The sequence below is a fragment of the Rutidosis leptorrhynchoides genome, chromosome 4, assembly GCF_046630445.1.
Source record: "Rutidosis leptorrhynchoides isolate AG116_Rl617_1_P2 chromosome 4, CSIRO_AGI_Rlap_v1, whole genome shotgun sequence".
Taxonomy (NCBI): domain Eukaryota; kingdom Viridiplantae; phylum Streptophyta; class Magnoliopsida; order Asterales; family Asteraceae; genus Rutidosis; species Rutidosis leptorrhynchoides.
Window position 1 is genome coordinate 408,362,509 of NC_092336.1, and position 72,089 is coordinate 408,434,597.

General features: G+C 35.1%; 2 protein-coding genes across 2 annotated transcripts in view; one reads left to right on the forward strand and one right to left on the reverse strand.

The window, feature by feature from the left end:
- Positions 1-38,993: 38,993 nt before the first annotated feature.
- LOC139841989 (uncharacterized) lies at positions 38,994-52,887 on the forward strand. Its single transcript, XM_071832170.1, has 2 exons — positions 38,994-38,999; positions 52,030-52,887. Exons 1-2 carry the CDS (start codon positions 38,994-38,996, stop codon positions 52,885-52,887), a joined length of 864 nt encoding a protein of 287 aa, XP_071688271.1.
- A 12,126-nt stretch (positions 52,888-65,013) lies between these two features.
- LOC139844141 (kinesin-like protein KIN-7K, chloroplastic) overlaps positions 65,014-72,089 on the reverse strand; it is a 12,167-nt gene continuing 5,091 nt past the window's right edge. The window contains exons 8-23 of the mRNA XM_071834351.1: positions 71,692-71,770; positions 71,100-71,167; positions 70,789-70,851; positions 70,480-70,584; positions 69,543-69,647; positions 69,319-69,426; positions 69,088-69,234; positions 68,821-69,003; positions 68,481-68,639; positions 67,680-67,907; positions 67,176-67,316; positions 66,970-67,095; positions 66,827-66,877; positions 66,661-66,708; positions 66,433-66,567; positions 65,014-65,917 (exon numbers count right to left, since the gene is read on the reverse strand). Of these exons, the coding sequence (XP_071690452.1) occupies positions 65,351-65,917; positions 66,433-66,567; positions 66,661-66,708; positions 66,827-66,877; positions 66,970-67,095; positions 67,176-67,316; positions 67,680-67,907; positions 68,481-68,639; positions 68,821-69,003; positions 69,088-69,234; positions 69,319-69,426; positions 69,543-69,647; positions 70,480-70,584; positions 70,789-70,851; positions 71,100-71,167; positions 71,692-71,770 (2,313 nt within the window). The 3' untranslated portion in view covers positions 65,014-65,350. The remainder of the gene's footprint in view (positions 65,918-66,432; positions 66,568-66,660; positions 66,709-66,826; positions 66,878-66,969; positions 67,096-67,175; positions 67,317-67,679; positions 67,908-68,480; positions 68,640-68,820; positions 69,004-69,087; positions 69,235-69,318; positions 69,427-69,542; positions 69,648-70,479; positions 70,585-70,788; positions 70,852-71,099; positions 71,168-71,691; positions 71,771-72,089) is intronic.

Sequence of the window (72,089 nt, forward strand, 5' to 3'; positions counted from 1 at the left end):
TTTGGGTTAAATGATGCGTTGTTGTTTTAAACCATGGGATCATATAATGTTTTGTATAATATTACTAGTGTGGTTTGCTTAATGTTTGATGTAAGATAAGCATATGTAAAATAGTGAAGTGTGAAATGCAATAATTTTCCATGGTTAAGTATTATTTGGGTGGTAGTAATTGATTTTCGTACTAAGCTATTAAGTATGAACTTTAACGGGTAGGTACTACCCTAGATATAATTATAAAACGCTAATAAGAAGAAAAGGCTTTTATAATAATAACTGGTTCATATTATTAATAAGCTACGATGTACTGTAAATACATACTACATCTATAATATTCCATGTGAATAATTATTTTTTTTCATTCTTGTTGAAGATTATGGCGCGATTGAACCGAATGACGGAACAAGAAATCCAGGAACTCATCAATCAGCGAGTGAACGACAGAATGTTATGGGTCGAGGCTGCAAGAGGTGCTGCAGTTAACCCAAATCCTCGTGTGGGGTGCACTTACAAAACTTTTCAAGGTTGCAAGCCCTCATCATTCAGTGGAACAGAAGGACCGGTTGGTTTAACCCGGTGGATCGAAAAGATTGAGTCTGTGTTTAAAATCAGTGGTTGTATTGAGAAGGACATGACCAAGTATGCATCGTGCACCCTACAAGATAGTGCACTCACGTGGTGGAAAAACTATGTGAAGGCCGTAGGAGGAGATGTAGCTTATGATACTCCTTGGGAAGAATTCAAAACAATGCTAATCAACGAATATTGTACAAGGAACGAGGTTAGGAAGTTAGAAGCTGAATTACGAAGCCTGAAAGCTGTTGGTACTGAACTCACCAACTACAATCAGTGATTCATGGAATTAGCTTTGCTATGTCCCGAATTGGTACCAACCGAAGAACGGAAGATTGAACTGTACAAAGACGGTTTGCCTAAAAAGGTCAAGGCAAATGTTACAGCATCCAAACCCAAGACTATTCATGAAGCTATCACCATGGCGAACGAGTTGATGGACCAGATTATTTTGGATAAGAACACCGATGTCAAGACATCGGGAAACAAAAGAAAGTGGGAAGGTAATCATCAACAATCCAACAAGAAACAAGAAACCACGCAAGGTGCGGGTAGCGGTTCAAACTCAGGTTACAAAGGACGAAATCCTTTATGTAACAGATGCCACAAACATCACTCTGGTTATTGTAATGTGGTGTGCAACAATTGTAATCGAAAAGGTCATCTTGCTGAAGATTGTAGGGTTACCGCTATAAATACAAACGGTACCAAGACTCATGCCACCAATGCAAATAGAACTGCCTTGGCCACTGTTACTTGTTATGGGTGTGGGAAACAGGGTCATTATAAGAGCCAGTGTTCGAATCCAGAGAAGAATAATGGATCTGCACGTGGAAGAGCATTTGTTATTAATGCTAGAGAGGCGTGTGAAGACCCGGAGCTTGTTACGGGTACGTTTACCATTAATAACTTATCCGCATCTATTATATTTGATACTGGTGCCGATAGAAGTTACGTGTGTAGAGACTTTTACGCTAAATTGAATTGTTCATCATTACCTCTAAATGCTAAGTACATGATCGAGTTAGCTAATGGTAAACTAATTAAAGCCGATAAAATTTGCCGTGATTGTAAAATAAATTTAGCCGGAGAAACATTTAAGATTGATTTGATACCCGTAGAATTAGGAAGTTTTGATGTAATAGTCGGCATGGACTGGATGTCCAAAATAGGAGCTGAAGTTGTGTGCGCCAAGAAGGTAATTCGCATTCCTCGTAAGGATAGAACGCCATTAATGATTTATGGAGAGAAGGGTAACTCAAAGCTAAAAATCATTAGTTGTTTGAAAGCTCAAAAGTGCTTGAAGAAAGGGTGCTATGCTATCCTAGCACATGTTAATAAAGTCGAAACGAAGGAAAAAGTGAAGAGCATCAACGACGTACATGTGGCAAGAGATTTTCCTGAAGTATTTCCGGAAGAGTTGCCGGGATTACCTCCATTTAGATCTGTAGAATTTCAAATAGATCTAGTACCAGGAGCTGCACCAGTGGCTCGTGCTCCATATAGACTTACACCATCTGAGATGAAAGAGTTACAAAGCCAGTTACAAGAATTACTGGACCGTGGTTTCATTCGACCGAGCACTTCACCGTGGGGAGCTCCGATTTTATTCGTCAAGAAGAAAGATGGATCTTTCCGAATGTGTATAGATTATCGTGAATTAAATAAGTTAACTATCAAGAATCGGTATCCACTACCGAGAATTGATGACTTATTTGATCAATTGCAAGGATCATGTGTGTACTCGAAAATCGACTTAAGATCGGGCTATCATCAATTACGTGTCAAAGAAGAAGATATTCCGAAAACTGCTTTTCGGACACGCTACGGTCATTATGAATTTTTGGTCATGCCGTTTGGGTTGACTAATGCGCCAGCTGTATTCATGGACCTCATGAATCGAGTTTGTAGTCCGTATTTAGATAAGTTTGTTATCGTTTTCATTGACGATATTCTTATCTATTCCAAGAGTGAGCAAGAGCATGAGCAGCATTTAAGGTTGGTATTAGAATTGTTAAGAAAAGAACAGTTATACGCCAAATTTTCTAAGTGTGCATTTTGGTTGAAAGAAGTGCAATTTCTTGGCCACGTTGTTAGTAGCAAAGGAATTCAGGTTGATACAGCTAAAATTGAGGCCATTGAAAAATGGGAGACTCCTAAGACACCAACGCAGATACGCCAATTTTTGGGTTTAGCCGGTTATTATAGAAGGTTCATTCAAGATTTTTCCCGAATAGCTAAACCATTGACAGCGTTAACACAAAAAGGGAAGAAGTACGAATGGACCGTCGAGCAGGAGAGTGCATTTCAATTACTCAAGAAGAAGTTGACCACGGCACCTATTTTATCATTACCTGAAGGGAACGATGATTTTGAGATATATTGTGACGCTTCGCGACAAGGTTTTGGTTGCGTCCTTATGCAACGAAAGAAAGTTATTGCATACGCATCTCAACAATTGAAGATTCACGAGCGGAATTATACGACGCATGATCTAGAATTGGGGGCAGTAGTGTTTGCATTGAAGATATGGAGACACTATTTATATGGAGTTAAATGCATTGTGTTTACTGATCATAAAAGCCTTCAACATATTTTCGATCAGAAACAGCTGAACATGAGGCAACGTAGGTGGGTCGAGCTGATAAACGACTATGATTGTGAGATTCGCTATCATCCCGGGAAAGCGAATGTAGTGGCCGACGCTTTAAGCAGAAAGGAACGAGAACTAATTCGAGTACGAGCGATGAACATAAAAATTCGCATGAATCTCAACTCACAAATCAAAGAGGCTCAACGAGAAGCTCTTACTAAAGAAAACATAGGAAATGAAATAATGAAGAAGTATGCGAAGCAACTCGTTATACGGGAAGACGGAATTCGATATTTTGCAAACCGTATTTGGGTACCGAAGTTGGGTGGATTAAGGAAGTTGATATTGAATGAGGCGTACAAGACAAGATACTCGATACATCCTGGAGTTGGAAAGATGTGCCAAGATCTTAAGACGCATTATTGGTGGCCTAATTTAAAGACAAACGTTGCAACGTATGTTGGGGAATGTTTAACTTGTTCTAAAGTTAAAGCAGAACACCATAAGCCGTCAGGGTTACTTCAACAACCAGAAATCCCAGAATGGAAATGGGATGGTATTACCATGGATTTCATCACAAAGTTACCTAAGACTGCCTGGGGTTATGACACCATTTGGGTAATAGTTGATCGACTCACCAAATCTGCACATTTCTTGCCTATAAAAGAAACGGATAGAATGGAGAAACTATTACGACTGTACATAAAGGAAATTGTTTCAAGGCATGGAATACCTATTTCCATTATATCCAATCGTGATAGTAGATTTACATCAAAGTTCTGGCAATCACTACAGGAGGCCCTAGGAACTCGTTTGGATATGAGTACCGCATATCATCCGCAAACTGACGGGCAGAGTGAAAGAACAATTCAGACTCTTGAAGACATGCTTAGGGCATGTGTGATCGATTTTGGAAACGGATGGGATAAATATCTACCATTAGCAGAATTCTCGTATAATAATAGTTATCATGCGAGCATTAAAGCTGCACCATTCGAAGCACTGTATGGAAGGAAGTGTAGATCCCCTATCTGTTGGAACGAAGTAGGAGATCGATAATTAACTGGACCCGAGATCATCCATGAAACTACTGAGAAGATAGTGTAAATCAAGGAGTGATTGAAAACAGCCCGTAGTCTCCAAAAGAGCTACGCCGATGTCCGAAGGAAACCATTAGAGTTTCAGATCGGTGACATGGTTATGTTAAAGGTGTCACCTTGGAAAGGTGTAATACGTTTTGGAAAAAGAGGTAAACTGAACCCAAGGTATGTAGGCCCGTTCAAGATCATCGAACGCATTGGACCGGTAGCTTATCGACTCGAATTACCATAACAACTCGCCGGAGTACATAATACATTTCACGTTTCAAACCTTAAGAAGTGTCTTGCAAAGGAAGACCTCACCATTCCTCTTGAAGAAATCCAAGTCGACGAGAAACTACAATTCATAGAAGAACCAGTCGAAATCATGGACCGTGAAGTTAAACAACTCAAGCAGAGCAACATACCAATCATTAAGGTTTATTGGAATGCTCGAAGGGGTCCCGAGTTTACTTGGGAACGAGAGGATCAGATGAAACAAAAGTACCCACATTTGTTTCCCGAGAACGCAAAATAGGTACAATTTTAAAATTTTGGGACGAAATTTATTTAATGGGTAGGTACTGTAACGACCCGGAATTTTCCGATCGTTCTATACTTATGAGATTAATATTTACATAAATTAAACCTTACCAACATGATAAGCAATCCAAACTGTTGAGACTTATATTTTTGAAAAGAGTTTTACACAACGTTTGACCGTCCAATTTGACCGATGATATCACGAACTATATAACACACGATAATTATAAAATTATGTATATGTACATATCTATACATATTTAACATGATTTAAGGATTGTTTAACATTTCATTGTGAACTAACAACAATGAGTTATAAGTATACTTTGAGACCACTAACTTAAGTTTTCAAAACGATAACTATATGTAACGTTCTTTGACATATATACTTACAATCTATAATGTGTTGTGATTTATGTTACCAATATGATTTAAGTATAATGGAATTAATTTGTAACCAAAATAATCTTGATGAATATCGAACAAGTTTGGGGAAGTGTGGAGTGCACACTTGTTTGAACTTATCTTGATTATGACGGGGGTTCGGGGGCAGCGCCCCCGATAAGCGGGGTCCAAGGGGTGGCAACCCCTGGCGGGGTCCAAGTGGCAGAGCCCCTGGCTGGGGTCGAGCTGCCAGGTCAGCTTGGAAATTTTTTTTTTTGGGCTAACATTGCTTTATTAAAAATGTCTTAAAATTTTAATTTTGGCCCGGTTGGACCCAAAATAAAAGCCCGATTTTGAGCTTCTTTTATCGTATCATACCCATCATCTATACGTATTTACTATTGGTAAATACACATCAAATCAATATCCTTATCAGCCTTAGATCTGCCCTAGATAAGAGGGAATCTTATTTGTAAGCTAGCATACATTATTACTCAAAAATTCAACACAATAATTTGTCCTTGTTCCCTCAACAACCAGACTATCCTATAAGTATCACCATCACCTTGGTTTTTCATTTCATTCTTACAACCATCTTTCTCTAATCAAAAACACACTCTTAGGAACTCTAAGTGTTCTTCACAATCTCAGCAAATACTCATGAAGAACTAGCTTCATGAACAACCTATAATCATCATAAGAAAGTTTGATCAAGATTATTTTCTATCTTTTCCAGTAGCTTTATCCAAGTAACTTGAGGTAGTAACCTTATTCATAATCTTATTCGATTCATATTTATATAGCTATCTTATTTTGTGTTATAAAATTTTTAACAACAAGAACATAGTTTGAATGATTTCAAACCTGTTCGCAAACTAAATAGATCCTTCTAATTTGATTTTTAAAACACTTCAAAACCTGTAATATATCATATTATGACAAAATCGGATTAACCATATCTTGGCTAATTAACATAATATTTAATATATATTTACTTATGATTTGATTTTATATATTTCAGGACCACCCGTAAACAACACGAGAAGATTAATCATAAGACCTCATGATTGTACGCAACACGTCATCTGACAACACGGTACTTTATGTACGCAACACGTCATTTGAAAACATGGTACCATGGGTCGAGATTAATTCTGATCAATACGAATAAGATGGGGTCTTTATTTATTTTATTGAGCAACTAATTGTGGACCATTAACAACAGACTGCTAACTACGGACTAAGAAAATATTAAAAGTATTATAAGTATATATATATGTAACAATTACTTGAAAAGAAAATATGTTGATATATTATATATATGGTTAGGTTCGTGATATCTATCGGAGACCAAGTCGAGTTAAATACCTTCAAGGAAAAGGTGAGTATATAGTCCCACTTTTAAACTCTAAATATTTCGGGATGAGAATACATGCATTTTATGATTTACGTTATGGACACAAGTGATTAAAAATATATATTCTACGTTAAGTTGTACCACTGGCATACTTCCCTGTAACTTGGTAACTACTATTTACATGAGGTATTGTAAACGCGAATCCTGTTGATAGATCTATCGGGCCTGATGATGATGTAGCGTGAGGGTACGAAATAGTATTATTTTTAATACAAAATACTACAAAATATGACACAAGTTTTATTAATTTACGGATGGGATATACCTAAACCTTGCTACAACACTATAGGCAGTGTACCTAATCGTAGAGTAGTGTAGTTTTTAGTAAGTCCGGTTCGTTCCACAGGGAGCTGATGATACTTACTATATTTTTAACTATATTTATACAAAATATATATAATTATATAAGTAGTAATATTATTATAAAAGGGGGGTTTTACCATTTAATGACCGGTTTGTCGATTCTATATTTTAAGCGTAAAGATAAATGACGATAATTAAAGTGCGTAAAATAATGACAATAAAAAAAATGACAGTAAATAAAATTGCGAGTAATAAAATGACAGTAAATAAAGATACGATGAGAAATATAATAAAAGAATTATGCTTATTTAAACTTCCGTAATCATGATGTTTGACGTGTTGATTTTAATTTATTACCATGGGTTAATTGTCCTTTGTCCTGGTTTATTTGATACGTCTATCTGGTTTTTGTCCATAATAGTCCATCGGTCATAAATATAAAGTGCGAGTATCCTCGTCAAATTACCCTTATACCCGAAGTCAAATATTCCAACTGATTAAGGATTTAAACTGTGACGCAGCTATCACTTCTGTCAATAATTACACCAGCAACCACCGTTCTTACGGTTGACACCCGATTTAGTTCAGGTGACCTAATGAATTCCAGGTGAATTCCTAGGATTTTACGTTCAATGGTAATGAACGCATTGAAAATAGGGTTTTCAGAAAACAAATCGGTTTGTAATTTTGATCAAAATATTTTCTCGTTTAAGCTCGAGTTTAGATATCATTGAATTCCATGAGTTTGTAATTCTCAATCTTTAAGGTCAATCTCTAGGATTGAGTAATATCAGTCTTAAAAGCTGATTTTTAATCTTTAAGGAGATTATCCTTTCTGGGGATCTGATTCATTAGTCTTATCAAGCTAATTTGCACGGTGCCCCCTCCATTGTACGAGATAAATCCTTCTCATGGTTAGGATAAATCTGACCACTTGGCGACCCTGTTTAATGCTGAGGTCCGTGGATTTCCAACCGATTTTAGTGATGACTTCTCTAGATTTTTCGTCAACCTACAGCTGGTCTGGATGACGACTTCATGACCTAAATCAAGAAGCGCGTGTCTTTTTCGGAAGACTTTACTTCCTTTTAATGATGGAATTGATTCATCGTGTAGATCCATCTCTTCTTTTCTTTCATCGGGTAAAAACAGTTTAGTTTAGTCCAAAGCAAAAGTATTTTCAGTTATTTGTTACAGATATATGTGACATATGTTTAAGATAACTTGGTAAATTTTCCCACACTTGGCTTTTATTTTCCTTTTTATCGTCCTCTATTCCATTTTAAATGAATTTTAACATTTTAGTTTGTTTCTTAATTTATGTCCTTTCCGAGGTAACAATAATTTCGGTGTTAAAACCTAGTTTTATCGTTCATAAATATGTATAAACATGATTTTGAATTCATTTAATTGAAAATTTTGAAAATTTTTTACTAGAATTGGGTAGTCAGTATATAAGACTAGGGCTGTTCTTTTTTATCAGAGAACACTAGATTCTAATACAACTACTGCTTTACTAGTATTTTTAATGGTAACCAAGTGTTTAAGATAAAAATTTTAAAATCCGAAAGAATTTAACCCCTTCCCACACTTAAGATCTTGCAATGCCCTCATTTGCAAGAAATCAGTAACAATTTAAATTATTGAGGGTGATTTGTGTGAAATTGATTAAATTTTACCAAAGTTTCCAAATATATTGGCGTTTGTTTGCTGAATGATAAATGGTGCACATCATTTGTACATTCCGTCTTGTTATTTCACATATATTTTGCATCTTGTCGTCAAAATTAGTTGCTTTTGCTGAACTTAATGCCAGTCTTTGAAAATGCGTTGTTTTACCTTGTTGTGTACATAAGATAAACTGCAAACATATATACATATTTTTGAAGTTTGGTATATTACCCCACATTCAAAAAATTATTAAAATCTAAGAATAAAAGTTAGATAATTATAAAAATAATTACAATATTAACAAAAGTATTAAACGTATCAATAATTACAAATTACAAAATAATAAAAAAAATAATAAGTAAACTAAGGATGATATTGGTACCAATAGGGGTTCCAGGCATAACCATAAGTGCTATAGAATGCTTCGGCAGGATCATACGTAGGATATGGTGGCTGCATCTCTATAGACCAAGGAGGGAAGATGGGTTTTGGTGTAGGAATATAGTTTCTACCTATATGTTGGCAATGAGCTATGATCTGGTTCTGATGAACTTGCCAATCTTCAAATGCTCTCTGTCTAGCATTTTCGTATTCCTGAGAAGCTATAAACCTATGCATTTCTTGCATCTCATTCCCCCCTCCTACATTACCTTGTTGTTGGTTTCTCTCCACCTGTGGATGTCTACCATGGTATCGTACTGCGGCGTTATTTCGCCTCTTCAAAACTTTCGCACCATGGTATACATTTAAACCTATAGTATCGCGGGGTTCCGGCTCTTCTAGTAATAATCCCCCCCGACTTATATCCACATCGAGATATTCACCAATCAAAGTAATAAATATACCACCTCCTATTATGCTATGTGGTCGCATCCCCCGAACCATAGCTGATAAATAATAATCCACACAATATGGTATACTTACAGCGCTTTGTGGGTCTCGAATACACATATGGTAAAACAAATCCTGTTCATTTACTTTTTCTTTGTTCTTACCCCTTTGTGTAATCGAATTAGCTAAAAACCTATGTATCACTCTTAATTCGGCTCTATCTATATCCAAATAAGAGTAATTTCCCCCTTTGAAACGGTGATGGCTTGTCATTTGACTCCACACACCGTGTGTATCAAAATTCTCATCTATCTTTCTACCGTTTAGTATCAATCCTCTACAATCGGCAGACGCTAACTCCTCAGGCGTATATATACGTAAAGCCTGAGCCATGTCCAGTAAAGACATGTGGCGCATCGAACCGCCTAACAAAAATCTAATAAAAGAACGATCGGTTAAACTAGCTACCCGATCATTCAACTCTATACTACATAACAATTCTTCACACCATACTTTATATACAGGTCTACGTATGGTGAATAAACATATCCAGTCATTAAAAGAAGAATTACCATACCTCTGTACAAGTAATTCCCTAATTGGCCCGGCCAATTCTACAGCTTCTAAGGGTCCCCATTCTATGACCCTCGGTATCTCAACAACCTTGGAATGAAGAGTATGCAAACCCCGTTGATATTTTGGATAATCTATCCAAAGTCTGTCAAATCTCAGGTTCGGGTGCAACTCTTCCAAGTGCATATCAGAAAAGGTCATGATTGGATGAGGTACATCCTGCTTGTAGTAGTTATCCACCTCCAGTTGTTTCAAATTCTCAGCAGGAGCATTGCGGGCTTGGGATGAAGATTCACCCCTTTCATTCTGCAAAACACATCAAACACAATTTTTGTGCATCCAAATATGCATTAGTGTCAGCAAAATCAGTAATCAAAATAATTACAATGACATTATCAATTTATATCAAACTTAAGCTCATTTTCACATTTTTATCAAATCTACACTTTTTCAAATAAGCATATACGAAAATTTTCGCCAAGTTCATAAGCATTCAACTTAAATAACATGTCAAAATAATCATTACTAGCAATTAAACAAGTCTCAAATGGCATTATCTTTCAAAAATCAAGTTCATGAATTTTAGACTTGAAAAAGTCCACTTTAATTCTCAAAATCATGTTTAGGCTCAAAGTTTGGATCATTTAACTACCTAGACATGTTACACTACTCAATTTAGCAACAATTCATGACAAAAATCGGCCATAACCTGTTTATATCAAAAAGCCCCAAATTTGCTCAAGAACACAAACCCTAGATTACTCAAAATTTGAAGTTTAAGGCTTCTAATCATGTTAAACATCATCAATCTAGGTTATACAAGCATAATACATAAACAATTTAAGCCTAATTACACTAAAAAGCATCAAAATCAAATTGGGGAAAAAATAGCTCAAGAACACCAAAATTCGGATTAAATGGTGTTTAGGTGTAGAAATTTACCGTTTTTCTTGAGTAATTCTTAGATAGCATCCTTCTCAACATGATTTTAGCAAAAAATTTGGTGATTAACGGTTAAAAATTGGGATTTTTGGGGGTGTTTTTCGTGTATTTTCGGGGTTATGTTCGCAGTATTTTTGGGTGTGGAGTGTGAAACTGAGCTGTTGCAGCTCTTATTTTTTTTCTGTAATCCGGTCCTCCCGCGAGTCGCGGGGATTTACCCTCCAAACTCCGCGAGTCGCGGAGTTTGGTATTTTTTTTTTTTTTTTTTTATAATCATTAACTTTTGAAAACAATTAAGAAATTAATTTTAAAATTTTGTTTCCCTTATTATTTAGGACGAGGTCGTTTCGGATCGATGTCCTAGTCCGTCCTTCGACAAAATTTTAAAATTTGTCTTTTTGTAGCGATTGTTTTAAAAGCTAAGATTTTTGGGTTTTTTCAATGTTTTTGGCATACTTTAATTCAATAAGATTAAAAATAATGATAATAAAAGTTCTCGTCCCTCCCTCGGGTAAAGCAATTTCGGTTCAAAGACCTAGTCTTCAACTTACGACGAATTTTAAAAATCATATTCTTAACTTAATGAGATAAAGTAAATTTTTGTTTTTAAATTCACACAACTTAAATATAAAATTCAAAATTATTATTAAAAATTCACACCAAACTTAAAATTTGAAATGCATAAAATTAAAAATTAATATTTTAAAAAATTCACACCAAACTTAATTTAAAAATTCATATTATAAATTCACTCCAAATTTATATTAATTTTTTCAAATATTTACAATTTTAAATATATTGTTTTTACAAATTTACAATATTAATTTAAGATTTAAATATTAAGATTTAAAATATGGTAAAAATAAAATTAAAAATCTTTTTGTCTTTTTATCCCACTTTAATCAATCAAATATTATCAAAAATATGCGCCCCTCTTTTCGGTAAAGTAATTTCGGTTCCAAGACCTAATTTAACTCATGACGAATTTTTGAAATATTTTGGGTTGATTGTTTAAAGATATTTATACCTTAAGAATAAACGTTAAATTTCGCAGTGATGTAATAAATTTTTGAATTATATCAATAATTTCGGTAGCCAAACCTAATTTTATTCAATACCAATTTAATACTTTTTAGCGAACAAATTAGCGTTTATTATCAAAAGGTTAAAAATAAAAATAAAAATAAAAACTGTACAAACTTACCTGTGAAATAGATTTCTTAGTGATATGCTCTAGCCCACTCATAAGATAGTCGGACTAATTGATTTTCCATGGCTACATAGGCGTAACCTCGAGCATTCAGTGTCTTTTCTTCTAAACATATGAACGGTCCTTCTCTGCATAAAGTAACAAATTCGGTATTTGAATAGGTTTGATTATTTGAACATTTACCTCCATGTGACCATTTTCCGCATTTGTGACATCTTTCTAGGTGTCGTGCTCTTCTTTTCGCCGCGGATTTTGATTTTCCTTTACCAAATTGTAACTTATTATCTTCGCATCTGGATTCTTTTCTAACTCCGTCCATTCTTTCTCTGATTACTGATACTATTTCACTCGGTAGTATGTCATTATTTCTTTTAGTGATCAAAGCATGTAGCATTAGACCATGGTTTAGTTCACAGGCAGTCTTCATTTTGTAAAAACCTAAAAAAAAAATAAAAATTCAGAATGGGGGGAGAAGACTAGTTCTTTAGGGTCTGCTAGGGAAAGACCATTCGGGTTCCATTTTCGAGAACTACACGAAAACAGACAATCTAACTCTAACAGAAATACATATTATCCTTTAAAGACTTGATTCTCCCCACACTTAGTTAGCTGTGGTGTCGAAATTGTGATTAACTTCGTTGTCGACTTCCATCGGACCATGTATGTAATGTTTAACTCTGTGACCATTAACTTTAAATTCAATCCCATTTGAATTTATTAATTCTATCGTTCCGTATGGGAAAACTCTTTTGACTATGAATGGTCCAGACCATCTTGATTTCAATTTTCCAGGAAATAGCTTGAATCGTGAATTGAAAAGAAGAACTATGTCTCCTTCTTTAAATTCTTTTGAACTTCTGATTCTTTTATCATGCCATTTCTTCGTTCTTTCTTTATAGATTAACGAATTTTCGTATGCTTCATGTCTTAATTCTTCTAATTCGTTTAGTTGACTTAATCGTAGACGTCCAGCTTCATGTAAATCAAGATTACATGTTTTCAAAGCCCAAAATGCTTTGTGTTCAATTTCTACTGGAAGATGACATGCTTTCCCATAAACAAGTCTAAAAGGTGTGGTTCCAATTGGAGTTTTGTAGGCTGTTCTAAAAGCCCAGAGTGCATCCTCCAATTTAATGGACCATTCCTTCGAATTTGATCCTACGGTTTTCTCTAGAATACGTTTTAAAGCTCGGTTGGTATTTTCAACTTGTCCACTTGTTTGTGGATGATATGCGGTGGAGATTTTATGAGTTACTCCATATCTTTTAAGAACTTTCTCAAGTTGATTATTACAGAAATGAGTACCCCGATCACTTATTAAAGCTTTCGGTGTTCCAAACCTTGCAAAAAGACGTTTTAAAAAGTTGACTACAACTCGTGCATCGTTAGTTGGGAGAGCTTGTGCTTCCGCCCATTTAGATACATAATCAATGGCTACGAGTATATATAGATTATTATGAGATTTTGGAAATGGACCCATAAAGTCAATACCCCAAATGTCAAATACTTCACATACTTGGATGACATTTTGTGGCATTTCATCACGTTGACTTATTTTTCCGGCCCTTTGACATGCATCACAGGATTTGCAAAGAAGGTGTGCGTCTTTGTAAATTGTAGGCCAATAGAATCCAGCTTCATAAACTTTTCTTGCTGTTAGTTGAGGCCCATAATGCCCTCCTGTTGGTCCTGTGTGACAATGGTTTAAAATTTTACTAGCTTCATCTCCAAATACACATCGGCGTATTATTCCATCGGGACAACTTTTAAACAGATGTGGATCTTCCCAGAAATAGTGTTTTATATCACTGAAGAATTTCTTTCGTCTTTGGTACGATAATCCTTTTTCAAGGAATCCACAAACTAAGTAGTTTGCATAGTCTGCAAACCATGGGATTTCTTTATAATCTATCTTCAATAGATATTCATCAGGAAAGTTGTCTTGTATGGCTGATTCATTCAGAACTTCTAATTCGGGATTTTCAAGACGAGAAAGATGATCAGCGGCGAGATTTTCTGCTCCTCTTTTATCTCGGATTTCAATATCAAACTCTTGTAAGAGTAAGATCCAACGGATTAATCTTGGTTTAGCATCTTGTTTTGAAAATAGGTATCTAAGAGCAGAATGGTCGGTATAGACCACCGTTTTTGCTAGAACGAGATATGATCGAAATTTGTCAAAAGCAAAGACAATAGCAAGGAGTTCTTTTTCAGTAGTTGTATAGTTTGTTTGTGCTCCTTGTAATGTCTTACTAGCATAATATATAGGTTGAAATCGTTTTTCAATCCTTTGTCCTAAAACGGCTCCCATTGCAAAATCACTTGCATCGCACATTAGTTCAAATGGTAGATTCCAATTTGGTGTTATCATGATCGGTGCATTAGTGAGTTTCTCTTTAAGAATATTAAAAGATTTGATACACTCATCTGAAAAGATGAATGGAGCATCCTTTTCTAGGAGTTTATTCATAGGAGTGGCAATTTTAGAAAAATCTTTTATGAAACGTCGGTAAAAACCGGCATGCCCTAGAAAACTCCTAACTCCTCTAACATTGGTGGGATGTGGAAGTTTAGCAATTACATCTACTTTAGCTCTATCCACTTCAATTCCTTCTTTTGAAATTTTATGTCCAAGAACGATGCCTTCTTTAACCATGAAATGGCATTTCTCCCAATTAAGTACTAGATTTGATTTTTCGCATCTAATTAGCATTCGTTCCAGATTAATTAGACATGATTTAAATGTATCACCGAAGACTGAAAAGTCATCCATGAATACTTCCATGCATTCTTCTATCATGTCGTGAAAAATCGCCATCATACACCTTTGAAAGGTTGCAGGGGCGTTGCAAAGTCCAAATGGCATGCGTTTGTAAGCAAAAGTACCATAAGGGCACGTGAATGTGGTTTTCTCTTGATCTTCGGGTGCTATTGGAATTTGAAAATATCCGAAAAATCCATCTAGAAAACAATAGTAACTATTTCCGGCTAATCTTTCCAACATTTGATCTATGAAAGGTAAGGGAAAGTGATCCTTTCTGGTGGCGTCATTTAATTTTCTATAATCAATACATACACGCCATCCTGTTACAGTCCTAGTAGGAATAAGCTCATTTTTTTCATTTGTAATGACAGTCATGCCACCCTTCTTAGGTACGCATTGAACTGGGCTTACCCATGGACTATCAGAAATTGGATATATCAAACCTGCATCTAGCAGTTTAATAATCTCTTTCTTAACTACATCTTGCATATTAGGATTTAGTCTTCGTTGGCGTTGCACATACGTTTTATGACCTTCTTCCATAAGAATTTTATGTGTGCAATACGAAGGACTTATTCCTTTAATATCATGAATCTTCCATGCAATGGCTGGTTTATGAGCTTTCAACACAGAAATGAGTTGTGATTTCTCATTTTCAGTAAGAGAAGACGATATTATTACAGGTAATTCAGATTCACCATGTAAATAAGCATATTCCAAATGGTTTGGAAGTGGCTTTAACTCTAATTTCGGAGGTTCTTCTATCGATGATTTATATCGATATCTGTCTTCTTCTTTTAGCATTTGAATTTCTTCTGTTGTTGGTTCATATCCATTAGCTATTAGTGTAGCTAACATTTCAGCTTCATCAATTGATTCATTACCTTCTCCTAAAGAACATTCTCCTGTTCCTTGTAATTCTGGAAATTCTTCTAATAATTCTGCATGTGCATCTATAGTTTGAATATAATAACATGTATCATCTGCAGATTGTGGTTGTTGCATTGCTCTATCAACTGAAAAGGTAACACTCTCATCCTCTATACTTAGGGTCAGTTTCTTACCGAACACGTCTATCATTGCTTTAGCCGTGTTTAAGAATGGTCTTCCTAATATGAGAGGAACTTGAGAATCTTCTTCCATGTCCAAAATAACAAAATCTACTGGAAATACTAAAGTACCAACTTTAACTAGCATGTTCTCCATTATCCCTCTAGGATATTTTATTGATCTATCGGCTAGTTGTATGCTTATTCTGGTTGGTTTCAATTCTCCAAGGTCTAGTTTAGCGTATAGTGAATACGGCATTAGATTTATACTAGCACCTAAGTCTGCCAATGCTTCTATTGAACTAAGACTACCCAGAAAACATGGAATTGTGAAACTTCCTGGATCAGATAGTTTTTCTGGTATCTTATTCAACAGCACTGCTGAACAATTAGCATTCATAGTAACAGCCGAGAGTTCTTCCATTTTTTTTCTATTCGTGATTAGATCTTTCAAGAATTTAGCATACCTTGGCATTCCTGAAATTACATCAATGAAAGGAAGATTTACATTTATCTGTTTAAACATATCCAAAAATTTGGATTGCTCGGCTTCAAGTTTTTCTTTCTTCATTTTACTCGGGTAAGGAAGCGGTGGTTGGTATGGTTTAACATAAGGTTTATCCTTAACTGTGTTATTTTCATTAACCTTTTCAACTACCGGTTCTTTTTCCTTATCTTGATCAGGTTGCGGTTCTTGTGGAGTAGGAATAGTTTCATCAGAAATTACAGGTATTTCAGGTGGTTTAAGTGTTGTACCACTTCTTGTGGTAATGGCTTTAGCTGTTTCATTTCGGGGGTTAGCATTTGTATCACTAGGTAAACTTCCCGGTTTTCTTTCACCTATTAACCTTGCTAGGTTACTTACTTCTTGTTCCAGATTTTGAATAGAAGCTTGTTGATTTCTAAATGCTTGAGCATTTTGTTCATTAGTTTGTTTTTGAGATGTGAAAAACTGCGTTTGAGTTTCAACTAGCTTCGTCATCATATCTTCTAAATTCGGCTTTTTATCATCGGTTTGTTGTGGTGGTTTGTTTTGAAAATTAGGTCTTTGCTGATTGTAAGTATTATTGGATACTTGTTGATTGCTAGGACCTTGTTGGTTGTTGTATGGAATATTTCGGTTATAATTCTGGTTTTGATTGTAAATCGGTCTTGGCGGTTGATAATTATTCTGATAATTATTTCCAGGCCTTTGGTTTATGTATGAAATATTCTCTCTTTGTTCCATTGTTAATTCAATACTGAGACAATCTTTTGTCAAATGTGGTCCTCCACACTGCTCACAACTAATTCGTATTGAGTGAATATCTTTAGTCATCTTTTCCATTCGTCTCTCTACAGCATCTATCTTTGCGGAAATGGAATCTAAGTCATGGCTAGAATCGGCTCTAGCTGCTTTAGATGATCTAATGATGTCTTTTTCTTGGTGCCACTCATGTGAGTGGGAAGCAGTGTTATCAATAATTTTGTAAGCATCAGTTTCGGTTTTCTTCATAATAGAACCACCAGCTGCTATATCTATGTCTTTTCTTGTAGTGATGTCGCATCCTTGGTAAAATATTTGTACTATTTGACAGGTGTCTAAACCATGTTGCGGACATCCTCTTAATAACTTTCCATATCTAGTCCACGCCTCATATAGAGTTTCATTTGGTTTCTGTGTAAACGTAACAATTTCTGCTTGAAGTCTTACGGCTTTAGATGCAGGAAAGAATTGTTTAAGAAATTTGTCAACTAAAACATCCCATGTATCAATCGCCCCTTCAGGTAACGATTCTAACCAATCTTTGGCTTCTCTCTTTAAAGTTCAGGGAAATAACATGAGATATATCTGTTCATCCTCCACTTCTCGGATTTTAAATAGTGTGCAGATCCTATTAAAGGTACGTAGATGTTCATTTGGATCTTCCTTCGGCGCACCACTAAATTGGCATTGATTAGTCACCATGTGTAGAATTTGTCCTTTGATTTCATAATCTGGCGCATTAATGTCTGGATGAGTAATTGCGTGACCTTGGCCAGTGCGTTTGGCTCTCATTCGGTCTTCCATACTTAAAGGTTCCAGATTCTCCATAATTGAATTTGTTGAATCGGTATCACTAGATGATTCTGATTTAATGGTTCGTTCCTCAACAATCTCTGTTTGAATGATTGGTGGTTCCGGAGGAAAGTTTAATGGTTCAGGATCTACGAACCGTTCCTGAATATTTTCCGGATTCTCAATTGTGAGGTCGGGTTCAAAAAATGAATTATCGGAAATTTGAACTGAAGTACTTGGTCGACTGGATGACGATTCTAAAGAAAAATCAACGGCGGTTATATTTGCTAAATGTCTTGATCTAGTTACAGGTGGTGAACGTACAAAAGGTGATGAACGTCTTGCTCGGTGCATTCACTGAATATCCTATTAGTTTTTTTAAAAAGGAAAGAAAAATTATAACAAGTTATCCAATCAATAGACTTTTCTAATTTTGCCCACGTTTCGAATAGCCAAAAGATGCAGCAGAGGGGCAGGATTCGTTTGGTCTCAATATAATTGAGGACTGTTTGGCTCCAATAACCCGGTCCACGTACAAATCCAACTATTACTACGAACCAGAAAATTTTGATGTCTATCAATTTAACCACTTAAAATAAATTTTCGTAATTTTAAGAAATTTAGATAAGAAGTAGAAAAAATTCTAAGTCCTAAAAACTAGAATGGCGAGAAATAAGAGAGAAAAAGAGTTCGTCGCAAAAGGTCGAAAAAGAAAAAATGGTTGAAAAATAAAAGGTGACGAAAAAATAAAAGAAACTTATAAAAACTTAAAAATACTTTACTAACCTAACCCTATTACTACAATTAACTTAAAATTATAATCGCAAATTGAAATTACTAATTGGAATGATAATTGATACATAGTAAAAGTCGTCTAAAAATATTAAAGCTTACAGGAAAAACTAAATCCCAAATGGAAATAACTTAAAAAGAAACTAAAACTTAAAAAGGCGTCGCAAAATTCTAAAGTACCTAAATCTTAGTCTAAAGAAAAAGCACTTAAGGAATTCTACGGCAAAGCCTAAAAATCTAGGAGTAAAAATAACTATAGAAAAAACTAAGTTTAAAATTAAATATGAGCTAAAAATACAAAAGTTATGCTACAACGATTAAAAAGGGACAAAATATAAAAATATACAAAAAGTTGTAAAAAATACAATTTTTATAAAAATATTATTTTTATATTATTTATTTAATAAAACTATTAATTTTACAATTTAATTAAACTAATTTAACTAAATAAAACAAATTAAATAAAAAGTAAATCTTAAAATAAAACTAATAATAATAATAATAATTATTAGGGTTTAATAATAATTAATTAATAATTACCGTAATTAATGCTCGATTGGGGTTTTTTGTCGCCTGTCAGAAAGTCTCCGCGAGTCGCGGCATTTATTGCATCAAACCCCGCGAGTCGCGGGGTTTCAAATTTCGGATGACAGGTTTCAAATTCGACGCGTTTTTTCTTTATTTATTTATTTTTTTTTTTCTGTTTTCTGTTTTTTTTCTATATATAAAAGATATTTAATAAAATTTATATTATTATAAACTAAAATAAAGATAAAGAAACTTATAAAACTTTTAACAAACTCTTAAAAATATATAAATTTTTGTTTTTCTTTTTATATTTTCGAATTTTTAAAACGTATTTTTATAAAAACGAATTTTAATAAAAGTTAACTAAAAATCTTTTTTTTTTTTTATATTAGCGTTGCGCTTCCGGCGTTTAAGAGTGTCCCCGGCAGCGGCGCCAAAAACTTGATGATGTAGCGTGAGGGTACGAAATAGTATTATTTTTAATACAAAATACTACAAAATATGACACAAGTTTTATTAATTTACGGATGGGATATACCTAAACCTTGCTACAACACTATAGGCAGTGTACCTAATCGTAGAGTAGTGTAGTTTTTAGTAAGTCCGGTTCGTTCCACAGGGAGCTGGTGATACTTACTATATTTTTAACTATATTTATACAAAATATATATAATTATATAAGTAGTAATATTATTATAAAAGGGGGGTTTTACCGTTTAATGACCGGTTTGTCGATTCTATATTTTAAGCGTAAAGATAAATGACGATAATTAAAGTGCGTAAAATAATGACAATAAATAAAATGACAGTAAATAAAATTGCGAGTAATAAAATGACAGTAAATAAAGATACGATGAGAAATATAATAAAAGAATTATGCTTATTTAAACTTCCGTAATCATGATGTTTGACGTGTTGATTTTAATTTATTACCATGGGTTAATTGTCCTTTGTCCTGGTTTATTTGATACGTCTATCTGGTTTTTGTCCATAATAGTCCATCGGTCATAAATATAAAGTGCGAGTATCCTCGTCAAATTACCCTTATACCCGAAGTCAAATATTCCAACTGATTAAGGATTTAAACTGTGACGCAGCTATCACTTCTGTCAATAATTACACCAGTTATCACTGTATGTAATCCACCCCTGTTTTAATTAGTTTATGAATATTAATTCATCCACTTGATCAGAATGAATAATCAATTACCAAACCCAATTGATTAATTAAATGATTATAACAGATTCCATATGAACGTCACTAAATAGGACAACCATAATCATTATTAATTATTAGGTTAATTAATTTGAAGATAGGTTCGACAGACTCCAATGAGTTGTCACTCAATTAGACAATACCCCCCATCTATTAATAGTCAATAGTTCAATTTCCACAAGTGTCGGTCTTTTGCCCAAACCTTAATTATGGTCCAAAGTTCAATAACCCCTTCTTAATATTTTAGCCCAACATCACGATTACTTCGGCTCAAATAAGCATAATAATAACTTAGTTACGAGACATTAAATTAAAAAAGAAGAACATAGCTTACAGTGGTGATTAATCGCGTAGCGTTACACGGACAGAGTTCCTACTTTAAAACCCGTAAAACATTTCTTACAATAACCCAATTATTATTAATCTTAAATTAAACTTAATATTATAAATATAAATATAAATTACATAAGAAAGAAAGAAAATTGAAAAAAGGTGTATCTAAATCATCGATTTAGATGGCCTTTTTTAGGCAAATGATAAATTGAAATTTTCACTTATGACCCCTGAACTATGCTCAATTAACAACTTTTTATTATTTAATATTATTCTTATTATGAATTATTTAAATATTATATTATATTCTTGTGCATAGTTGACTTGTACTTTCAGCTCCGTTGCGTCGAGCGTTGAAAGTTGGTTCATGCCTCGGTTCCGGATTTTCGAACGCTCTTTCGTACTATTTTATATCGTGTACTTTGTGTTTTGCGTCTTGTACTCTTGTCATTTTTAGACGTTTCTCATCAATAAATTGAACCACTTTAATTGTATCTTGTACTTTTTAGCTTTTCGGACCTTTGTGTCTTCAATTCGTCGAATCTGCCTTTTGTCTTCGCACTTATTTAATATAAACGAATATTACTTGAAAATAGAACAATTGCAACTAAAATCTTGTCTTTCTTGAGGGATAATGCTATGAAATATATGTTCCTTTTTAGCCTTATCACCTGACAACCCCAACTGGACTGGACGACCAGTATTCAACGGTTGCACAGTACTTCGTTTCGGTGACTACACTTGGTACGATGTAGTAAGATTTCATAATAAAGGGAATATGCGACGTTGATTAAATGTTAAGTATGGTTATCAAGTGCTCAACAACTTAGAATATTTTTATTAAAACGTTTATATATGAAATCTTGTGGTCTATATTTATAACGCTGCCGGCATTAAACCTATATCTCACCAACTTTATGTTGACATTTTAAGCATGTTTATTCTCAGGTGATAACTAAAAGCTTCCGCTGCAACATGTTGAATTTAAGCAAGATCTTGAGTATGCATATTGGTGTCAAAAATAAAACTGCATATCGGAGAATTTGTAATGTAAAATATGTTGGAGGTCGTATTGTTATTATCACATGTAAAGTTTGTAAGTCTAAGATTATCGCTAAACGATAATCATTATTAAGTTGTTTAAACCTTGTATTTGTAATAAAAGCTATGGTTTGTATTGTAAAAACGAATGCAGTTTTTGAAAAATGTCGCATATAGAGGTCAATACCTCGCGATGAAATCATATGTTATTGTATTCGTCCTTATGGTTAAGGTCGGGTTATGACAAATATCATCAGTGAACCATGAGTTTGCACACCTCAATTTGTTATGGCATATGTATGTTGGCCGCAGTCAACATAGATGCGGTTGATCTTTCCGGAGATCATCCATCTGGGGATTAGATTCATTAGTCTTAAAAGCTAATTTGCAGTGTGCCCCCCCCCCATTGTACGAGACAGATCCATCTCATGGTTAGGATAAGTCTGACCACCAAAAACCCTGTTTGATGCTGAGGTGAGGTGGATTTCCAGCCGATGATAGAGATGACTTTTCAAGATTTTTCGTCAACCTACAGCTGTTCTGGACTACATCTTCTAACATAAGTTAGCAAGTGTGTCATATTGGAAGACTTGACTTCCTTCACAATCCTTACATAGATGAGCATTGGATTAGATTATTAGAACAATAAATTACTTGATGATTCTTTTTCATTCAGAATGTGGTATAGCATGATGATTATATCTTTTATATGACTTTTAGTTTTATGATTTTTAACAAAATAAACTCAATCATTTGGTTGTTTCTTAATTTGTTTTGTGATAATAATTTCGGTGTATACACCTAGTTTTAAAATCTACAAATTTTAAACAAAATTTGAATTTATGAAGATAAAAGTTTAAAAATTTTCACCATTTTAAGCCTTTTTAACCAAAATCAAAAACCCGAAAGAATTTATAACTTCCTCCCCACACTTGAGTTCATGTATCGCCCTCGTTACATGAAATCAGAAAAATTTAAATTCAAGAGGGTTAAAGAGTGTAAGAGAGTTTATTACTTTCAAGGTCTAAAACCGAAGTTCACGGGATGATGGCGCTGAACTGAATGCCAGCATAAAAACATCATCCACTTCTTGCAACCACAAAACAATCATCAATCAAGTATGTGCTGAACTTACTGCCAGTCTTTGTAAAAATGCATCATATAGCACAATTCTCACCTGTATCAATTCAAACAAAGCAAACATACGATTCACACAAATAAATGGGGGTGTACTCCATATACTAAAAACCCCACTTATAATTATCTAAATTATTCAAATTACAATCATCCAAAATACTACCAAGTTATTACACACCAAACATAAAGATAAATTGTTTTTGAAACAAACCAACATCAATCAAACCGTTCACACACTTCACCAATAATCATGTCAAATTCAGAAGAATCCCCAAAAAGAGTTACTTGGGCCAGCTCCGCCTTCATTTTGGTTTCCCGCGTCGTCGTCCTGAAATATTGAGGTGTTGTACCCCTGATAAGTTGCTTGAGCAGGGACGACAGCGGTGTCTTCAGTAGGCGGGTTAGGAGGAGGAGGATAAGGCGCAGGATATGGATCACCCATTCAAACCCAAGGTTCGTATGCAGGCCAAGGAGAGGGGGTATAGTTAGCGGGATCTGCAGCATATGACACAGTCTGTTCATGTATCCAGTTAAGCTGATTTTGCCGCCCCGCTTGAGTGTACCACGTTCGATCATTCCCTACATCAATGTAATGTTGCATTTCCCTGTTACCTGTATCATAGTGATCAATTACCTTTTGGGTGTTTCGATCATTATGGAGTCGTAAATCCGAAAAATGTCGTGCCATGTAAGCCTCCCAATCATTTCCCGGACCCGAACTACTTCCAACATTTGGCTGTGGATCTGGCTGCAGTTGTGGTTGTTCTGGTTTCCTGTTCACGGGATCCACATACCTAGTTAGAAGCCCGTTCGACCCCCTCGTCAAAATGTTTGCCCTTGTATAGCTTACTCTATCAAAGGCAATCATATGTTTCTTCTCTAACCCACTTGTATTGATACGAAAATGTTGGGCAATCCTGGTTACAAAATGGTCGCCCATGATTGGTGTAATCTTTTTCCTTTCTTCGAGAAGGAAAGTGAGAATCATTCGTTGAATATGAACATGGGAGTGATCCATTATCACGTGAATGTACCAGATATCCAAGTTGGTAACTTTTTCGCTACTGTATTTTCGACAGTTTATGGTACTTGAAATGAATCTTTGGATGCATCGATGCTCGTAGGTACGTAGCTTGCTACAAGTCTGCTTGCTTGCACTATATGCGCTATTGCTCATATCCACCCATGCTTCTGAATGATTAAAAGAAGAAACATAGTATATACATTGATTAAAGTAACTTTGCATTAATTGATGTAGCAACCCTTCATAGATATCCAACGCCTTTACAAATTGTAGCAGTGTTAGTGTTCGGTCTTGTCCTCCAAGATGAAATCTCATAAAGGTACTGGATGTTGGTGACGTGTAATCAACCCTAAGTGAACCAACGAATTCTTTGACTAAAAGTGGGTACACTCTTTCTTGCATTCTGAACAGGTTTTCCCATGCATATATTCGATGGCCTTGATACATTACTCGGAAAAGGTTGCAAAAATTTTGATATTCGCCGGCTTCTTCTAATGGTGTCCAATCGATATATTTCCCCGGATATACGTCTTTGTGTAGAAGTGCCTTCATCCGTTCATGATATTCCGGATACCTCAAAACTGCATTGATCCATGGATCCGGAGTGGTTAACCCACGGACATTTAACTACCGGTTGTCAATATCCATTTCTTCCTCTTCACCAGCATGTTCTTCTTCACTTGTTTCCTCATCTACAATTGCCGGGGCTTTTTGCTTCTTTGATTTTGGGTTTGATGATGAAGCTCTAGTCTACAAAAACACAACAAAACCAAACAAACAAAACAACAAACCAAGTTGATTAGCGTTAAAGAAATTCAAAACATCTTTCATATTGCACAAGCCAAAACCATGTAGAACACGTTATATCGTACGCATTACACAAACTCTCATGTCTATTATGGATGTACTTATCTCATTTTCAACAAACATGTACTAGTATGACTCATAATTTTTATCACTTCATAAGTTCAATCATATCTAGCATAATTAGTTTCACCAAAACAAGTGTATGAAACCATTAACATTCATCAATAAGCATGTCAAACAATATGCAATCAATGGTTATCATACATTTAGACACTAAATTCGACTCAAGTCAAGAATTTCATCAAAAAGCTTAAGCATACAATCCTTAACTTTCACAAGTAAAACTTTTCAATTCGAACAAACACTAAGTTAAGGCACATATGAGTTTAGCATAATCAATGCATTGCTTTAATTCCACTTACAACACTTACTAGTCAACAAAAGTCAAAATCTCCATTTTAAGAACCCTAAAATTCAATAATTGTGCAATCGTGTAATTCAACTAAGGTTCATGCGGATTTGCTAATGTATACTAGTAATTGAACTCTAAAACATCCCAATTTAAACAAGTAATGGTCATTTTTTCGAAATTGCCAAATTCATGAAGAACCCTAATTTCTAAAGTAAATTTTTGAGCAATTAGGCATGAAATTCGAGCATGAATAAGGATTAGCGACAATAATACAAGCATAAAATGACCAAAACATGAAGATTTAAACATTTCCACACTTAGAACAAGCTAAATCCGAATTTGAGAATGAAGAACACAAGAACCATGAAGAAATGAAGATTAATCTTACCTTTCTCATGTTGATATACGAATTAGATGCTCAAAGATGGGTTTAATCGGTTGATTTAGTGTTTGGAGATGGAATCCTTGAGAGAAAATGAGATGAAAGTCGGAGTTGTAGGTGAAAAAATGAATAAAAATGATAAACTCCCGTATTTGTACAAAAAAAATGGGCAGTCTCCAACATTCAGATACAGATGCGGCGCATCTGTAGCAGATGCGGCGCATCTGGCTCAGATGCGGCGCATCTGAGGCAGATGCGGCACATATGGTGGCCCAAAAGCGGCGCATGACCTAATCTCGGCGCATCTGAAACTGTCGGCTTTTTTCTTGTCCTCAGATGCGGCTCATCCACTACAGATGCGGCGCATCTGGCCCTGTTGCACCAGCTTTTGATGTTTTTTCGCGTTTTAAACATTGCGAAAGGTCCCTAAACAACTTGGTTCGTACTAAAATTCGAAAAATCACTCAAAACACTCAAAAGCAATCAATCCTAAGAAACAAGACGCATGAATGAGACTATGTACACGTTGTGAGGTTTATTAGTGAGTCGTTCACGCGACTCCTTCCCAAGCTAATTAGCGTTGGGGGAGAAAGTGATGTCATCTTGAACCGTGGTATTAACTCCATTAAAATAGAGTTTTAATCGATGACCATTCACTTTAAAAGTATTTCTGTTTCCAAACAAGTCAACATATCCCGATGGATATGCTTGTTTCACCAAATAAGGTCCCGTCCATCGGGACTTCAACTTTCCGGGAGAAAATTTAAACTGTGAGTTAAAAACCAAAACCTTATCACCGGTTTTAAACTCTTTCACTTCTTTCAATCGGGCATCATGCCACCTTTTCGTTTTCTCCTTATACAAGATCGAATTCTCGTACGCCTCTAACCTCAACTCTTCCAATTCATGTATTTGCATGAATCGATTTTCACCAGCCTTTTCCATGTCTAAATTACAAAGCTTCAATGCCCAGTATGCTCTATGTTCCACTTCAACCGGAAGATGGCACGCTTTACCATATACAAGTCTAAATGGTATGGTACCGATTGGTGTTTTAAAAGCAGTCCTAAAGGCCCACAACGCATCATCTAACTTGCGTTGCCAAATCTTAGGGTTGTTATCAACCGTCTTCTCAAGTATGCGTTTCAAGGCACGATTCGTGTTCTCCACTTGACCACTCGTTTGTGGGTGGTACGGAGTAGAGAAACGATGAGTTACGCCATACTTCTTCAACACCTTTTCAAGAAGGTTATTGGCAAAATGTGTTCCTCGATCGGGTATGAGCGCCTTTGGGATTCCAAAGCGCGAGAAGAGATTTTTCAAGAAGTTCACCGCCACCCTAGCATCATTCGTAGGTAAAGTTTTTGCTTTAGCCCACTTAGATACATAGTCAACAGCTACTAGGATGTACTTGCACTTATGGGAACTTGGAAATGGTCCCATAAAATCGATTCCCCAAATATCAAAGATTTCACAAACTTGGATGCCGGTTTGAGGCATCTCGTCCTTTTTCGTGATGTTACCCATTCGTTAGCATGCATTACAAGTCCGAACGAAATTATGGGCATCTTTAAAGATCGTGGGCCAATAAAAGCCCGAGTCAAGGATTTTTCTTACGGTGTGGTTTGGTCCGAAATGACCACCGGTGGGCCCTTGATGACAATGCTCAAGAATTTGTTGAGCCTCTTTTCCGTACACACAACGGCGAATCATTTGATCCACACCAACACCAAATAGGTCGGGATGTTCCCAGAAATAGGACTTCAAATCCGCAAAGAATTTCTTCTTTTGTTGATAAGAAAGTCCTTTTTGAAGAATGCCTGACGCAAGATAGTTTGCAAAATGGACAAACCATGGGATTTCAGATTCCTTGTCAACCCTCATTAGAGATTCATCAGGAAATGTGTCCTTGATGATTGTATCATCGAGTTTTTCTAATTCGGGGTTTTCAAGTCAGGATAAATGGTCGGCGGCTAGATTCTCGGCTCCTTTCTTATCACGTATCTCAATGTCAAACTCTTGAAGTAAAAGAACCCAACGTATGAGACGATGTTTTGCATCTAGTTTTGAGAATAAGTACCTAAGGGCCGAATGGTCCGTGTAAACAATGGTTTTGGACAACACCAAATATGACCAAAATTTATCAAACACATAAACAACCGCCAAGAGCTCCTTTTCCGTGGTGGTATAATTAATTTGAGCTCCCGTTAGCGTTTTGCTCGCATAATAAATTGGACAAAAATGATTATCGGGTCGTTGTCCCAAGACAGCACTAAGGCATAGTCGCTCACGTCACACATTAACTCAAAAGGCATACTCCAATCTGGAGATACGATAATGGGAGCTTGTGTAAGTTTTGACTTTAGAATGGAGAATGCATTCTCGCAATTGGAATCGAAGTCAAATGGAGCATCCTTTTCAAGAAGTTTGGTCATTGGGCGGGCGATTTTAGAAAAATCTTTGATAAATCGTCTGTAGAATCCCGCGTGACCAAGAAAGCTTCTAATGGCCTTGACATTTGTCGATATAGGTAGCTTAGAGATAACTTTAATTTTAGCTTTATCTACCTCTAATCCCGCACGAGATATCTTGTGACCAAGTACAATGCCCTCCTTCACCATGAAGTGGCATTTTTCCCAATTTAGGACCAAGTTTGCTTTCTCACATCGGATAAGCATACGTTCAAGGTTAAAAAGACACGATTCAAAGGAATCTCCAAACACGGAAAAGTCATCCATGAAGACTTCCATACAATCCTCTGCCATATCATCAAAAATTGCCATCATGCACCTTTGAAAGGTTCCAGGTGCATTGCATAAACCAAATGGCATGCGGCGATAGGCAAAGGTACCGAAAGGACAAGTGAATGTGGTCTTTTCTTGGTCGTTGGGATCAATTGGAATTTGGAAGTAACCGGAGAAACCATCTAGAAAGCAATAGTATTCTTTCCCCGCTAATCGTTCAATCATTTGATCAATAAAAGGCAACGGGAAATGATCCTTTCTAGTGGCATCATTGAGACGTCTGTAATCAATACAGACTCTCCAGCCGGTAACCGTTCTAGTTGGAATGAGTTCATCCTTTTCATTTACAATAACGGTTGTACCCCCCTTTTTGGGCACTACTTGTACTGGACTAACCCAAGGACTATCGAAGATGAGGTAGATTAACCCGGCATCAAGAAGATTGACTACCTCTTTTTAACAACCTCTTTCATGTTGGGATTTAGCCTACGTTGTCTTTGTACTACTGGTTTGAAGTCATTCTCAAGGAGAATTTTATGTGTACAATAAGACGGGTTTATCCCTGGAATGTCGGTCGTTTTCCAGGCTATAGCCTTTTTATGGGTTTTCAAAACAGAGATTAATCTATCCTTCTTGTTACCGAAAAGATGTGAAGCAATAATTACCGGTAATTGAGATGTACCTTCGAGATAAGCATACTCCAAGTGTTTGGGTAGCTCCTTAAGCTCTAGTACGGGTGGTTCTTTAAAAGGAATTCTTTATTCGGAATCTATCTTTATTTCCAATATCTTCAAATGATTCCTCTTCCTTGGGAATTTCCTCTTCCATGGTCTCATCATCCGTGACCACTTTCATCAACTCATCAAAAGCTTCATCAATATTGAAATACTCACTTTCACTTACCGGGGCAAACCCCGATGTATCAATTTCAAGTAGCTCCTGCAATTCATTCTCAACACAAATATTTATAACATCAATTTGAAAACAAGAGTCATCGGTGGAAGTGGGTCTTTTCATGGCTTTATCAATATGACAAATTATTCTCTCGTTTCCCACACCTAGACTTAATTGTTCTTTTTGGACATTAAGGATAGCATCTGCGGTGTTAAGGAAAGGACGTCCTAAAATGATAGGAACTTTTGTGTCCTCTTGCATTTCTAGAATAACAAAGTCGACGGGAAAGATAAGTGAGCCAACTTTTACAAGAATATCCTCGGCTATACCTATGGGAGTATCAAATGATTGATTTGCTAATCGAATACCCATCCGGGTTGGTTTCAAGTCTCCTAAGTCAAGTTTCAAATATAACGAATAAGGCATTAGGTTAACACTTGCACCTAGGTCGGCTACTGCATCGTACACTACCGAATCACCCATCATACATGGGATGATAAAACTACCCGGATCTCCCAATTTTGGAGGTACATTTTGCTTTTTCAAGATGGCCGAACACTCCTCATGGAGGAATGTGGCAGAAACATCGTGGTATTTACCCTTCGAGGATATAAGATCTTTCAAAAACTTCCCGTAATGGGGTATACCCTTAAGAACCTCCGCGAGTGGCATGTTAATGCTGATTTGCTTGATCATATTCAAAAATTTCTAATATTGGCTCGTGAGTCTGTCTTTCTTCAATGCTTTTGGATATGGAATAGGTGCCTTGTACACCTTCACTGGTGGTTCTTCACTTTTCTTTGATATGACCTCTGGTGGATCATCTTTCTCTTGTTCTTTTTCAACATGTTCATCTACATCAATAGGTACCTGCAAAACAGAAGGAGACAAAGGAACTTCCGGGGAGTTTGGAGTCTCCGGGTTAGTGGTTAAACCACTTCTAGTAGTTATAGCATTTAGATGCTCATTCCTTGTTTGATTGTTACTGGGATTCACTTGAGTATTTGAGGGGAGAGCACCAGGTGGTCTCTCTGCTAGTAACTGTGAGATCCTTCCAACATCCCTTTCTAAATTCTGAATCGTAGCTTGTTGATTTCGAATTTGCTGAGTTTGAAGTTCCGCATTTTGCTCGTGTTTAACCATAAAATCTCTCAAAAGATCTTCTAAACCGAATTTCTTCTCGGGTTGTGGTTATACATGTGGTTGTGGTTGTGGTTGATTGTGTTGGAAATTATTTTGGTAATTTCGTGGAGGTTGATTACGATTGTTTATGTGATTGTAACCCGGTGGTGCATTTCTTTGATTTTGATTTGGAAAATTCCGGTTATTTTGGTAACCTGAATTTCCTCCGTGGTAATTGTTGTTTGAACTTGAAGGTCCCCCTATTTGATAACTGTTGACAGGAGGGTATTTCCGGTTCATTGCATCAACCACCGGAAAGTCGTCAAAATTAATTTCACCTTTACGCAAGTAACCTAAGAAATTTGCTTGCTCTTCCATTGTCGTTTGGTCGCAATCTCGAGTGAGATGGGGACCTTGGCACAATTCACACCCTACCCTGATAGCGTGCATTTCTTTGGTTACCTTCTCAATTTGCCTTGCTTGATTTGCCAATTGAACTTTTAATGCAGCGATTTCATCGTTGCTTTCGACATTAGCAACTGTTGATGATCTAGAGAACTCCATCTCTTGATGCCAATTGTGAGAATGGGCTGCTATATCGGCAATTATTGTGTGAGCGTCTTCGGGCATTTTTTTCATGATTGATCCTCCTGCTGCAACATCTATTTTCTTTCGGGTAGCCACATTGACTCCTTTGTAGAATATTTGGATCTTTTGGAATGTATTCAACCCGTGTTGAGGACATACCCTAAGCATTTTATTGAATCGGGTCCAAGCTTCATAAAGAGTCTCGTTAGACTTTTGCTTGAAGTGATTTATATCACTTTGCAATTTTGCTGCTTTTGAAGCAGGGAAGAATTCTGACAAAAACTTGTCCATCATGTCATTTCAATCTTCAATATACCCTTCCGGTAATGAGTCTAGCCAATCTCTTGCATCATCCTTTAGGGACCATGGAAAGATTTTTAAACATGCAACTTCATCGGAGACATCTTTGATTTTGAAAAGCATGCAAATGCTTACAAACTTACGAAGATGCTCATTAGCATCCTCATTTGGGGCTCCACCGAATTGGCATGTATTAGTCACCATGTGGATAAATTGGCCCTTTATTTCAAAACCATCAGTCATCGTAGGCTGGAAAATTGCGTGGCCCTGACCTGTTCTTGTTGCCTTCATTAATGCATCCATCGTTTGATTTGTATCAGTCATATCTTCCTCTTCTTTAATAACGGGCTCGATGATTGGCTGAACAATTAGTTCAGAGTTAGAATCTAATGAAAGTGATTCTAAACCCTGAGCAAGGGATTCTACTTCTTGAGCTCTTAAGCGTTCGTGAAGCTCTCTTTCAGGCTCAGGATATGAAGGAATTAAATTAGAGTTGGAAGAACGTAGATTCATGCACTAATACCTATCTTGCAATCACAACACCACAAACAAACCAATTGCAAAAAAAAAACTTACAATAAAAAGTAACTTTTCTAGGAATTGAATTCCTACAAAAGGATCGAATAATTCAAAGTTTATTAAAATCTTTTAACAAAACCGTATCCCCGGCAGCGACGCCAAAAAGTTGATGTGTTAAGACGTAACCTTTAAAATGAAGACAATATGCTTAATAATTAACACATAATACAGGCAACTAAAACCCGATCATGCAGTAACTAGCAAGTAAATTGACCAGTTCGATCCACAGGGAGAAGTTTGTTTTTAAGATTTTACCACGATTAATTATTCTAAAAGGGGGGTTTTGTGTTTGAAGTTGTATTTTCGTTTAACGAAACAGTAAATAAATATAGTAATTAACAAGAATGAGAATGCGATGTTTACTTCTATGCTTGATAAATGACAGGGATTGTTCTTCTATAATTAAAACCGTTATGTAATAGTTACAATAGAGCAGTTTATATCAATTTCACAATTTCTATAAACTTAAGAGCTATGTTTAATCAACAAGATTCTTTCGTGGTTGAATTCACATAAAACCTAGTTTACTAAAATCACTCTAAGTAAACTACATGATTGTATATCCTAAATATCATTCAATTAACATCCTATACTCACATATAGGTGGCTAGATCACTAGGTGTTGAAGTATAAGCTATGGTCTTTGATAAATTCACATAAACCAAGTCATAACTTACATAATTGAACTAGGATACAAGGATGATTACAACTATGGATCTTTTGAAAGAACATGGTGATTTAGATTGATTAACTAACTAGACTCAACCCGGTTAAACTCACGTGAAACCTAAATTACAACAATCACTTGAGGTAATTTCATAACTATGTTGCTTTGGAATTTATTCAATTACCGAATTAAACACATAACAAAATCACTTAAGTTATGCATCTAATCGTCTAGATTACTAGGTGTATTGAAGTATAGATTGTTTTTCTAGTTAACTCACATTAATAGGTTTGCAATCCATATAATTAAAGTAATGAACTAAGCAAGCATAACAATGGTTCTTATGGTTGAACTAGATAATTTAATCAATCAAACATATATATAACTAGCATAACATCAAAGTATAGAACAATCCCAAGCCATAAATCTTACATTGAAGCAAACACACAAGGCTTTTAGCCAAACATAATCATAGTAGAACTAATGGAACAGTAAATACAATTCGAATTCATGTTTAAAAGATATAGAACAAAAGTACCAATAGTGATGAATGATCCTAGCTTAATCTTGATGTTGAAAGAGTGGAGATTGACTTGCAGCCTTCCTTGAACATTGAAAATCGTATTAGAACTGAGGGAGAACGTAGTAGTGAAGGTATATGAAGTATGTAACCAAAGGCTCACTTAAATAGGCTAAAAAGTTAGGTAAAATGGCCAGAAATTGACCAGATGCGCCGCATCTCTTTACGTTCAGTAGATTCCAGCTCGATTCTGCACTCAGGACTGTCGGCAGGGGAGCAAATGCGCCGCATCTGGGATAGATGCGCCTCATCTGGGACAGATGCACCGCATCTGGCTTGGATGCGCCGCATCCATCTCAGATGCGTCGCATCTGAGGCTGTTTTGGTCCAGAAGTCTTCATGCTCCGCATCTAAAACTGTCAGGAGTTATTTGGTGCATAGATGCGCCGCATCTAAGAGAGATGCACCGCATTTGGACCTGTCTCAGTAGTTTCGGGCTGTTTTACGCGTTCAATCTTCGTTTTAACTCTGTTTTCGCTGTTGGTCTTCATTTATTCATTCACAATGGACTTTTACAAATATATACGAATTACAATACATACGTACAACAATTACATAAAAATGGAACAACTTTGGATCGAAATAACGCCAATAAACATGTATAATTTTGGCGTTATCAGTAATGAATAAAAATTAGGGAAGACAATGGATGTCCGATTCATATCGAATATGAATGACAATATCATTTACGGATATATTTATTTATCATGTGAAATACATATGTGCATTTAAATATGTACATATATACTTATATATATGCATATCTAATGTTATTTGAGTTTTTGTTTTCTTTTATTATGAACATCTTATAAATCAAAATGTATACGTCAATCTTATCGACTATAATAACAATCAAAAGTAGGTAAAAACATGTGAGACTAATTAATAATCTTATATATTACACTTAACATCAGTTAATACATACTAATTTTGCTCAAGTGACGACAACAGTCACACGTTTGTGTATAAGTCTTATTAAATTACGATATATAAATATTTTTTTAAAATACTTTCTCGATTTCATGTCATAATAGGAATATCTTTAAGAAAATCTTAACATCCAATGAATATCTGTTAACCCGCTTAATCGAACGGATATGAATATGGATGGATACATTATATTTAAATGAATATGGATATGGAAGAACAAAATTTGTATGGATATAGATATGGATATAAGATCACCCGATCCATATTTAAATCCATTGCTATGCCTAGTAAAGATCCATTATATTTGACGTGTGCACTATGATTTTTTTAGTTTAATCGACGAGGCCTGTGTACCCGTTAACGAGTTAAATTTTTGGCCATTTTCGTGACCCGCAGATATTTACGACCCTCAAGTAAACCTGCATATTATTAAAATTATACAAATAAACTAATCACAAAAGTTAATACATAAAACTAACAAATACAGTATATGCAATGAGTTTAGAATTGTAAATAATAAAGTGTAGTTAAAATATAAGTAAGCAGATTAATGGGTAAATACTTTCTTTTAATGACAATATTATATTAAAACCGCAAGAGTACAATATAAAGAAAGACAAAAGCCTAACGCAACCAACAAGAGCTCTCACTATCTACAAGGGAAAGAGATAAAAGAGGAAGCTAAGGAAGTAACCAACAAATATCCATTACCCCAAATTACATTTCACCAAATTTCCAACTATACAACTAGTATTAAACTTTTTGGATTCAATAGCCATGTATGCCACTCGATCGATAAGGATTTGCATCGTTTCGCAATCCATTCAAAACTCTTCACTTGAATCTCGTTTAGCGCAATTGGTGGATTCCAACACAATTTCTTGAAGACCATCTTATTACGATTTTGCCAAATAAGATATCCGCACGTCCACTCAACCGCTTGCCAAACCTTAGAACCAAGTCTCGTAGCTTGAAAAGAAGAAATACCCCGAAACGCATTATTGATATCCAAACAACCGCAAACAATTTCGAACCATTTATGAATCTTGACCCAAATCTCCTTGCTATTTTGACATTGGAAAAGAGCACGTTGAACCGTCTCTATATCATTATCACAACTGGGGCGTCAGGCGGAATGAAGGTCGATTTTCCTCTTGTAATGCCCCGAATATTAAGGTAATATTTTATGAGAATTTAATAATGATTTATTATATTATAGTAGTTTTTCCTTGTAGAATAAAATGGACATGTTAAAAGTTATGAGTTAAATATTGGCAAGGACTATGTATGCAAAGTTAAGATGAGGATCTCCTTTAATATAGTTTTGGTGGAGAGGGTAAAAGTTGAAATAAGGCTAAAGTTTCACCAATTAAACTAGTGAAGTGAGATGAATTATATATCAGTTGCAAGAAATCTGCGAGTGTGTATGTGTGTGTTGAGAGTGGCGACCAAGAACAAGGAGCAAGAGGAAACCCTTCAAAAATTGAAAAGATTAAACTCATGCAAATGTAATTTCAAGTAATTAAGAGTGTGTAAACTCTTATAGAAGCTAAGAAATTCCTTCTCTAGTGTGCAATTAGGGTCTCTCAACTCTCAAATTTAAGGTATGAACTCTATGCTTGAAATTGGGTTAAATGTATGCTTGATTGTGTCTAGACCATGTTTAATTATGAAGTTCATACTTTATGAAAGTTAATTTCATGTTGTTTGGTTGAATTGATTTAGCTTATGCATAAACTTGAACAAGAACAAGTTTTGTGTGAAAATGGTGATTTTAAGAGTTGTTAGTTGTCATAATAAGTTTATGCACATCAAGTGTTTGATGAAATATTTGAAAGAAAGATAAGTTCATATATTGTAGGTTATGAACTAGAGAAATTATATATTGAAAAGTTGCAAGTATGGTATTAGTTGTTGAAATGGAAAATGCAAAGCTAAGCTTAATGAAAGTTAAGATTTTAAATGTTATAAGTGTTTATGTGAAGTGGTGAAAAAAAGGAGTTAAACAAGATTTAGTCTTAAGTGAATGAAAGTGAAAGTATATGCTTGTGAGGGTAAATTGTTTGAATGCTTATGTTAGCTCGATTATATTAATAATGAGATTAGCTATTATATAGGTGCTAGTCAAAGCAAAGAAGCTTTAACCAATCAAGGAAGTGCTTTAAATCAAGGTGAGTTTCATAGGTAGGATCATATACTAATTAATGTGTTAATTATGTATTCGATATTATGATGTGTTTTTCATTGGGTTCATGAATATTATGGTTGAGTAGAACAAGTAATTTGTTTACGGTAAGTTATCAAGTTAAGATTTTGATGACATTAATTTCATTAGTTTATGTTACGGTTGTTAATGGGTAGTTAACGATGAATACGGTAAATGATATTATGATGTGTTAAGTTTGCTAATACAATTTCAAGATGTTAAATAAGTCTTTCAAGAATTTTAATAGTAATGGAATTCGGGTAGAGTTAAGAGATATGAGTCTATGATAGACCAATGAAGAAGGAATTCCATTGGGACAAGCCGGTCAGGAAGTCCACAACAAGTAAGTGGGGATGCACTTGTACATACACGAGTACGCAAAGTAAGTACTATGTGATTGATGATTTACGATTATTGTAAAGTTCTTTTTATGAATGTAATATGTTGTAGATATGTGATGTTATGATGTATTAGTGATGAAGTGTATGATGTGTTCGTGAAGCAAGGACTTTCAAACCCTTCTAAAAGAGATTAGCTACCAAGAAGACGGGTTACGAAGGATAATTATTGCTAATTATACTGTGCTAAGTTTATGGACACTTATTCTTAACTCTCTATGTTACTCACTAAGAATTGACCTTACCCATATTCATTGTTATTATGTATGTAGACACTCAGACAGGGTTAGACTAGAATGACATGTTTTGGACTGCGAATCATCCCCTACAATAATTGACTTAACACGTGAAAGAACGCAGGGGCCTTCGGAACCACATTTTCTAGTGCTTGCGTCCTTATATGTTTGTTTGCTGGTACTGGTAGTCTAGTCATTATCAGTAGCAGATGTAGAATCTGAAAGGTGGGATTACCGGTTTCATTTAAACCTAGCTTACAATCGGTAGTGAAAGAGTACCCATTGACCCAACTAGCGAATCTGTTTAGAACCAGGTTCAGAAAGATAGCTGAAAGTGATAGCATAAGGAAAAGATTCTATGGATGGAAAGAGGCCTTCCTTTCTTTTAAGGTTTCGGCATTCCCGCGTCCTTGCACGGCTCGTCTCGTTCTTCGAGCCCTGCTTCCCTCTTCCCCCTCTCCCCGTTCTACCGTCCAAAACTGGCCATATGGAGTATAGCCAAGTGGTAAGGCATCGGTTTTTGGTACCGGCATGTAAAGGTTCGAATCCTTTTACTGGGACAAGTGAAGAAAATGGATAATGCAAGTTCCTAAAGACATATAGCAAGTGTCGAAGAAGTAGCGATTTTGCAAGAAATTTAAGTAAGAAGTTAGCTCAAGTAAATGGAAGCAACTTTCTAAATCTTTCTTTTATTATTATGATGATCTATGTTATTGAATGCGGATAATCATGTGTACAAATGTTCGCAATTCAAGGTTGTTTAGCTTTAGAGTTTTCAAGTATGATCAAAATGGCTTTGTAAGAGGAATTGTAAGTCTCAAAATTGGATCATGCTTTGGGTTATTACATACGTTGACGTCTTGAGTTATGTCTGTTAAATGTTTGGGTTCAACCAAGGGGTCAAAGGTTTTTGTATAAAAGTTGATAAAGGATTTAAGCAAGCTCAATGTAAGGCTAGGAACGATAATGAATATAAGTTGTGTCAAGTTTATAAAATCGTTGAAAGGGTTATTGGTGAATCCAATGTTGATATGTTGAAATGGGTTAAGATTGACATATAAGTTGAAACGGGTCAAGTTTGACGTACATGAGTAAGCGGTAGTGCAAGTCTCTTTTGTACATAGCTCATGAAACTGCTTAATGAAGCCATGAACGAACTTGTATTTTGTATGAATTGGGACAAATAGTTTGATGGGTTGTAATTTGGGCCATACATGACTATGGCATATGTGTTTTTGAATGTTGGCAACTTAAACGATAAAGTTTTCGTTTAAACTTGTGTTTTAATGATTTGTATGTCAAATTTGATGTTGTGTGACTTAAATGGGTCAAATATGCATGAAAATAGTGAAAATATGGCCTAGGGGACGTGTGCGCCGCGCGCAAATATAATTTCGCCGCGCACATACAAGCAAAAAGCGGACAGCGGCTGGGAAGGCAAAGTGTGCGCCGCGCACCCCTTTCTGGCGCGCCACGCAAAAGTGCGAGCCGCGCACCTTTTTCCCACGCGCCGCACATGTGTAAAAAAAAAAATTTACTCTATCATTTTTCTTGAGTTAGGCGCGTTATACCTCTTGTCAAGTTTTGACAATACGGGGAGCCTTCCATTCATTGTCTTCCAAATGAACACCCCCACTTTCTTAGGAACCAAATTATTACGCAATGTTTCAATACCCGATACTCTTGAGTTTATTATCTTTGACCGCACCAAATCTGAGAGTACCTTTGTTGAGAAGTTACCACTAGAACAAAGAGTCCAAAGCCACCGATCGTCATTACCGTTGATACCCATGAAGCTATGAATTAATCGAACCAACTCCTCGGATTCCGCACCCATTCTACCCCTAGGATGACTCACCCAATCCCAAACCCCGATACAAGATGTCCCATCCCACCCCAGTCGAGTATAAACCGAAGCATTTGGCACATTGTCCAGCCTAAATAATCGGTAAAACCGATCCTTAAGAGGAATGTCGAAAAGCCACATGTCTAACCAAAATAAAGTGTCTCCACCGTTCCTGATTTCTTTTTTTTTTTTTTAAGATTTTGTAAACCTGATGCCAAGCTCGTCGAATTGTTCCCCTGTTTTGACAATATTGCTCCAAGTAGAAATGCAAGTACAAGAATTAGCCCCAACCGAAAGAATAACACCTGAGTCCCATGAATACTTTTTATGACTTTAACCCACCAGGAGGAAGTTTCGGTCATAAACCTCCACCACCACTTGCTGACTAAAGCCATATTTTTTGCTTGTAAAGAACCAATATTCAACCCACCCTCCTCGAAAGGACGAATACCATTATCCCATTTAACCCAAGAAATCTTATTACCCTCACCCGACCCGCCCCAAAAGAAATTAAGTCTTACACACTCAAGTTTATTAAGTACGGACGGCGGAGCACGGAAGAGCGAGAAGTAGTACAAAAGCAAGCTATTGAGAACCGAATTAATGAGAGTCAAATTTCACCAAATGACATCGCAGCACTTTACTTTCCAATCCGCAAGCCTTTTTTCGAATTTATTCACAACCGGTTTTCAATTGATCTTTTTATTCATTTTCAGCGGGTATGTATATTCGTTACTTGTCTGTGACCCGTCAATACGTAGAATCTTATACCGACCCATACTCATTGATAACTTTTTTATTATTCATTTATATATTTATATTCATTTAAGCTGTATAAATTTAAATTTAATTTTGTTACATTATTAATGATAATGTTTAATAAACTTATATAAAATGTTTATGCATGTGAACATAAGTCCCCATAGCTTAACACCAATTACGGGTATATTTGTGATTGGTAAATGGTAGTAATTGGTAATACAAGTTATTTTTTAAGTGAAAAAATTTATATAGTCATATAAAATTCTAAAATGATGATGTCATCATTAAGCTAATTACTCTTTAATTTTCATAATAATGATGTCATAATTTTATATTAATTTAATTAAAAAAATAATACTAAATCTTTTATAAAAGGAAATACTAATCTCTCCTAAATTGTAAAAACACCCAAATTTTAAAGTATATTGTATAACTTTTATATAATAATTATTTTAATTTTATAAAAAAATTTAAAAGTCATTTATTATTACTAATAATTATTATTATTATTAAAAATATAAATACTCAACTTTAAACGAACTTTATTATTATTTACTTTTAATATAATAATAATAATTATTATAATTATTATATTATTAATATTCAAATATGGATTCTTTTTACGAAATTGATTACGTTACATATGTATACAAAAATACGTGTCTCTATATATTTGTAAAAACAACGACAAGTTCTTAGTCAAACGGGTCATTAAAATAAATGACTTTAGCATTTACATTCACTTAATATCTAAAATATGTTAATAAATTGTTTCGTTTAAATAAACCCGTGATTTTACGGGTCATTTTACTAGTAAATAATAAAATATTAGATTAGATGGTATTTACTCGTGTACGGCAAGAGTAATATTTGTTATTTTATCTTTAATTATAAAAATTTGGTATTTAATTAAATATTAAAGGGTACTTTAGTCTTTTTGAAATCTCTATCTACGAATATTAACTACTAACTAATTTAAATTTTAATCCAACGGTAAACTTATTTAATGGTCTAGATTAATGTTGATTACATAATAAAAAATTCTTATTATATATAATATATAATATATAAAATATAGATAAATATAGAATATAGATATAGATATAGATATAGAACTAGTTTTATGAGCCCGTGCGTTGCACGACACTTGTATAAATTGGTATACGATAACGTTAGTATTGATACTCACCAAATGTATAATACAATTATAATGAAAAAAACCCTTATCACTGATAACATTTGTATCAAAAATATTATTATTGAATACTACCGAGTACATTATGAGCCCGTCCTTTGAAACCATTTTAACTTCAATTGACAAATAATCGATAAAACACCAAACATGAACCCGTAAAAAAGTTATTTTAGTACTAATCATTAATAATAGTTTTTAGATACATCTCTAATTTGTATATGCTTTTAGTACAAATTATTTTCATTATGTCAAAATCTCGGACGAAAAAGAGTAGGCATGGATCTAAATATCTATAAGGACTATCAAATAATAATTTTAACTTCAATTGAAAAATAATCGATACAACAATAAACATGAGCCCGTAAAAAAATTTGTGAACCCATGACAATGACTGCAAAAAAATAAAATGGTTATTTGGTAATTAAAAATAAACAAATACCGCTAAATATGTTGTTATTTGGTAATATATGATGTTATTTGGTAATTTAGATTATTATTATTATTATTATTTTATATTTTTGTCAACGCCAAAAGAGGTATCATTGTTCACGTTGCTTTCAACTTCTATATCTATATTTATATATTTATATTATTTTATTTATTTCATTTAATATTTAAGTAATTGTATTTATATTTAGAATAATGCTTTCCTTATTTGAGAAAAAATTCAATTAATAAATGGGAAGAAGGATAGAATGACAGGTGGCAGTTTTAATGAGAATACGACACGTCAGCATTATGACACGTGATTTATATAATGTATAGTATAGTATAGTATAGATATAGATAGATGTATGTTACTTTATAAGTTGTTTCCTTACGAATTTCGACAAATTTAGTTATCCTAATCTAATACACTTGTGCATAACATTTTTTAATTTATATAAATTAAATCAAATGCGTCATTTCTGATAGACTAGATGTAAATCATGTGTTATTGTTACTTTGTTTAGAGGACTAAAATAGTTGAGAATAATCATAGTTTAGGGTTAGGTATATGAATCTTACTTTAGTTTTTCTTTGACCTTTTAAGGTTAGTTATTAGAAGTTTTGGGCCTCAATTGGGTAGGTAGTCATGTACTCATGTTAATTGAGTATATTCCTAACAAGTGCATTGTTTATTGTTTCAAGTTATCCGAATATGGTTGGATTCTTAACTAACATAGTTGGTTTTCTTGATTTCGGGATTGAAAGTAAACTTTCAAAAAATTCACGTTTATGGTGTCGGTGTAAACCCCTCGGATCTCCTTTCCTTTGCCAATCTTATGGGGTGCCAAGTGGGAAAGTTCCTATTTATTTATTTAGGGTTACCGATTGGGTAGAAAATGAAAAAACTTAATGATTGGCAACCGGTTGTAACATCCCGCCTTTTTCCGTTTATTTTTCCTTTATACTATTTCAAACTCCGTTATATGTTTATAACATCTCCCGTTAATACGCGTTTCAAAATATCTTGTGTAGGTAATTTAACGCACCCGATTCAAAGTTGAGGGACTAGTTTTGCCAAGAGGCCAAAGATTTGACTAGGTCAACTAGTCAAACCTTCAATCTCATCCACTCATCATTTTCTCATTTTCTTTTCTCTTTTCTTCTCCTACTTTCACATTTTCTTTCAATTCACCACATCAAGGAATCATCATCCATTTAATTTCTAGCAAGCTTCAATTCAAACAAAATACATATTTGGAATCCTTGCAACATCCTCTTCGATTCCATACCGATTTCATCAATTTTGGGTAACTTTCTAAAATCACTAATTTTATGTGTTCTTGAGATTTTTGAGTTAAAAGGTTGTTGATTAGTGTCTATGGCTCAAGTCTAGTATGATTATGTGATTTGTATGCTTGTTCTTGTTATTTTGATGTAACTAGTTCATATTGAAAGATAACATGCTTAACCTTGAGATTTGAGTGTTTATATGTTGTTAGATGCTAAGACTTCATGTTTTAATTATGCTCCTAGTGTTACTAGCTTTATTTTGATGTAAAGTTTGATTAAGGAAACCTCCTAAACTTGATTATGAAATTTGGTGAATTTAGTTTAGGGTTTGATGAACTTGAAATGAATCTTAGATGCATTGAATGATTGCCATGTTGTTTTGTTTGCGTTTAGTTGTATTGTATGCTTGATTATCTTCAAAACGGCGTATTACACATGTGCATTAATTTCCCGAATCATAATATGGCATTTATGAACTTGGAGTAATAAATGATGAGCATTAATGGTGATTTTGATATGAGTTTGTTTGGTTTTGATTGAGTAAATGCATTTAGTTATTCTCCTTGTCAAATTACCTTTCTAATGATATATGATATGCGTTTTAAGTGTTTTCGGTGCATGAGATGTGTTAAATTGTATTTTGGTTCGTGACTTGGACCATTTTTCTGCAAACTGCATGTTTCCCAGGTATTGCGCGCCGCGCATATACCCGCGCGCCACGCAGAATTAGAAATCCCAGATGTTTGCCTTCGTGGTTAAGTTCTGACCAGGATTTACACTTGGGTGCGCGCCGCGCAACCCATAGCGCGCCGCGCATACTGCCCAGCTCATTTTGTCTTTGTTTTTCATGTCACAAAAATGTTTCCCGCTTTACTATAACCCCGTTTACCATGAAACTTGACTATTATGCTCGTATATGACTTCTCATCATGAGAAAATTGTCGGACACCCGACCCGACCCCGTTGACTTTGACTTTGACTAAGTTTGACTTTTAGTCAAACTTAACCAAACGATTATACAATCGTTCTAACATGCTTAACTACTTGTGTCGTGCATGAAACTTGACAAATTGATCCACGTGCTATATTAATCGAGTCGTAACGAGCCATAGGACTAATTGAACATCTTTGACCCTTCGTGACTATCGTTATTGATACAACCTATTTGTTTAGGTCAAGACTAGCATTGTTTCTTGCACGTTTACTTGTCGAAGTACTTTTTGGTTCGTGCATACAAGGTGAGATCATAGTCCCACTTTTACTCTTTTAAACTTACTTTTGGGATGAGAAAACATAAACGATTCTTTTGAACTAAGTGAACACAAGAACGGGAAAACAAACATTCTACATACGAGTTTAGAACGAAAATCCTCAATCCGATTATCATTAGTTACATCAGATGGTGTAAGCGAGAACTTATGTTATATGGCCATATGGGTTGACAACCCTCATCTTTGACGGTTCGCTACCGTCTACGGATGAAATATATTTTCGGGAAACAGTGTTGTTCTAGCACTAATTTATGGGGTATTCAACGGACGGAATGTTAAGCTTTGATAATTGGGTGCTCGTGAATATTAACTTTTAGAATGTACTATGACATTATCAATATTGCAACTCTTGTGGTTCAGCTTGCTTTTACTCATTTACTTATTTAAACCTATGATTTCACCAACGTTTTCGTTGACAGATTCTCTATGTTTTTCTCAGGTCCTTGAACTTAGGTGATACATGCTTCCGCACATACTTTTTGATACTTGCATTGGATGTCGAGTATACTTGCATACGTGGAGCGTCTTTTTGGCTATTTTAAACTATGTCGCACGTGTTTCATATGAACAATAACTTTTGTTATGTACTTGTCTTGGGAATTACTTTTGTAAACATTGAAACATCCTTTATGAAATGTATGCGACATATTTTCGGTCAAACTTTGTTATAAATACTTATAACCATGTAATGGGACCATACGTAGACGACGCCGTCACTTGACGATTTGTCGGGGTCGCTACAAGTGGTATCAGAGCCTTGGTTGTAGGGATTTAGAGTTCATTAGTGTCAACCCCGAGTCATAGGGTACATTGGTGAGTCTAGACTACAACCGGCATATAGACTTGACATAGGAATTACCTGACTACTTGTGTATTTATACTCGAACTCTCTTACTCATATCTACTCTTATTCTATCTTACTCTTGCGTTGTATGATTTAATTGACACGCCACCTTGACTATATGTAGTAATGTCGAATGCACATATGAATTAGGGTAATATAATTTCCGGGATTATATTACGGTGACTCATATGAACATTCCGACATTATGACATAAAGAATTTAAGGCGAGTCAAGGATAATTTTTCTCTCTATCTTTATTTCATATCACGGTTAGTATTATTTAGAATACTAACCAACGGTATTCTGGTGTTTTGAAGGAACAATGGCTCGTCGACGCGCCCCTCCCGAAACTCCCGAACAAGCTTTGCAACGCATGATAGCCACCGCCGTGGATGCAGCCATGGCCGGTCACTCGTCCAACAACAACAATAATAACAACAACAACCAAGGAGCCGGTAACTCTAGCGAAGGGTGCTCCTACAAAGCTTTCATGGGGTGCAAACCTCACTCTTATGATGGAACCGGGGGACCGGTTGTGCTTACTCGTTGGTTTGAGCAAACCGAGGCCATCTTTAGCATAAGCGGTTGTCGGGACCAAGACAAGGTCAAATACTCCACCCACACTTTCTCCGGTGTTGCTCTCACTTGGTGGAACACCTACGTTCAATCGGTGGGAACCGATGAAGCTCATGCCCTTTCTTGGGCCGATTTGAAGGAAAAGATGATTGTTGAATATTTTCCGCGCGAAGAAACCCGCAAGCTTGAGCAAGAGCTAAGAGCTTTGAAGGCGGTCGGAAACGACCTCAAGGCTTACAATCTACGCTTCGCCGAACTATCTTTGATGTGTCCTAGTCTCGTTAGCCCCGAATCTCAAAGGATTGAGCTCTACATGCACGGTCTCCCAAAAAGCATCAAACAAGGGGTGATGTCATCCAAACCCACTACTCATCAAGCCGCTATGAACATGGCCCGCCAATTAATTGAGACGGTTGACGAAATTGTAGTGCCGGCTCCTAAGGCCGAAGACAAGTCGGGTGGCAACAAGAGGAAATGGGAAGCCACTCCATCAACCAACTACAACAACAACACCTTCACCAAAAAGCCCTTCAACAACGACGGCAAGAAGGGTTATGTCGGAAACTTACCTTTGTGCAACAAGTGCCACAAACATCATTACGGCGAATGTAATAAGCTAATTTGTCACCGTTGCCAAGGAGTTGGTCATAGGGCCAACAATTGCACAAGCACCGCCCCCGTCGCTCGAAAGGGGCCCAATCCTCCAAGGACGGTCACTTGTTATGAATGTGGCCAAACGGGCCATTATAAGAACGAATGCCCGAAGAAGAAAGCCAACCCCAACAACCGAGGCCGAGCCTTTAACATCAACACCGAGGAAGCCCGAGATGACAACGAACTAGTCACGGGTACGTTTCTTCTCAACAACACTTATGTTACTTGCTTATTCGATTCGGGTGCCGATAAATGTTTTGTGTCTAAGACTTTGACTCCTACTCTTTGCACTCCACCACACCCTTTAGATACTACTTATTCCATCGAAGTGGCCGATGGAAAACTCTTAAGTGCCGACACATATTACCGGGGGTGTACTTTAAACATTTTGGGTAATGAATTTGAAATTGACTTGATACCCATGGAACTAGGAAGTTTTGATGTAATAATCGGTATGAATTGGATGGTCAAAAATAAATCTCACATTCTTTGCGACCTTCACGCAATCCGAATTCCTATCGAGAACGGTGAACCATTGATTGTCTATGGCGACAAAAATTTCACCGGACTCAATCTCGTTTCATGCTTTAAAGTTCGAAAGCTACTTCGCAAGGGTTGTTTCGCAATTCTTGCTCACATTAAGAAAGTCGAGGCCGATGAGAAGCGCATCGATGATGTGCCAATTGTTAGTGACTTTTCCGATGTATTTCCCGACGAATTACCGGGTCTTCCACCTCATCGACCGGTTGAATTTCAAATCGATCTTATTCCGGGAGCCGCACCCGTAGCACGTGCGCCATATAGACTCGCTCCATCCGAATTACAAGAATTGCAAAGTCAAATCCAAGAGTTACTCGACCGTGGTTTCATTCAACCTAGCCATTCACCATGGGGCGCTCCGATTTTGTTCGTCAAGAAGAAAGACGGATCCCTACGAATGTGCATTGATTATCGTGAACTAAACAAATTGACGGTTAAGAACCGATATCCTCTTCCTCGCATCGATGATCTTTTTGATCAACTACAAGGTTCTCGTGTATATTCAAAAATCGATCTCCGTTCGGGTTATCATCAACTAAGGGTTAAGGGGGAAGATGTCTCCAAAACCGCTTTCCGGACTCGTTACGGTAGTTACGAGTTTCTTGTCATGCCTTTCGGTCTCACTAACGCACCGGCGGTGTTCATGGATCTCATGAACCGCGTGTGCAAACCTTACCTCGACAAATTCGTTATCGTGTTCATTGACGATATTTTGGTCTATTCTAAAAGCGAAGAGGAACACAAAGAACATCTCCGACTCGTGCTTGAACTCTTGAGAAAAGAACAACTCTATGCCAAGTTCTCCAAGTGTGAATTTTGGTTGAAGGAAGTTCAATTCCTCGGTCACGTTGTAAGTGATCAAGGCATTAAAGTCGATCCCGCAAAAATCGAAGCCATTAGTAAATGGGAGACTCCTACTACTCCTACTCAAATTCGTCAATTCTTAGGTCTCGCCGGATACTATCGTAAATTCATCAAGGATTTCTCCTTAATCGCTCGCCCTCTAACCGCGTTAACTCACAAGGAACGAAAATTCGTTTGGACATCCGAACAAGAAACCGCTTTCCAAATCTTGAAAACTAAGCTAACCACCGCTCCTATCTTGTCACTTCCCGAAGACAATGATGATTTTGTTGTATATTGTGATGCCTCGAAAAACGGTTATGGGTGTGTACTAATGCAACGAAAGAAAGTCATTGCTTATGCCTCTCGACAACTCAAAGTCCACGAACGAAACTACACGACACATGATCTTGAACTCGGTGCCGTCATCTTTGCACTTAAGTTATGGAGACATCATCTTCTTGGTACCAAAAGTACTATCTTTACCGATCACAAAAGTCTCCAACACATCTTCGATCAAAAGCAACTAAACATGAGACAACGAAGGTGGATTGAAACCTTGAACGATTATAATTGCGAGCTTCGTTACCACCCCGGGAAGGCAAATGTAGTGGCCGATGCCTTAAGTCGAAAGGAAAGAACGGTACCTCTTCGCGTCCGAGCATTAAACATCACCATCCACTCCAACCTTAATAGCCAAATTCGGGTAGCTCAAGAGGAGGCTCTTAAAGACAACCACATCGGGCGTGAACTTTTAAACATTCTCGTCTCTCGATTCGAAGTAAAGAAGAACGGACTTCGATATTACGCCGGAAGAATTTGGGTGCCTAGATACGGCGATTTACGAAACCTCATCCTAGACGAAGCCCACAAATCACGATACTCGATTCATCCCGGCGCTAATAAGATGTACCATGACCTTAAAGAACAATATTGGTGGCCGAACATCAAAAAGGAAGTTGCTAGATACGTTGCCAAATGTTTGACTTGCGCTAAAGTCAAAGCCGAACACCAAAGACCGTCTGGGTTACTTCAACAACCCGAGATCCCGCAATGGAAGTGGGAAAGGATCACGATGGATTTTATCACCAAATTACCGAAAACGTCGGGCGGTTATGATACTATTTGGGTCATTGTCGATCGCCTCACCAAATCCGCGCACTTTCTCGCCATGAAAGAAACCGACAAAATGGAGAAACTTGCACAACTTTACATCAAGGAGATCGTAGCCCGTCACGGTGTACCTTTATCGATTATCTCCGACCGAGATGGTCGTTTCATTTCTAGATTTTGGCGCACTTTACAAGAAGCGTTGGGAACGCGTTTAGACATGAGCACCGCATATCATCCTCAAACCGATGGACAAAGTGAACGTACGATACAAACCTTGGAGGACATGCTACGAGCTTGTGTTGTTGATTTTGGAAAAGCTTGGGACAAGCACTTACCTCTCGCCGAATTCTCTTACAACAATAGTTATCATGCGAGTATCCAGGCCGCACCTTTTGAAGCGTTATATGGTCGAAAATGTCGCTCTCCTCTTTGTTGGGCCGAAGTGGGTGACCTGCAAATTTCCGGGCCCGAACTCATTCACGAAACAACCGAGAAGATTCTTCAAATCCGAGATAAGCTTCGGACGGCCCGGAGTCGTCAAAAATGCTATACCGACAAAAGACGCAAGGACCTCGAATTTCAAGTCGGTGACCGCGTCATGTTAAAAGTCGCACCTTGGAAAGGCGTCATCCGTTTTGGGAAACGTGGGAAACTAAATCCACGGTATGTTGGTCCTTTCGAAATCTTAGAGCGTGTTGGGACCGTTGCGTATCGTTTGGATCTTCCGCCTCAACTAAGCTCCGTCCATCCTACCTTTCATGTATCTAACTTGAAGAAATGTCTTGCCGAGCCCGATATCGTCGTCCCTCTCGAGGAACTCACTATTAATGACAAACTCCACTTTGTGGAGGAACCGGTTGAAATTGTGGACTACGTCGAGAAGGAATTAAAACAAAGCCGGATCCCGATTGTTAAGGTTCGTTGGAACGCCAAAAGGGGACCCGAGTTTACTTGGGAAAGAGAAGATCAAATGCGAAAGAAACACCCTCATCTATTCCCGGTTTCGGAATCGTCGGATTCCGAGGAGGAAACAACGATTACTACGCCTGCTTAAATTTCGGGACGAAATTTCTTTTAAGGTGTAGGTAATGTAACATCCCGCCTTTTTCCGTTTATTTTTCCTTTATACTATTTCAAACTCCGTTATATGTTTATAACATCTCCCGTTAATACGCGTTTCAAAATATCTTGTGTAGGTAATTTAACGCACCCGATTCAAAGTTGAGGGACTAGTTTTGCCAAGAGGCCAAAGATTTGACTAGGTCAACTAGTCAAACCTTCAACCTCATCCACTCATCATTTTCTCATTTTCTTTTCTCTTTTCTTCTCCTACTTTCACATTTTCTTTCAATTCACCACATCAAGGAATCATCATCCATTTAATTTCTAGCAAGCTTCAATTCAAACAAAATACATATTTGGAATCCTTGCAACATCCTCTTCGATTCCATACCGATTTCATCAATTTTGGGTAACTTTCTAAAATCACTAATTTTATGTGTTCTTGAGATTTTTGAGTTAAAAGGTTGTTGATTAGTGTCTATGGCTCAAGTCTAGTATGATTATGTGATTTGTATGCTTGTTCTTGTTATTTTGATGTAACTAGTTCATATTGAAAGATAACATGCTTAACCTTGATATTTGAGTGTTTATATGTTGTTAGATGCTAAGACTTCATGTTTTAATTATGCTCCTAGTGTTACTAGCTTTATTTTGATGTAAAGTTTGATTAAGGAAACCTCCTAAACTTGATTATGAAATTTGGTGAATTTAGTTTAGGGTTTGATGAACTTGAAATGAATCTTAGATGCATTGAATGATTGCCATGTTGTTTTGTTTGCGTTTAGTTGTATTGTATGCTTGATTATCTTCAAAACGGCGTATTACACATGTGCATTAATTTCCCGAATCATAATATGGCATTTATGAACTTGGAGTAATAAATGATGAGCATTAATGGTGATTTTGATATGAGTTTGTTTGGTTTTGATTGAGTAAATGCGTTTAGTTATTCTCCTTGTCAAATTACCTTTCTAATGATATATGATATGCGTTTTAAGTGTTTTCGGTGCATGAGATGTGTTAAATTGTATTTTGGTTCGTGACTTGGACCATTTTTCTGCAAACTGCATGTTTCCCAGGTATTGCGCGCCGCGCATATACCCGCGCGCCACGCAGAATTAGAAATCCCAGATGTATGCCTTCGTGGTTAAGTTCTGACCAGGATTTACACTTGGGTGCGCGCCGCGCAACCCATAGCGCGCCGCGCATACTGCCCAGCTCATTTTGTCTTTGTTTTTCATGTCACAAAAATGTTTCCCGCTTTACTATAACCCCGTTTACCATGAAACTTGACTATTATGCTCGTATATGACTTCTCATCATGAGAAAATTGTCGGACACCCGACCCGACCCCGTTGACTTTGACTTTGACTAAGTTTGACTTTTAGTCAAACTTAACCAAACGATTATACAATCGTTCTAACATGCTTAACTACTTGTGTCGTGCATGAAACTTGACAAATTGATCCACGTGCTATATTAATCGAGTCGTAACGAGCCATAGGACTAATTGAACATCTTTGACCCTTCGTGACTATCGTTATTGATACAACCTATTTGTTTAGGTCAAGACTAGCATTGTTTCTTGCACGTTTACTTGTCGAAGTACTTTTTGGTTCGTGCATACAAGGTGAGATCATAGTCCCACTTTTACTCTTTTAAACTTACTTTTGGGATGAGAAAACATAAACGATTCTTTTGAACTAAGTGAACACAAGAACGGGAAAACAAACATTCTACATACGAGTTTAGAACGAAAATCCTCAATCCGATTATCATTAGTTACATCAGATGGTGTAAGCGAGAACTTATGTTATATGGCCATATGGGTTGACAACCCTCATCTTTGACGGTTCGCTACCGTCTACGGATGAAATATATTTTCGGGAAACAGTGTTGTTCTAGCACTAATTTATGGGGTATTCAACGGACGGAATGTTAAGCTTTGATAATTGGGTGCTCGTGAATATTAACTTTTAGAATGTACTATGACTTTATCAATATTGCAAATCTTGTGGTTCAGCTTGCTTTTACTCATTTACTTATTTAAACCTATGATTTCACCAACGTTTTCGTTGACAGATTCTCTATGTTTTTCTCAGGTCCTTGAACTTAGGTGATACATGCTTCCGCACATACTTTTTGATACTTGCATTGGATGTCGAGTATACTTGCATACGTGGAGCGTCTTTTTGGCTATTTTAAACTATGTCGCACGTGTTTCATATGAACAATAACTTTTGTTATGTACTTGTCTTGGGAATTACTTTTGTAAACATTGAAACATCCTTTATGAAATGTATGCGACATATTTTCGGTCAAACTTTGTTATAAATACTTATAACCATGTAATGGGACCATACGTAGACGACGCCGTCACTTGACGATTTGTCGGGGTTGCTACACCGGTAATTGATAAATTTAACAAAAGACTCTCAAGTTGGAAAAGGAGATCGTTGTCCTTTGGAGGAAGACTAGTGCTTATCAAATTGGTCCTTACACGTCTACCGTTGTACTACTTCTCACTTTATCGTGCGCCGCCTTGTGTGTTAAAACTTCTCGAGAATGTGAGGCGTGTCTTTTTTTGGGGCAGTTCGGGTCAAGGATCCAACATTTCATGGATCAAATGGGATAATGTTATCAATTCGTACGGGTTTGGGGGGGGGGGTTAAACATTGGGTCTTTAAAAGCTAAAAACCTTGCTCTTATGGGTAAATGGTAGTGGAGGTTTAAAACCGAAACCAACGCCCTATGGGTTAATGTCATTCGAAGTCTCTACGGTGTTGACGGGGGCCTAGTGTTGGAAAATGGCAATCGTCATCCTTCCACTTCTGGGACCTGGTCCAGCATCATATCTGCAAGTCGTGACATTGATTCGTTTCAGGTTGATTTCAGCAATTCGTTTACAAAGATTGTTGGTGATGGTTCGTTGACAGCATTCTGGAGTGACAGATTGTTAGGAGAGGACAAATTACGCAATGTTTTCCCTCGTCTATACAGCTTAGAAGAAGACAAGGAGGTGCTGATTAAGGATCGAGTTATTATGACAGAAAACAACAAACAAAGTTGGAATTGGAGGCGAGAACCTTTCGGTCGAGCTGCAGGCGATCTCGAGAATCTTAATAATCTTTTACCAAACTTTTCCTTTGATTGCAAGAACATTGATCGTTGGAGTTGGTCTTTAAGCTCGAATGGTCACTTCACTGTTAGGACTTTATCGATATTAATTGATGATAACCTACTTAATTCGTATACTTCTCAGAACAACACACTTAGGAACAATTTGGTTCCCAAAAAAATAGAAATTTTTGTATGGCGAGCATTGAAAAAAAGAATACCCGTGTTGATGGAGCTTGACAAAAGAGGAATTGATCTTCATAGTGTTCGGTGCCCTCTTTGTGACGACGACTTGGAGACCGTGGATCACTCTCTCATTTTTTGCAAACATGTCATTGACGTTTGGGAGCGAGTGTACAAATGGTGGAACATGAACTCCTTTCATAATTTTAGTATCAACGAGATTTGTGGACCCTCCATCTCCAATGCAAATCACATGACGAAATTCGGAAAGAAGATATGACAAGCGGTCAATTGGATTGGTTTGTATCTCATTTGGAAAAACCGGAATGCCAAAGTATTTCGAAATAAATGTTGGAATACCCCGATTGCTCTTAATGAAATACAAGTCAAAACTTTCGATTGGATCTCATCTCGTGGCTAAAGGAAAGAATATTGATTGGCTTACGTGGTAATCGAATCCAAGTATATACCTCTCGTCGATTTAGTTTTTTCCAAGATATTGCCTCTACATCTCGGTCTAGTTTAAAATAGTTTGTTTTTGTTTAGTTTTGTTGTATCTCTCGTGTTAATGGCTCTTTTGTATTGAGCCTTCTTCGTGTATCTCTTTCGTGATTTATAAAATTTGCCTTTCAAAAAAAAATCCTCACCTTTGTTTGATGTTATATATAATATATTAGTATGTATGTAGGTAGGTATATATACGGAGTATCATCATCTATCATCATAAATTTGTGGAATCGAAAACTCCAAAGGCCCTTGGGCTCGGCATTTTCGCGATCGAAAGCCTGTATTTTTTTTTTTTTTAAATGCAAGTCCCCTAAAGAAGTGTACCTAAATAAGTTTAGTTTTTTTTAATTTTTTTTAAAGACAAACACAATCACTGAATACGAATCCACTCACGGATATATACATGCTTACTACGAATTTTGTACTCCTAACCTTTTGATTGAAGAGGCTCCTCAAATACCAATAATCTATAAGTCATCTGATCATAATCTAGTTACTTTGCATTGAAGAATGAGGTGCATATGTTATAGGCCATAAATAAAAGTTGAGAACTTATGAAAAAAAATAATATTAATATTACTATTATTGTTATAAAAGTAATAATTGGATGATAATTTTATTATTATTATAGATATTGCATAGTATATTTTTTGAGTATAAATAGGTGTGTTGAGTTAGAGTTTATTGTATGTATTTTTTGGTTAACAAAAACACTCTCTCTCTCTCTAGATTCCAAATGCCACCAAACTCTCATTGTACATTTTTCTATAAATAAAAAACCAATTACTCATACCTTTTGTTCAACCTTTGTTTTCTCCGTTTTACAGTATCTCTATCTCTATATACCTTCTACAGTCAAGAACCACTAAAGGTAGTTATAAGCCTACTGAATTATAACACGTTATCAGCACGATTATCTCAACATTTATACTAAATATGGTTGGCTCTGCCACCTAACTAATATATGGTCGGTTATACCACCTAAATTATATATGGTCGACACTGTCGCCTAATTTACATTTATGTTATCTAACATTTATTTATGTATACTAACATTTACAGTTATGTTCACTAACATTTATATTTATGTTATTTAAGTTATATATGGTCGGTTATACCACCTGAATTATATTTTCTGTAATCTAACTCTTATTAACTTCACTAACATTTATATTTATGTTATTTAAGTTATATATGGTCGGTTATACCACCTGAATTATATTTTCTGTAATCTAACTCTTATTAACTTCACTAACATTTATATTTATGTTAATAAGACCTCATGATTGTACGCAACACGTCATTTGACAACACGGTACTTTATGTACGCAACACGTCATTTGACAACACGGTACCATGGGTCGAGATTAATTCCGATCAATACGAATACGATGGGGTCTTTATATGTTATCTAACATTTATGATTACTTATGCAATTAATCATTATTTATTTCATGCATACTAATGTTTATTCTTAAATTTATAATCTTAAAAGTTAAAATAAAAAAAGTAGTTTGTATTTTTATTAAAAGTAAATCTTAAAAGTTAAAATAAAAAAGTAGTTTGTATTTTTATTAAAAGTAAATCTTAAAAGTTAAAATAGAAAAAGTAGTTTGTATTTTTATTAAAAGTAAATCTTAAAAGTTAAAATAAAAAAAAGTAGTTTGTATTTTTATTAAAAGTAAATCTTAAAAGTTAAAATAGAAAAAATAGTTTGTATTTTTATTAAAAGTAAATCTTAAAAGTTAAAATAAAAAAAGTAGTTTGTATTTTTATTAAAAGTAAATCTTAAAAGTTAAAATAAGAAAAGTAGTTTGTATTTTTATTAAAAGTAAATCTTAAAGGTTAAAATAAGAAAAATATATTATAATAATATATATTATAACTTAATATATATTATAATAATATCATTAATAATATAATATAATATGAACCTATATTCCCTTATGATTTTATTATTTGTAATCATACCATTATTCCTTTGTTTACTACTTATGAATCTAAACTAATTCTAATTGCATGTTGTTATTTATCTACGAGAAAAAAAATATTATGATTATGATTATGATTATGATTTATGTTGTTCATCTTTCTGAAAATAGAAAATGTCAAACTTATCAAAGCTTGAGTTTGATGCCTTAGACGTATCGGGAACAAACTACACATCATGGGTTATGGACGTAGAAATAAATCTTGGATCATTGGGTATTCTAGAAACTTTAAAAGAAAATAATACTTGTTCCGATCAAGATAAATTAAAATCAATTGCTTTTATTCGCAAACATATTGATACCACCTTAAAACATATGTTTCTCACTATCAAAGATCCACATGTTTTATGGGAAAGTATCAAGAGTAGATTCGATAATCAAAAGGAAATATTACTTCCAGCTGCGAGGGAAGAATGGAGAAATCTAAGGTTCCAAGATTTCAAAAAGGTAAGTGAATACAGCTCGACCATGTTCAAGATCCGTTCAAAGCTTCAATTCTGTGGTCAAGAAATAAGTGATGCTGATATGATGGAGAAAACTTTCTCCACAATGCATTCTGCAAATATAACTGTGCAAGAAAATTTAAGATTGCAGAATTATAAAACTTTTTCCAAACTTCAAACTTATCTCTTAGTTGCAGAAGTTAATAAAGAATTACTGATGAAAAATCAAGAATCTCGTCCTACCGGTGCGCTAGCATTTCCTGAAGCTAATGCTATTAACAATAATAATAATAATAATAAAAGAAGAAATGCACATGGACGAGGGCGTGAAAGAGGTCATAGCCATATTGGCCAAAACCATCATCATGGAAATTACCATAACAATAATAAAAATCATAACTATGTTCGAAATCACCCTTATGGTAATGGTCGTGGTGGTGGTCGTGGTCGTGGTGGTCGTGGTCGTGGACAAAGAAATAATAATCCACAAAATTATAAAATCCAAACACCATACAATCCCACAAATCACAATGTTGAAGAAGGCTCTTCAAAGAATGTTGAAGATTCTTGTTACCGATGTGGTAAAATTGGCCACTGGTCTAAAAACTGCCGAACAAATCAGCATTCTGTTAATCGGTATCAAGAATCCCTAAAGGGAAAAGGAAAAGAAGCAAATCTTGTGGATGACCTTGATACAAAAATCACTGAGCCAACTTGTGACTACTTTAATGAATAAATTTCTAATATATATATATATATATATAGATATCCTATTATATGTTCTCGTTAAATAAATGGTTGTAGATTTTCAATCTACACCATATCTAGTTTACTACATATTTCCTTATTATGTGCTATCGTTTGTAACATGTTTTGAATGTAATATATTGATGAATTATATACTCATTATTTGTTTCTCATATTTTTTTTTGAAGTTCATGATGTATACTGCTGGAGTAAAAAATCAGTCAAATGGTGGAGATATTTGTATTGCAGACAGTGGTGCCACTCACACCATACTCAAATCTAAAAAATATTTCACAGACTTGAAAGCAACGGAAGGAACTATACATACTATATCAGGTCCTGTGGACTTAATAAAAGGAATCGGAAAGGCAAAATTCATGTTACCAAATGGTACGAATTTTCTGATAAATAATGCCTTATTTTCTCCCATGTCAAAGAGAAATTTGTTAAGTTTCTCTGACATATACCAAAATGGATATGATTATCAGTCAGTGACAACAGAAAATGAAAAATATTTAAGTATCACTGATAAGAATCGTGTAATTGAAAAACTACCAAGACTTCATTCTGGTTTACATTATACACATATAAATGTACCTGAAGTAAATGTGGTAGTTAAAGAAAAATTATGTGATCCTGTAATGATCAGTTTGTGGCATGAGAGATTAGGTCACCCAGGATCAACAATGATGAAAAGAATAATACAAAATACACATGGACATCCATTGGCGGATCAAAGGATCCCTCATGATGCACTTATCCCATGTACATCATGCTCACTTGGAAAGTTGATAATAAGACCATCACCTCTTAAGGTTGAAAAGGAATCACCAATGTTTCTTGAAAGAATTCAAGGTGATATATGTGGACCAATTCATCCACCATGTGGACCATTTAGATATTTTATAGTTCTAATAGACGCATCTAGTAGATGGTCTCATGTTTGTCTATTATCAAGTCGAAATATGGCATTTGCAAAATTTCTTGCTCAAATTATTAAATTGAGAGCACATTTCCCTGATTATACTATTAAAAGGGTGAGACTAGATAATGCCGGTGAGTTTACGTCTCAAGCATTTAATAACTTTTGCATGTCTATTGGGATTATTGTTGAACATCCCGTTGCCCATGTGCATACACAAAATGGTTTAGCTGAATCATTAATTAAACGATTGCAGCTAATAGCTAGACCATTGATAATGCGAACAAAACTCCCAGTATCTGTATGGGGCCATGCAATTTTGCATGCTGCATCATTGATTCGCATTAGACCAAGCGCAAGTCATACATATTCTCCTTTGCAACTTGCTTTTGGTCATCAGCCAAATATTTCCCACCTTAGAACATTTGGTTGTGCGGTTTATGTCCCTATCGCACCACCACAACGCACTAAAATGGGTCCTCAAAGAAGGATGGGAATATATGTTGGATATGAAACATCTTCAATAATAAGATATATTGAACCCATGACGGGTGATGTTTTTACAGCACGTTTTGCTGATTGTCACTTTAATGAAACATTATTCCCTAGATTAGGGGGAGAAATAAAAAATAAAGAAAATGATGTTTCATGGTGTGAACCTCAATTAATGTATCTTGATCCTCGCACAAAAGAATGCGAGATCGAAGTTCAAAAAATAATGCATATGCAAGAACTTGCAAATAAATTGCCTGATGCATTTACAGATACAAAAAGAGTGACTAAATCATATATACCAGCAGCAAATGCTCCAGCTCGAATTGAAATTCCAAAAACTGGCAATAATGTTATTCTTGAGTCTTTGCCACGCCAGAAACGTGGGAGACCAATTGGTTCCAAAGATAAAAATCCTCGGAAAAGAAAATCAGCTGATAATGAGGTAAAAGAAAGTGTTCAAGAAGAACTACAAATCAATACTCCTTCTGCAGAGGAGATTGATGATGTCAATACGGAATTTTCAATCAATTACGCACATTCAAAAATATTATGGAACCGAAATGAAATGAAAAATCTTGATGAGATATTTTCATATAATGTTGCATATGACATCATGAATGATGATGATGATCCAGAACCAAAATATGTCATGGAATGTCAAAATAGACATGATTGGGATCATTGGAAAGGAGCAATACGAGCTGAATTTGAATCACTCAATAAAAGAAAAGTTTTCGGATCTATCATTCTCACACCTAAAGATGTGAAACCTGTGGGATATAGATGGGTTTTTGTGCGAAAAAGAAATGAGAAAAATGAAGTTACAAGGTATAAAGCTAGACTTGTAGCTCAAGGTTTTTCTCAAAGACCGGGAATTGATTATGAGGAAACTTATTCTCCTGTTATGGATGCAATTACTTTTAGATACTTAATCAGCCTGGCAGTTTCTGAAAATTTAGAAATGCATCTCATGGATGTTGTGACTGCTTATCTTTATGGATCACTTAATAGTGATATATATATGAAGATACCTGAAGGATTTAAGGTATCAGAAGCAACCAATGCAAAACCCAAAGAAATGTACTCAATCAAGTTACAAAGGTCTTTATATGGGTTGAAACAATCGGGTCGCATGTGGTATAAACGATTAAGTGATTACTTGATACGCAAAGGGTATACCAATAATCTTATTTGCCCATGTGTTTTCATTAAGAAAACAACATCCGGATATGTGATCATAGCTGTTTATGTTGATGATCTTAATATCATAGGTACAAATAAAGAGATCCATGAAGCCATTCAACTTCTAAAGAAAGAATTTGAAATGAAAGATCTCGGAAAAACCAAGTATTGCCTTGGTTTACAAATTGAACATATGCCTAATGGTTTACTTGTACATCAAACAACATATACTGAAAAGATTTTAAAACGTTTTAATATGGACAAGGCAAAACCATTAAGTACTCCTATGGTTGTTAGATCACTTAATGTTGACACTGATCCATTTCGTCCCTGTGAAGATCATGAAGATATCCTGGGACCAGAAGTACCATATCTTAGTGCAATTGGAGCTCTTATGTATCTTACAAATTGTACAAGACCTGACATTTCTTTTGCAGTTAATTTGTTGGCAAGGTTCAGCTCAGCTCCTACCAAAAGACACTGGAATGGGATCAAACACATATTTCGATACCTTCGAGGAACTACTGATTTAGGATTATTTTATTCTAACGAATCAAAACAAGATTTGGTTGGTTATGCAGATGCAGGTTATTTATCTGATCCACATAAAGCTAAATCTCAAAATGGATATGTATTCCTAAATGGAGGTACCGCAATATCATGGCGTTCTCAAAAACAAACACTTGTTGCAACATCATCAAATCATGCCGAAGTAATTGCATTACATGAAGCCAGTCGGGAATGTTTTTGGTTGAGATCAATGACACAACTCATTACTGATTCTTGTGGACTAGAACGCAATAAAAGTTCAACAACTATCTATGAAGATAATGTAGCTTGCATAACACAGATGAAAGAAGGGTATATCAAAAGTGACCGAACAAAACACATACCCCCTAGATTCTTCTCATACACTCAAAATCTCATTAAGGACAACCAGATTGAAATGAGATATGTTCAGTCCAGCAAAAACTCTGCTGACCTTTTCACCAAAGCACTTCCAACTGCTATTTTCAGAACACACGTTCATAATATTGGCATGAGGCATGTTCAGAAGATGTAACAACTCAGGCGTTGCCTACTTGAGGGGGAGTCAACTCTATGCTGCACTCTTTTTCCCTTAGCTAAAGTTTTATCCCAAAGGGTTTTCTTTAGCAAGGTTTTTAACGAGGCAGTACTAGTTATTCACTAATAAAATTATCATCCAAGGGGGAGTGTTATAAAAGTAATAATTGGATGATAATTTTATTATTATTATAGATCTTGCATAGTATATTTTTTGAGTATAAATAGGTGTGTTGAGTTAGAGTTTATTGTATGTATTTTTTGGTTAACAAAAACACTCTCTCTCTCTCTCTAGATTCCAAATGCCACCAAACTCTCATTGTACATTTTTCTATAAATAAAAAACCAATTACTCATACCTTTTGTTCAACCTTTATTTTCTCCGTTTTACAGTATCTCTATCTCTATATACCTTCTACAGTCAAGAACCACTAAAGGTAGTTATAAGCCTACTGAATTATAACAATTATATCTTTATATATCCTTCATTTTTTATCCTTAAATATTATTTTATATCTTTAAGCTGTAATTAATTTATCAAACACTTATAAAACATAAACTATAGTTTGTACTTATATTATAAGTTCTAAATTTTAGCTTATAATATAAGTTTCACTTTATCTTGCTCCTAATAAGCAATTGATTAATCTTTACGCCTATAATTTAAATAATAAACGAGTTTAGTCTTGTTTGTGAATCTTGTAAATAACCAATACTTATACTAGTTAAACTTTCTAACTGTCGTTTTCTAGTTATAAGCAGCAATACAAAAGAGTTTATATAACCATCGGATACTAATTAGATAATGAGTAGATGGTAGCAAGTAATTACCCCTTTGCCAATGAGACAAGGGATAATTTCACACAAACCCATTTTGCTCTGTTTCACCGCATTCATCCTGAAACTTTTTAGAATAGTAAACCTACAATTTAACACACATAATGAAATGTCCCGTTCTTATTGATTAAAAACGTTCCATATTAATTGATTTCGTTGCGAGGTTTTGACCTCTATATGAGACGTTTTTCAAAGACTGCATTCATTTTAAAACAAACCATAACCTTTATTTCATAAATAAAGGTTTAAAAAGCTTTACGTAGATTATCAAATAATGATAATCTAAAATATCATGTTTACACACGACCATTACATAATGGTTTACAATACAAATATGTTACATCGAAATCAGTTTCTTGAATGCAGTTTTTACACAATATCATACAAACATGGACTCCAAATCTTGTCCTTATTTTAGTATGCAACAGCGGAAGCTCTTAGTATTCACCTGAGAATAAACATGCTTTAAACGTCAACAAAAATGTTGGTGAGTTATAGGTTTAACATATATATATATATATATATATATATATATATATATATATATATATATATATATATATATATATATATATATCAAATCGTAACAATAGACCACAAGATTTCATATTTCAATACACATCCCATACATAGAGATAAAAATCATTCATATGGTGAACACCTGGTAACCGACATTAACAAGATGCATATATAAGAATATCCCCATCATTCCGGGACACCCTTCGGATATGATATAAATTTCGAAGTACTAAAGCATCCGGTACTTTGGATGTGGTTTGTTAGGCCCAATAGATCTATCTTTAGGATTCGCGTCAATTAGGGTGTATGTTCCCTAATTCTTAGATTACCAGACTTAATAAAAAGGGGCATATTCGATTTCGATAATTCAACCATAGAATGTAGTTTCACGTACTTGTGTCTATTTTGTAAATCATTTATAAAACCTGCATGTATTCTCATCCCAAAAATATTAGATTTAAAAGTGGGACTATAACTCACTTTCACAGATTTTTACTTCGTCGGGAAGTAAGACTTGGCCACTAGTTGATTCACGAACCTATAACAATATATACATATATATCAAAGTATGTTCAAAATATATTTACAATACTTTTAATACATTTTGATGTTTTAAGTTTATTAAGTCAGCTGTCTTCGTTAGTAACCTACAACTAGTTGTCCACAGTTAGATGTACAGAAATAAATCGATAAATATTATCTTGAATCAATCCACGACCCAGTGTATACGTATCTCGGTATTGATCACAACTCAAACTATATATATATTTTGGAATCAACCTCAACCCTGTATAGCTAACTCCAACATTCACATATAGAGTGTCTATGGTTGTTCCGCAATATATGTAGATGGGTCGACATGATAGGTCGAAACATTGTATACGTGTCTATGGTATCTCAAGATTACATAATATACAATATAAGTTGATTAGGTTATGGTTGGAATAGATTTATTACTAACTTTCACGTAGGTAAAATGAGTAGTTTTTATCAATCTTGTTTTACTCGTCATTTCTTCGTTTCTAATCCGTTTTGAGTGATTCCAGTGGCCACGGTTTCGTATTGAACTTAACTTTATGAATCTAAATAGAAAAAGTATAAGTTTGTAGTCGGAAATACAAGTTACAAGTCGTTTTTGAAAGAGGTAGTCATTTCCGTCGAAAGAACGACATCTTGATGACCATTTTGAAAAACATACTTTCACTTTGAGTTTAACCATGATTTTTGGACATAGTTTCATGTTCATAAGAAAAATAATTTTTCCAGAAGTATAGCTTTTAAATCAAAGTTCTTCTTAGCTTTTAATTATCCCAACCAAAACAGCCCCCGGTTTTACTACGACGGCGTATATCCAGTTTTATGGTGTTTATCGTGTTTTCGGGTTTTAAATCATTAAGTTAGCATATCATATAGATATAGAACATGTGTTTAGTTGATTTTAAAAGTCTAGTTAGAAGGATTAACTTTATTTGCGAACAAGTTTAGAATTAACTAAACTATGTTCTAGTGATTACAAGTTTATAACGTTGAATAAGACAACTTTTTATGTATGAATCGAATGATGTTATGAACATCATTACTACCTCAAGTTCCTTGGATAAACCTACTGGAAATGAGAAAAATGGATCTAGCTTCAAAGGATCCTTGGATGGCATGAAAGTTCTTGAAGCAGAATCATGACACGAAAACAATTTCAAGTAAGATTTTCACTCGAAATAAGATTGTTATAGTTATAGAAATTGAATTAAAGTTTGAATATGATTATTACCTTGTATTAGAAAGATAACCTACTGTAAGTAACAAAGGTTTCTTGATCTTGGATGATTACTTGGAATGGATTTAGAAAACTTGGAAGTAAACTTGCAATCTTGGAAGTATTCTTGATTTTATGAAACTAGAACGTTTGGAATTTATGAAGAACACTTAGAACTTGAAGATAGAACTTGAGAGAGATCAATTAGATGAAGAAAATTGAAGAATGAAAGTGTTTGTAGGTGTTTTTGGTCGTTGGTGTATGGATTAGATATAAAGGATATGTAATTTTGTTTTCATGTAAATAAGTCATGAATGATTACTCATATTTTTGTAATTTTATGAGATATTTCATGCTAGTTGCCAAATGATGGTTCTCACATGTGTTAGGTGACTCACATGGGCTGCTAAGAGCTGATTATTGGAGTGTATATACCAATAGTACATACATCTAAAAGCTGTGTATTGTACGAGTACGAATACGGGTGCATACGAGTAGAATTGTTGATGAAACTGAACGAGGATGTAATTGTAAGCATTTTTGTTAAGTAGAAGTATTTTGATAAGTGTCTTGAAGTCTTTCAAAAGTGTATGAATACATATTAAAACACTACATGTATATACATTTTAACTGAGTCGTTAAGTCATCGTTAGTCGTTACATGTAAGTGTTGTTTTGAAACCTTTAGGTTAACGATCTTGTTAAGTGTTGTTAACCCAATGTTTATAATATCAAATGAGATTTTAAATTATTATATTATCATGATATTATGATATATAAATATCTCTTAATATGATATATATACATTAAATGTCGTTACAACGATAATCGTTACATATATGTCTCGTTTCAAAATCATTAAGTTAGTAGTCTTGTTTTTACATATGTAGTTCATTGTTAATATACTTAATGATATGTTTACTTATCATAATATCATGTTAACTATATATATATCCATATATATATACATCATATAGTTTTTACAAGTTTTAACGTTCGTGAATCACCATTCAACTTGGGTGGTCAATTGTCTATATGAAACCTATTTCAATTAATCAAGTCTTAACAAGTTTGATTGCTTAACATGTTGGAAACACTTAATCATGTAAATAACAATTTCATTTAATATATATATAAACATGGAAAAGTTCGGGTCACTACACATAACACCATCAAATCCACTATAAAACATATGAAGAGGTACAAAAAATTTATTAGTCATATTAGTTTGCAAAGATGTTTATCCAAAATATGAAAATCAGTGGGACGGTACTTTTCACGGAACCAAACCGAAAATCATGGAACCGAACCGAACTAAAATTATTTGGTACGGTCCTCGGTACGACTTTCTTTAATAATGTGGAGACGGACCAAAACCAAAGTAGTTTGGGACAGAACCGTATCATGCACGTGCCTACATAACATCACAATTTGTTAATGAGTGACGATATATCCACTCATGTTTTTAATATCATTAACACACATCAAGTACTTGTACGATACAAGTACATAATGCCTGATAAATGATGAATTTATAAATAAAAAACATGAGTAAATATATCACTATTCTTTGTTAATACATGTTATAAATATCAATATATCACACTGGGATTTGCTAACGCATGTTCTCGTGAAATACGTTAAAGCACATTTAACAAACTCGAAATATTTTTAAATATCAGAAATTACATTTAATACACACAAAAACATAGTAATTATCACATTGAATTAATGAGTATTAAATGCAATTTCTGATATTTAAAAAATTTTCGAGTTCATTGAATGAGTCTTAACGTATGCTATGCTACGGGGCATACATTAGCAAATCCAACATATAAATATAATTATGATTCCTTGAAATATAACTTTTAAACTAAACATGCACTTAACATGGCCAGCTTCGAATCAACAATTTCGGTCAGATGTACTCTTTTATTTTCCTTTTCCGTAATCTTATTGAGTTGCAGGGTATGAAAATGGTTAGAACGTAGGCACTTAAAAATACAGAGGTAAATTCAACATACAAAATGTAGTAACCACATCGAAATATGGAATTAAAAAAAAAAAAAAAATAAAATAAAATAAAAAAATAACTTGAATTTACACGAACAATAGTTTAAAGCCAATCGAAAAATGACCCGGTTACATTCCCCCCAAATATTCAAAAACAACCCGACAAACCATTGAACAATGACAATCATCATCTTCACCCATCCATATGATAACTAAATCACACAACCGGATAATTTCGGTTACTTGGGTCCCACAGGACTAAAGCCATGATCATATGAGGTCCCAACCATCAACTCTTTGGCTATCTTTACTCGATTCAGATGGCTCAGTTTCGGCTCCTTGTGATCTCTTTAGCTTTGCCACCATTACCCACATGTTCGCAAGCTCGTTTTCAAGATAAGCTTCTCTTTGTTTCAACTGCTCTACTCTTTGTTGTAGTTCGTTTTCTCGCTGATCTTTTTGAGAGAGTAACGCTTCATAAGACTTTTCCCTTTCTTTACTCGAAGCAAGTTCTCTTCTCAATTCAAATTGATTCGGGCTTTGTTCTTTTGGTTTTATATTACTAGTATTGTTTCTTTGACCGTTTTTAGTGGGCCCTGTTGTTTTACGCGATGTTGGTGAGCGCTTTGGTGATGCTAGCTCAGCTGTTAGTTTTTCGTTCTGGTTCATTAGTTTCGCAACTTCTTCAGAAAGGGCTGTGAGCTCGACTGCAGCAGCAGAGGCCAAACCTTTGGCATATGAGCTTTCATCTGCTAGTTTTCTGTTACGTGCTTCTAGCTTCTGTTTTGACTCGGTGAGTTCGATTACTTTCTGTTTGAGTTGTTCGATCTCAAAAGCCTATAATTATGGAACAGGGTTGATTTAGTGCTTAAGAGATTACAGGTCAAAACAGGGTTGATTTAGTGCTTAAGAGATTACAGGTCAAAACAGGTCAGGTTGTGTTGACCCATATAAAAAGTTTCAAATATGATCACAAGTACTAATTAAAGCAATAATCTATTGTTTTTTGGGGGGATAAACCAATTTGGAAGAGGTTGTAATCATATATTACCTCTAAAATTTTGACCTATAACAACGTCAATAAAATGTATCATCTTAATTTTGATGCTTGAATTTGTATCAGTAATTGAGTTTTTATTTAATTTTTTTTTTTTTTTTTTTCATTTAATGTATGGTCTTTCAATTAAATTCAAAAGAAGATGTATACGATAAAAACATACATGGTCAAACTCAACCCAGAACCATTCATATAATTTCTACCCAGCTGACCCAAAACAGTTGTCCTGTTACCCAACAGACCCGACCATTTTGATAAATCTACCTAATACTATAGTATGAAAATGATTATGAACCTGAGATTGCCGAAGCAAATCTTCCTTTGTATCTTCCGTCTTTGCAGATTCTTCCTCTGTGTGAGGTTCATCATGTGCATCTGAAAGAAGTTTCATGGAAGCGATTGTTTCTCGTAGTCCTTCGCATTCACTGATCTGGTAGAAATGTCAACACAAGTAATTCAAAAAACAAGGGAAACTAAAGAGTTACACAAATTCCAGGAAAAAAATCATGCACTGGTCTTGTACCTTCTGGTTGAGCTGTTCCTGGATTACTCGATTATCTGCAGTTTTCACCTGTAAAAAAGTTGGTACAACATCTTTCAAGTTAAAGGGAACAGCTTGTGTATTTTAAAAATAAAGGTCTAGACATGTCTATGCAAAAAAGAAGAATATTCTCGCAAAGCTAAAATACCTCAAGTTCAAACAACTTCTCGTTTAACTGTTCTTCTAGATCGGAAACAGACTGCATGCAAAATGAAAATGGAGCTAAAATAATTATAAAAAAAACTTGCGCCAATGTTGAGACGTACAAATATATAAGATTGTAGCACTCACTCTTGATTGTTCAACTTCATCCGATTTGTGATGAGATGAGGCAACTGATTCGGTAATTTTGCTATCCAGGAGGCAGATTTTTTCATTCTTCTGTTTGATTTCTTCATTTAATCTGGTTATTTCCACCTACATTTTAACACTATACAAAGTTATTATCTCCAATATACTGTTAACAGTTAATGGTTGCAAAAAAATTGACTTATTACATTCAGGAATTCTTTCTTAATATCTTGTGAAGCCTCCTCTGACAACTGTTTTAGGGCTTTCAAATTTATTGCAACCTCTCCTAACAAAACCTTTTGTTGCTCCCTCAAGAGATCAATTTGATCAATTGTCGTGTAACTAGTCTGATTATCACAGAACAAATAAACTTATGAGCTTTTGCATTTGCGTAATCATATGAACTACTTCCAAAATGAAATAATATAGAGTAACCGTCCTTTTGTTACACACAAGGTTGCAAAAATCACAACTCGGGGAGTACTCGGTCAGGACTTTTAAGGGAGTACTCGGATGTTGACCAAGTTTGACTTTGACCGATTTTGATCGAGTTTTGACCGATTTTCCAAGTAATCCCGAGTTTAGTTTGACCGAGTTTTGATCGATTACTTGCCGAGTACTCCCCGAGTTGCAAAAACCGAGTATTCGCCGAGTAATTCCGAGCTTTGCAACACCAATTACACATAACACATATACATAAAAGGGCATACCGGAGGAGTCTCTTGCTGTAAAAAATTATCGTCATCAATTTGTTGATCTTCTTTGGCATCTGATAAGTATTCAGCAGACGTGCATTCTTTAGGCAAAGAGTGTGAATGTATGGATTTGATAGGAGGATTATGGTTAACCGCTGAAGGAGTTGAAAGTGAACTAATAGATTTGGCTCCACTTGATTTATCACTTGTACTAGTCAAAGCCTCAGAGGTATTATCTCGTTTCTAGGTAAAGAAATAAACAATTTAGAAAACGTTATAAAAGAAGCATCATATAATAATAATATGATTTTGACATAGCGGACACAATATTAAACATGCAGAATGATATAAATACCAAATAGTAGAATACTAACGACCAAAATGATTGCAACGGAAGTCATTTTCAGTATATTATTGATAATCTGGTTGAATATGGGTTTTCTAAACAGATGGAGATTACATATATGAGAGCAAGAGTTTGTTCCAGAAAAGAATAATCTAGTGGTGGCAAGATGTTCAGTTCAAGTGGGTTGGGTTAGGTAAATATATTTATAAAAATATGTCAAGAGGTTCAAGGATGTATGCACCAAAAATAGATTTCGAGCAACTTTCTCAATTGCCTCACTAGCTAAAAAAAAAAAATTTAGCCTGTTTAAGATAATAAAAAATCCAAATGAAACCATGTATAAGAAAATGGGTTGAAATTGTCACTTTATCACCTATACAACAAGTAGCATGAAGAGTTGGAGTATGATGAGATTTCAAGCTAACCAATATAATATACGGAGTAGTACACATTAACTACAAAAGAATTACCCGCAGTTTTAACCAGTTTAGTAATCCAGGCTTCTTTATCTTTTTGTCTTCCTTCAGCACATCATTGTAAGTTTCTGCACTTCGATCAATAGAAACACACAACTCTACGTTTTCCTCATCCAAACTTAAGTCACGCTTTCTGAGCGGGAGATAAGAAAGCTGCGCATTTTAGAGATTTATGATGGATAAGCATGTTTTTAATATACTTTTGTAACCATTATAAGAAATTACATTACCCATCCCACCCATTTTGAAAGGTTTATTAGAAGGAAAGAAGTAAGACAATAACATTTCATTTTCTTTTAAAAAAAATAAAAAATAACAGTTGATACAATCTTACCTCTTCTTCCCCAAAAGAATATTCTCTCCTCAAGCTAGGACGATGCGAAAATCTAGATGTGTGCGATGATTTGTTGGAGACAAGAATTAATTTTGTCAGTCGTTGAATTCGGCTTAATAAAGCTTCTTTAGCTTCTTCTTCTTGTTCCACTCTCGATGGTAGCCTAACTTGACCATCTTCTAACTTCATAAATTACATTAATACAAGAAACAAATCAACCTTTTTCATCACAAGTAGAAGAACAAAAAAAAAAATTAATAAGGGTACCTTTTGTTTAAGGATAACAATATCATCTCCTCCAGTATGCTTCAATTGAGGAACAGTTATAATGCCCGATTTTAGTTGATCCAGCTCTTCTTTTAAAGATCGAATTTCATTTTGATATTTCTTTATAAGAGATTTCTCATCAACGATCTGAAAGTTAACGGTTAGTTACTACCGCTGTTAAGAAAGACTCTTTTTGTAAGTGCCGAAAAAATAAATCTCCATACTCCATACCTTATTTTGAGCAGCCTGAATTTCGCTGTGCTTTGCACGATGGGCAAATTTTAGTGTGTTATGTGTCTCTTCTGAATTGCTTGATGAGGGAGTAACAGTACAAATGAGCTGAAAGAGAAGAAAAAAACAGGCATCCATAAGTAAACATATGTGATAACATCAAAATTTCTTTTACATTCAACAAGTGACATTTATTCATATTAAAAGTTAGATTTATGACTTACTGATACTCTTCCATGACCACTTAATGAAGATTGAAGAAGCCTTGTCAATTTTGAGTCCCTGTATGGTATGTGAGAAGCTTTCCCATCTGTTAATTTCAATATAACCTACGATAGTTCCAAGTCAGCCAAATGAAATAAAATTAAAATACAGCAATATAAAGCAAAATATATATATATATATATATATATATATATATATATATATATATATATATATATATATATATATATATATATATATATATATATATATATATATATTATATAGCTCGTTGAGGCCCATCCTAATTTTAAGAGGCAATATTTGTTGTGTTTGTTGGTACTTTTTGAACTTTATCTAAAGTTCTGTAATTCTGCAAAGAGCTATGATACCATGCATGTTCATTATAGCATCAAAAAACTTTCTGGTTATCATTTTTTAATTTTACAAAATATTATATTAAATGTGTTGAGCATAATATAAAAAACAATACACATAACAAGAATCCATATTTTCAAAAAGAAAATTAGGAGGTTATATCCATTTACATACAAGTTGGATGCCTTTTGACTATTTGAGCCATTTTCAAGCTAGCCTTAATTTACGGTATTGATGGTTCGATATTGCCACCTCCAAAGAAGATATAAATATAGGCATTTCAGACAAGAGCAGCTGTGACAAATAGATCAGAAACTAGGAGTGGTGACACCATTTTCTAGTTGATTCTTGCGACAGAATTTCAGACGCATAGATCATGTCCGGAGGTATAAGTATTATTTATGTTAAAAGGTATAACCTTAGTCTTGGTGACACCGATTTTTCTTTTCAATTAAACAAATATTAGTAAAAGGGTTGCAATTGCTCTAATAATACACAATAGCACAATTACAATTTACAGGTCAACATTTGCAGAGTAATATTACACTGAGAGTATAATGGCAATGATTAAGGACTTACAGTTCCTAGGGTTAACAGGCTTTTATTTATATACGATCCTTCTTTTTGGCGAACACCATTGGTTTCTGCTTTGGAGCTTTCAGAGCCTGCCAGATCTATTAGGTTCTGCAATTTAAAGTGAAACACAAGTGGTTAAACCAAATTAAAAAGACTTAACAATGAATGCATATCAAAGGTGGTATGTGACCATTTCTTACGTTCTCGCAAGTAACCATACCAGAAATAATATTTAGTCAAGTAGAACAAAGGTAGCAATTGTTGATACAAATAAAACTAAGAACAAGTCTAAGATGAGGTTCCGACACATACCAGCTGTGAAAAATTAACAGCCTCCCCTTCAACATCTTCACCGGTTGGGCTACTCTCAATTGTCTGTTAACAAGGCAAAAGAACATGGAAACATGTTTGAACTTAAAAGAAACATGTTATGAAGACAAAACAAACATCTACAAAACAAGAAAGATAATGTTCCTAGATGAAGGTTTGATCAAGAAGTAATAAGAAGTTTAAGACATGTATTAATTGCTTTAAAAAGACCGAGATTGTTTTGAAGCAACCAGAAAGTAATAATTTGCAATTGACAAAAGAGCTAATTCAATTTGCAATGGACAGACAGTTACCAGAGTAAATATCGTATGACTCCTGCTGCTGAGCAAATTAAAATTTGTTGAACCGACATGTCTGTGCTCTGGAATAATAAAAAGAACAAGCCCGATAAATGAATTAAGTTCCCTAATAATTAAATCAAAAGCTAATGAACTATGGCTACTATAGTATCAAAAAACATAATAATAAAACAGGCACAAAGGGTATAGCAGAGAAAAACTATAATTTTTTTGACTGTAGTACTAGTACTCTAATGCAAACTCTCAATCAATGACACCAGTTACAGAATATACATCTTACAGTATAAAAACCAACGCACAAATGATGCACAGGAATAATAAACTGTCGCAGATTACATATTTGTGCCATATACCCAAGGCCATTAAAGGATAAGAAGAAACCAAAGTACTATGTTAAGGAAAACCACATAAAGAAAAGGTTAAAAACGTAACAAAATTACGTAACCATCCAACAAGGGTACATGGCAGTAAAATTTTTTAGTAAATGATTGCTGCGCAGTAGTATTTGACCCAAAATCATTAGATGTGGCATACAAGTACAGTGAAAGACATTAAGACTTGGAACTAAGGCCCAGAAGGAAAGTACCTTCTCCAACTGCAATAAGGGAAAGAGCGTGTGCAGGAGATAACACAACTTCCTCCTTTATTCCTTCCACAAACGCTCCCTGCAAGCAACAATAATTCCACGACCTAGTCAACTTGACCATTACTAGAACACTTTATCACAGAGTTGCATTGGAGTCTTGCAGCATTGAAAAACATGTAAGCTTCTAGAAGGAATGCAAATGTGGAGACAAATACATGGGGTCAACAAGCTAAAATACTGCCTTCGGGGTACGTAGACAAATTATATGGTTTAATATTGGTTATCATAGACATGTAGTGTAAGGATTGCTGTTTAATTTAACGTATGAGGACTTAGGAACCAGCTTTATATGAGTAAGGAGTGCATTATAATGCTATATTATTTAAAATAGAGACAAT